At 46.8% G+C, this 72,089-nt stretch overlaps 1 pseudogene; it reads right to left on the bottom strand.

Moving 5' to 3' along the window:
• Positions 1-13,544: 13,544 nt before the first annotated feature.
• On the bottom strand, positions 13,545-64,446 carry LOC115083966 (annotated as a pseudogene).
• Between the last annotated feature and the right edge of the window lie 7,643 nt (positions 64,447-72,089).

The following is a 72,089-nucleotide window of genomic DNA, read 5'->3' as shown; positions in this document are numbered from 1 at the left end:
ACTAAACAAACCTGTGTAGTGAAAATAGGTGGCAAGAGTTTCAAAGATATACTTGTAAGATATTGTATGAAAGATTTAAAAAGTGAATTCTCATAGAAAATAATACACTGTATATAACAACCGTAGCAGAATTGGTGCTGCAGTCAATACTGTTCATACCAATGGCAATTTTATTCATTCCTTATTTGCAGGAAAAACAACTTGGCTTGGATCGAGTCAGGGACTTACCTGAATTCCAAAGTTAATCTAACAGAGCTTCAAGCTGGTGGATAACGTCATGTCAAAATGTGAGCAAGTCGCATGACCAAACATCATCATAGCTGGATTTGCAAAACTCAAGTTCATGCAAACTATGACCTCATCAGCAGGTGATAGCTTTGCTCTGTTTTGGGATGCTGGGGTTTGGCAGTATTTTTTTTTTTAAAACACTTTTCAAAAGTTAAAATACTATTTTACAACGGTATGGCAGAGATAGCAAACATTTTTCAAGCAAGAGCTGGGTAAGATCTCCTTTCAAAGGAGAGAGAGCCCAGAGACCACTGGAAAAGTAAACAAGCCAAGGAATGATGCTCTCCCGCCAAGGTGCCAAGCACAGTATTCCCAAGTTATTTTCTTAAGCAGTTCCGCCATGGTCTAACCTATCTATAAATTTGGAGATGCCTGCTCTTGTTCGTTGTGTTTGGATGGGGTAAAGAGGATCAAAGTGCAATAAATAGAAAGATTTATTTTCAAGCCTTTGTGCTTAAACAGGCACCGCAGTAGAATCTCGCCAGTGGCATCATTTCAGACACACACACACACACATGACTTCAGAAGCCCCCTGTGCACAGCACAACACGTTGTCAGTGACCCAGATCAAGGAATGCTACCAAGATGGCACTCGCAGCCCAGCAGGGGGGAGATCCAGCCAAGAAATAAATTTGTGGAGACACCATGGAAGTCACTTCGGAGCTACTTTCTTTCTACAGAGGAAATCTCTGTATTACTATCCCAATAGAGTTGACATACAATGACTCCTTCATGAGAACCAGGCAAGGTAAAATAAAAAAATAAAAAAAATCAGGAACTGGGCATTAGAGAGGACTGGAAGCAAGCAGCTCTCCAGAACTTATGACACTTGTACACACAGCATATCATTTAAAGAATATTAATGACAGTCTCCTTAACAGTACTAACTGCTTATCATTGCTGTAGCGCTACATTTTAAGAGCTGTGTAGACGCAAGTACCACTATCTGAACTTCTTAAAACGACTTTTCTTATTAAAAAAAAAACAAAAAAAAACTCCTCTATCACTCAATCTGCTCAAAAGCTGGCATGCCACATCTTTTATCCCTATAAAATGTTCTTGGACCATTCCATTGTGGACCACAAGAAAGAATGATTCAAGACAATTTACCTTAAATAAATCACAGAATCTACAAACAGGAAATTCATGGCAACATTTTAATATTTTAGTCTCGAGAGAGGGCAACTTATGTTTAAAGTGTTACCTCACGCAAGCTTGTGTGTCAGTGCTACTCACCTCGTGGGCACCATTGGCCAAGCTTGCATGTAGTAGCACTCATACAATAAGAGGTATGGGGCCTGCAAGATGTATTATTTAAAACAAGGCTCATTCAGTCAGTCATTCTGGCTTTGCAGCAAAAGTTCAAACTGGCCAAAAAAGTGCAAAAAAAACGCTGCAAGTCAGTTAGCTTAGAATGTTTTTGAAACCACATTTCCTGCAACTTCAGGAAGAGAACAAAAATACAAAGAAAGGTATATCACACAAGAAAGTGTTTATTAAAAAAAAAAAAAAACAACAACAACAAAAACCCCAAAAACATGGTGGGATTTTTTGTTTAGTTCTTAAAACTGAGCACCTCTGAACTAAAGTCTAACATTTTTGACTTGTTGAATTTTTTTCTGGAATTCTCAGGCAAAAGATGCAGGGATTTCAATAAAAAGGTATCGCAACTTGCAGAGAATCCAGTCTTCTCCAGGACATAATGGCTACTTCGACACCACAACACAGCATCACTTGAGGACAGAACACTTGCAAAACTTTCTAGTCCATTTTAAGTGGTGGTGTGTTAAAGGGAAAAAAAATTAATTATTTTTTTTCAATAAGCTGAGCAGATAGTACCAGTAATAGGACAGTCACACAGAAAGTAACAAATTGCTTTTTAACGCAAATCACCAGAAGGCTCCATTTCTGCTCATTAAAAATGCCATTTGTCACTATATTCTCCCTCAGCAACGGAGGCCATCATACTCTAAATGGTACCAGTACCACGTAAGCCCAGGAAAAATAAAATTATAGTGGAAGCTAGCACAGTAGCCAGGTAAAGATGCTGCCTTTTATTAGACTAACATTTCAAGACTGAGAAAGACCTCAGTATTTCTGAAAGGCAGACATTTTCAAAACATTCGTTAGCCTAAGCAAGGGAAAGTTAACATTTTTATTCAGCTACTTTGTGAGGACATAATAGAGGCACAAGCAGAAAAGTAAAATTAAAAAAAAGTTTTAATGTCTTGCAGGCACCATAAATCATTCATCACTCAACATCTCAATTAAAATAGTTGCAAGTAGGAAGCCAATCCATAGAATAAGTTAGCAAAATAAAGATCGTAAGGCCCATCTAGTCAACCCAATTTCATTCCTGATGCAATACCATTAAAATATGGTGTTAAATTGTTTAAAATCATTGGAAACGCAAACAGCAGGCTAGAGAGTTTGAAGAACTTCTCTTTGAACAAACAAGCAAAGAGTACTTTGTCACCGGTGCACTGTTTATGAAACAGGCCCCACATCAGATACTGGCTCTCTTACTATTTTTTTTTTTTTTTTTAAATTTGATAGAAAGCAACTCCCCCGTTTCCACCCCACATAAAAACACTCGTCTCTTTCCCAAATGTATCCCATGTATAAACACATGCATCTCTTTTCCCAAATTTATACTCTTCAGACCCTGGTCTACAGTGTGAGCTTTCGTTTGGAGGCATTCCATGGTCTCTGACTTCTCCTGTCTGCCATTCAAAGGTACTGTGCAAACTGGTGACAGCAGACTGCCTTTGTGTGAAGGTGACCTGATGAAGTAGATCTCCTTTTTACAGTAAAGCCACGGATACAGTTTGAAGCTAGTGTACCAATGGTTTATGCATTTTGAGAGGTAGTAGCAGCAGCTGACAAACTTTTATGAGGTACCTTTATTTCCGATTTGGCACGATTTTAGGTAATTTTCTATTTTGCTGGGAAGTGATTTATTTATTTATTTTAATTTTGCTCGGTGGCCACATCCTTTTTGATTGCTGGCTTTCAGCCTCTTGGATACTTGGAACAGACTCCCAGTGGAGGTGATGAGGGTAGAAACATCATAGTGAAAATATTCAAGAGATAAGCGCAGAGAATCCTTATTGCAAGGAAGTAAGATGAAAGTAAGAAGAAAGTTAGAGAAACTTGGGGCTACTGAACGGTAACTGGACAGTCTGAATGGGCCTTAGGATTTGCTATCGCTCAGTTTCTACAGTCATGTCATAATTACTGAACTGTACTCAAATTCTCACCAAAGCTCTATATTTTTTCATCTGTTCTTTTCTAAAATAAAAATTGAAAAAAAAAAAGTTTCTGCTTTACCATTTCTACTTTTCTGGATTATAGATTAATTCACACACTGCTGCATACCAGGAAATACTGATGCCATCACTTCCTGATGTGCCCCACAATATTTACAGCTGAGGCACAACCTTGGATTGGGCAAGTACTGACTGCTACCTGTGGCCCTTTTCTTGCCTTGGTTAAAAGAACCAAACCTTACATTAAAAACTCAAATCAAAATGGAGAAATTACTTACCTGATAATTTCGTTTTCTTTAGTGTAGACAGATGAACTCATGACCAATGGGTATAGTGTACTCCTGCTAGCAGTTGAAGACGGATCAGATTTCAATCTGACGTCAGCCCCTAGTACATATACCCCTGCAGGAAGTGCAGCTCTTCAGTATTCTCCTCGAAAGGCATTGTGGATATATGTGTGTGACTGACTAATTTGATCAACTTGAATAACTTCATAACTTGGTTAAACTTTATAACTTAATTAACTTGAACTGGAGTACACTGGAGACCGCCAGTGTACTCAACCGGAAAGCATCGACACCCGGTAGGGTGTGCCCTAAGTGAATAAACAACATGGCTTACCCTTCACAATCATTTGAAATTCCATGCGTAACAGCAGCCAAGGGTGGGATGCTGAGTCCATCTGTCTACACTAAGGAAAACGAAATTATCATGTAAGTAATTTCTCCATTTCCTAGCGTGTAGCAGATGGACTCAGGACCAGTGGGATGTATAAAAGCTACTCCCGAACCAGGTGGGAGGCTACTTGTGGCCCACTGAGTACTGCTCTTGCAAATGCCGTGTCCTCCCAAGCCTGAACATCCAGGCGGTAGAATCTGGAGAAGGTGTGTATGGAGGACCATGTCGCCGCCCTGCAAATCTCAGCAGGTGACAGCATTCTGGTTTCTGCCCAGGATACTGCCTGGGCTCTAGTAGAATGGGTCTTGACCTGTAAAGGCGGTGACTTGCCTGCTTCTACGTAGGCCGCCTTGATGACTTCCTTGATCCAGCGGGCTATGATTGCCCGCGAGGCCGCTTCCCCTTGTCTCTTCCTGCTGTGGAGGACGAAAAGGTGGTCCATTTTTCGTACGGGTTACGACATTTCTAGGTATCTCAATAGGAGTCTGCCGATGTTGAGGTGGCATAGACTACGAGCTTCTTCCGAATTCTTCGACTCATCCGGCAATGGTAGCAAGATGGTTTGGTTAAGATGGAAGTGCGACACCACTTTGGGAAGGAACGAAGGGACCGTGCGTAGCTGGATGGTTCCCGGGGTGAGCCTGAGGAATGGCCACGGCTGCGGCGGGCTGAACAAACTGCCAGCAGGAATGCGGTCTTTAAAGCTAACAGGCGGAGGGACAGACCTCGGAGGGGTCTGAAGGAGGTTCCTGCTAGAAAATCCAGGACCAGGTTGAGATTCCAAAGAGGTACCGGACACTTTAATGGTGGGCGGATGTGTTTTGACACCCTTTCAGGAAGCATGACACGTCCAGGTGAGAGGCTATGCTGTCGCCCTCGCTCTTCGAGCCGTAGCATGACAATGCGGCCACCTGCACCTTGATGGAGTTGAGGGACAGCCCCTTCTGTAGCCCGTTCTGCAGGAATTCCAGGATCACGGGGACTTTAATTGAGCGTGGTATGATGTCGTGGTCTTCGCACCAGGCTTCGAATACTCTCCAAATCTTTATGTACGTTAAAGATGTGGAGAACTTGCGTGCTCTGAGTAGGGTGTCGATTACAGCCCCCGAGTATCCGCTCTCAGGCGAGCCCTCTCAATGGCCAGGCCGCAAGAGAGAATTGAGCTGGATCCTCGTGGAGGATCGGTCCTTGTTGAAGCAGGTCTCTATATGGAGGCAGTGGCAGGGGGGTCCCTGCCAGTAGTCTTCTCATGTCTGCGTACCACGATCTTTTGGCCAGTCCGGGGCCACCAGAAGTACTAGTCCCCTGTGTAGCTGTATCTTGTGAATGATTGCGCCCAATAGAGGCCACGGCGGGAAGGCATATAATAGGGTCCCCTCTGGCCAGGTCTCTACCAGGGCATCGATCCCCTGGGACTGAGGTTCTCGCCTGCGGCTGAAGTATCTGGGTACTTGGGCGTTGGACCGGTTTGCCAAAAGGTCCATGTCCGGTGTCCCCCACCGGTTCACTATCATTTGGAATGCTGCGGACGACAGCTTCCATTCTCCTGGGTCTAGACTTTCTCTGCTGAGGTAGTCCGCTGTGTTGTCGTCTTTCCCGGCAATGTGAACGGCTGAGATCTCCTGGAGGTTTACTTCCGCCCACGCCATTAGGGGGTCTATTTCCAGAGACACCTGTTGGCTTCTGGTTCCCCCCTGCCGGTTGATGTAGGCCACTGTCGTGGTGATGTCTGACATTACTCTGACCGCTTTGTCTCGGAGTCTGTGAGCGAATCGTAGGCAGGCTAGTCTGACTGCCCGCGCTTGTAGGTGGTTGATGTTCCATCCCGACTCTTCTGCGTTCCACTACCCTTGGGCGGTTAACTCCTCGCAGTGTGCTCCCCATCCTCGTAGGCTGGCATCTGTGGTGAGCAGGGACCAGGTTGGAGAAGATAGTCTTGTTTCCCGGCTCAGGTGACTGACCTGTAGCCACCACTGTACCTGGGTCCGGATTCTGCCCAGGAGGGATAGACGTATGGTGTAGTTTTGAGACAGTGGATTCCATCGCGATAGAAGTGAGTGCTGCAGGGGTCTCATGTGAGCTCACACCCATGGCACTACTTCCAGTGTGGATGCCATCAGACCGAGGACTTGCAGGTAATCCCATGCTGTGGGACGAGGTTCGCTCAGCAGGATTTGTAATCGGTTCCACAGTTTTGATCTCCTTGTGGGAGTCAGGCTGACCTTGTCTTCTTTGGTGTTGAATCGGACTCCTAGGTATTCTAGAGACTGTGAGGCTGCAGACAACTTTTGTGTTGACCACCCATCCTAGGCTCTCCAGTAGAGTTTTGACTGTTGGTTGCTTGGTGGCTTTCCTCTGGGGATTTCGCCCTGATCAGCCAATCGTCTAGGTAAGGGTGTACGAGGATTCCTTCCTTCCTCAGTGTTGCCGCCACCACCACTATGATCTTGGTGAACATCTGGGGTGCTGTGGCTAACCCGAAGGGTAGTGCCCGAAACTGGTAATGACGGTCCAGGATTTTGAAGTGTAGAAAGCGCTGGTGTTCCTGATGAATTGGGATGTGTAGGTAGGCCTCCGAAAGATCCAGGGATGTGAGAAACTCTCCCGGTTGTATCGCCCTTATGATGGAGCGTAGGGTTTCCATGCGGAAGCGGGGAATCCTCAGGTGGCAGTTGACAGACTTGAGGTCCAGTATGGGCCTGAACGTCCCCTCTTTCTTGGGGACGATAAAATAAATGGAATAATGCCCAGTATTTATCTCTTGTGGAGGCACTGGGGTGATGGCTTCGAGGGCCAGTAGTCTGGTCAGTGTAGCTTCCAGTGCCGCTCTCTTGGAGAGGTCGTGGCAGGGGGACTCCTTGAACTTGTCCAGAGGGGTTCGCAGGAAGTCCAGGTAGTACCCTTCTCGAATGATGGTTAGGAACCACTTGTCCGAAGTTATCTCGACCCATCTGTGGTAGAATAGGGCTAGTCTGTCCCCAATGGCTTCTTCCCTTGGACGGGTCGGCTGAATCTCATTGTGGGGTGCGGCTGGGGCCTGGACCCGAGCTGGTTCCCCTCTTATTGTGCTTGTTTCGAAAGGACGGGTTCCTGCCCTTAGGGCGGGGCGCTTGATAGTTGCTTCTGTATGGATTGAAGCACTGTGAACTTCTGCCCCTGGAGGACCAGGGGAAGGGTCGCTGGTTTCTCCGATTCCTGTCCTCCGGTAGGTGTGGCACTGGGGACTCGCCCCATTTGTTGGCCAGTTTCTCTAGTTTGCTGCCGAACAGGAGGGCTCCTTTGAAGGGTATCCTTGTGAGACGCGTTTTGGAAGAATGCGTCGGCCGACCAGCTTCGGAGCCAGAGTTGTCTCCTGGCAGCCACCGCTGACACTCCTCTGGCCGCTGTGCGCACCAGATCAGAAGCAGCATCCGCAAGGAATGATACTGCTGGTTCCATGTCCTCCCCAGGGGTGTTGCTCCTGGTCTGAGATAGGCAGGCACGTATCACTACGGTGCAGCAGGCCGCTATTTGTAGGGACATAGTGGCGACGTCAAAAGACTGTTTAAGGATGGATTCCAGACGCCGGTCATGAGCATCTTTGAGCGCTGCTCCTCCCTCCACTGGAATAGTAGTATGCTTCGAGACCGCGCAGACCATGGCATTCACTTTTGGGCATGTCAGAAGGACTTTGGCCACCGGGTCCAGGGGGTACATGGCTGCCATAGCTCGTCCCCCTTTGAATGTGGGCTCTGGAGCACTCCATTCCAAGTCAATTAGCTGCTGGACGGCTTGTAACAGAGGGAAATGGCGGGAGGTCTGGCGGAGGCCCTCTAGCAGGGGATTCGGCTTAGGCTCCCCTGAGGCACTTGCGCCCGGGATAGCGAGCTCCTTCAGGCTGTGTGTGACCAGGTCAGGGAGCTCGTCCTTGGTGAAGAAGTGTCTCATGGTTCGGCGAGGCTCTATCCCCGGGGGGAGTTCCCCCTCTTCTAGGGGCTCTGCTTCCTCTTCATAGTTGTCTGTGTCCCCATAGATGGGGCTTTTTGGTGGTGGGAACCTTTGTCTAGGCCTCGAGGGGCCTGGGGCATAAAGGTCTTCTGGCGAAAGCTGTGGCTGATCAGCCAAAGGTTCCGTTTGCATGTGAACAAAGGTGTGTAACCCTTTGAAGAACTCCACCAATGAGATAGACGCTGGGTCCAGGCTAAGGGGCGATGAGAGTCCCTGGGGGTCCCCGTCTACGGGGGTGTCCCGCTGGAATTTTCTAGGTCTGGGGTACCCACTGCAGAGCTAGTGCTCGGCCCTGGGTGGGACTGGCCCTGGGCTGGATCTCCCAGGGCCTCCTCGCATTGAGCACACAGGGCGTTGGCCTCCTCGCTTTGTGCGGCTCTGATATGGCATGCTGGGTAGAGGCCTTGATCTCCGTTTCTGGTGGTGCCATGGCTATTGGCGCGTAAGCCCTTATACACTCTGGCGCGTCTAAGATGTGTGTGTGGGTTGTGCGTGCAATTGTGCGCCCAAGTCACGCGTATGCGCTTAGCCCAGTAGGCGCGCGACACGCATATAACTTATGCGCACGGCCCTTGTGCGTAAGTTTATGCGCACATGTAATTTGTGCGCCCGGTCTAGACGGCGGACAAAGCGGTGAATAGGGCCAAGATGGCGACTGCGACCACGCGGACAATATGGCGACCACCTCGGAGGGTCTCCACGTGGGAAGACCCTTGGAACTAACCGGGGCCTGGCCCTGCTAGGGCGGATCAACCCGGTGGCATTGGTCCCGGCTGGCGACCTGTGCGACTCCTTGAACCTCGGAGACCGGAGTCTATGCTGAAGATTTCTACCTTACCTTGTCTTCGGTGCTTCCCGGTTTCGTTCCGGGCAGTCTCTGGCTGCGGGGGGAGAGGGCAAATACCTTCACCGCCGCGCTTGAGGGTGCACCCGCTGCCTCTCAGCCGCGCCCGGGATTGGGGGCTAGGTCCTCGCCGCGAATCGGCCGCCGGACCGAGGCTTACCTCCGAGGGTCCACAGAAATCACCTCGGGAATTCTCAACTGGGGGAGGGACCAGAGGGTATCACCGCAGGAGAGCGGGACTCGTCTTCAGAGGTAGGTTTTCTTCCAAATTTGGGTTTTCTCCGTTGAATTTGTTCTAACGCTGTGAGAGCGTGCAGATAGTCCCTAACTGCTATGGAAACAGAAAATACTAGAGAGCTGTACTTCCTGCAGGGGTATATGTACTAGGGGCTGACGTCAGATTGAAATCTGATCCGCCTCCAACTGCTAGCAGGAGTACACTATATCCATTGGTCCTGAGTCCATCTGCTACACGCTAAGAATTAAGAAGTTTTAGACAAGAAAAGAACCAATAATAAAAGCAAACATGCTGCAGGTTGAGAGGAGAGTTGGAAGGGGTCAGTAGAAGTACAAAAAAATAATCCAGATACTAAGTCTCGGAAGCACGGCTGGCCAGAGCACCTCTTCCCTGGCTGCTGGATTGTAATGGTGCTGCTTCCCAGTTACTGGTTTCCCTAATTTGTTTTTGGAGGCCTCAAATCACAGCCTCACAATGGCTACTGACTGGGGTGCTGCTTTAAGGATCTGAGTATTTTCTCATCTACCATACAACTCCACAAGTCCACCAACACAAGAGCACAAGTGAATCGGATGTCAACAATGGGATGAAAGCATATCTTAATGTGTATGAAACTGATCCCTCGCTGGCTGGAAATGCAGTGCAGCCCAAGCATCTCAGCACACGTGCAAGAGTACCTTGCAATGAGCAGATTTGTTTTTTGAAATATTTTAAATTAAAATTTTTTTGATCCAGCGGTTTCCTCCTGCCCCTGCTGAACAGGAACAAATCTAATCAATTTCTTTGATTGTGTGACCAGAGTGTTTAGATCAGGGGGAGTGATCAGTGCTGTGCATTTGGATTTCAGAAAGGCCTTCAACGTGGGTCTGTATAATCGACTTATAAATCAACTGAGTGCCATAGTATAGGTCTGTAGGGATAAGCCAGAAACCCCTTTTAAAAAAAAAAAGAAAGAAAAGTGTGCAACTGAACCAAACCGAGTGCAGGCCAAGCAATACAAGATGGAAGACAAATGATGGCCCCTGCAGTTTTAACGTGAATGCCAGAGAATTGCATGGTGCAGAAGAAATTGCTATCGAGCAATGTCTTCACTTTATAATTTAGCTAGTACTGCTGGACACCAGCTTGCTGACCTTGTGGCCTTGACACACTTTGTATCTAATCATGAAGTACAATTCCATTCACCAGATGTCTTCCAGCCCCCGTTATCATCCACATACACATACACCAGTTGTATTGGAAACCTACCAATCCTATGCCAGTAGATTGCGGTGATCTCCAATCAATGTCAACTTTTGGATCCTATGCATATGCATGAAGTTCTGCTTGAGAAAGAGAGTCAGGACTCTATTTCATTTCCACACAAATCTTGCATTCGAGACTTTGCATGAGACTTTTAATGAAGCTCAAGCCTAAGCTTTGAGACTGGGCTGCGCTCAGCCCAGCCCTACCCTGCTCCAATAACTTTGGGAGAACTTGCCAATCTCATTCTTGCTCAACCCTTTGCAGGCTAAGTCAATCTTGGCTCCAGTCTGAGGAACTTATTGAGCCTTTTCTAAGCTTTGACCTGTCATTTGCCTGCCGGAGGTCCAGCTGACTGCTCTCTGTGCCAGAAACAGGAGCCTTACCCTGGTTCTCCAGAGGGACAACCCAACTGCAGCACAGAGTGAGAGAACATAAGATTATCCCTGAGATGTTTTCATGCACTCCTGATCAGCTAAGATTAACTGGCTAAATTAGTACTTTAAGTGGGGTAGTTAACTGGCAATGTGTTTGAAAAGTGCAAGTTAACTTTGGGCTAGACATAGGTGTTGTCACAACCATTGTAACAAGAGTGATTTTCTCTGTTAAACCACAAATTTTAAATATCATATAAAATCATTGTATATTTTATGCTACTATAATAAAATGATTATCCACCATAAGAAAGGACTTGAACGGGTAAATGTAAAACGGTTATTTATCCTTTCAGATAATACAAGGACTAGGGGGCACTCCATGAATTTAGCAAGTAGCACATTTAAAACAAATCAGAGAAAATTCTCACTCAACGCACAATTAAGCTCTGGAATTCGTTGCCAGAGGATGTGGTTATGGCAGTTAGTGTAGCTGTGTTTAAAAAAGGGTTGGATAAGTTCCTGAAAGAGAAGTCCATAACTGCTATTAATCAATAGGGAATAGCCACTGATTGTTGCCAGCATCAGTAGCATGGGATCTATTTAATGTGTGGGTACTCGCCAGGTACATGTGACCTGGACTGGCCACTGCTGGAGACAGGATATCGGGCTTGATGGACCCTTGGTCTGACCCAGTATGGCATCTCTTATATTGTTATGTAAGGTGTAGACATTCTGTTCTATTTACATGAACTTGGACCTTATATTATTTGATTTAAATGTCACAAACCATGTAAAACTAATTATCCCCATACAGGCGCTAAAATAACAGAGTTAAAAACTGGTTGAATGGAGGAGGGTGACAAAATAGTGGCAAATGGAGTTCATGTGGAGGAAAGGGGGAGGAGGTTTACTAGTGGTGTGCCACAGCAATTGGTGCTTGGCTTGTTTCTTTTGAACATTTTTATTGTAAAAACCCAAGGTTATGATACAGTAAACAGGGTGCACTTCTAAGCACAAAACAAGCGCAGGATTTGGGGGTGGTCAAATCTGATGATCTTATGGGGGCTAAACAAGGCGATAAGGCGGCAGGGATAGAAACAGCCAGCAGTAGAAACATGGTGATAGTGCCTCCGTACATGTTTCTGGTGAGACCTAATTTGGCAGAGTCATCCTTGTTGGAGGGGGGGGGGGGGGGGGGGGGGGCAAACAGTGGTGACTGCTGTGGGCCCTGCACCTTGGAGGGGGAGGAGCCCCACACCCCCACATCAGCTCCATCACCAACACTATCGGCATTTCAGGGATCTGCTATGCTTGATTCGCCCTGGGCTTTGCACCCTTCCTCAAGGTCAACCCTGTTTATTTTGAGTAGCGTGTTCAGTTCTGGAAACCGAAATTTCAACAGGACTTAAACCAGAAGCAGCTGATCCAGATATTAAAACACCATTGATCATTTTTCATAAAGTACATGGAGACAGATTTAAAGATCTAAACCTGTATCTCCTGAAGAAAGGGAGGGAAGGGGGAGGAATGACAGACATTTAAATACTTCCAAGGATTAAATGCACAGGAGGCTGGTCTCTTAATAGAAAAAGAGGCTCTAGATAAAAGGTTATGGGATGATGGTGAAAGAGGACTGAATCAGGAGTAATCTAAGGAAATATTTCATTATGGAGAGGGTGGTAGACACATGGTGTGGCCTCCTAGTGGAGGTAGTAAAGAAGGATACTGTCAAAGTTCAAGAAAGTATGGGACAAGCATAGAGGATGGGACTATAAAGCTGAAAAGGACATGTGGATGGGTAGACCGAATGAGCCATATGGTCATTGCCTGCCAGTCTATGTTTTTATGGAATTAGTCTCTGTTGGGACAAGGTGCCATGAGCCTTCATTCACTACTACCCAAGGGTTTTCCTCCTATTTTTATAATCCCTTCCCAACTTAGCCCAGCAACATTTCTTGGCCTGGAGCCACAAACCATGACTCACTTTGGAACCCAGCCAATGAGGATGCCAAGCGTAGCCACTAGATGTCACCAATGATTGACTGGCTGACTTCCCTTCACCTTGGGGGCATGTGAATTGCTTCTGCAGCATCCCCAACCCTGGCTTACTCGGTAAGCAGAAGCTTGAGCCTGGGTCTTCTGCATGGCAATGCACTGCACTACCACCGAGCTGGTGTTAACTTTAACATTCTCAGACTAATCTGGTGTCTTTGCACAGTTTGGTTCTTATATGTTATAAGAAGTCGCACCACAGTGATCCCCTATAAGAGGATAGCTATATTCAAAAGTGTGGATTTGATTTTTCTTCCTCGCCCTGCCTTACCCCCCTGCAAAAAACAACAACAAAAAAAAACAAAAACAACCTTATAAAGTTCCAGATTGCTAAATAAATGTTTCCCAGTTCTGTAACAAGAGGGGTGTGCTGCTGACTAAGGGTGCTGGCTTGGCACATAAGCCTGCATGTACATGTAACAAAATGAACAACAGCCCCGACACGTTGCCTTACTGTAATGTGCCGCCCCAGAGAGATGCATGTGTTCTGCCACAGGAACAATGAATTAACTCAAAGCAAGACATTTTATAGCAAAACTATTAAATTAGGTGGGTTGTTTTTTTCTTTCTCCAAAATACTCATCTCAAGCCCAGCTTTAAAAAGAGAACAATATAACAGGAGAGATATATGCAACCAAAGACTGGCAGCTCTATGGATACATACACTTAGAAAAGAAGGCAAAGGTGACAAACTTATGCAACCCTTGTCACAAAACAGAGGCTGGCTTCAAGACTCTCATGCCATACACTCTCTTACACACTGTTGCTCAGACCTGGTTGAGTCTTTTTTCAGAATACAGTGTTTACAGATCAATTCACTTTCAACTCTGAGCAAAGGGGACTGCATCGAAGACCCTTACAAAATACCATGTGTACGGCTGCCGAGTGTCAAATTCGGTCATCACTGCGCCTGCACATTTCCATTTTGTTTTATGCCGTTCTATCACCTCCATTTCAGGTGCCCTGTGTCCCGTGAGCATCATCCCTCAACCTTCCCTGTACTTTGGTTTCTCTGGTGCGTTTATGAACGTTTAGTTTGTGCCTGGACTTGGTCTCTTCTCCCTCGCGTGGATAGTCTCTCGCCTATTAAATACATTTAAAGAAATTTATACTAAAGCTCTTCACAAACCAAGGCCTGCCCCCCCCCCCCCCTCAGAGTCGCTGCCTACGGCCCTTCTGTCAACTGCTGCTCCCTCTAACCACCGGGTGCTTTTCTCCCCACTAGGCCCATGGAAACTGCATGTAAACTCTTCAGGTGCTTTGCAGCACGTGCCCACGCTGCCAGCAAATTTTTTTTTTTTTTTTTTAAACAGGCTTCATCCACACAGTCATCTCATGGTACCATGTTACCCAGGTACAAATGCATTTAAATAGAGGTGCTCTGCCCTACTGGAAGTCGAGGCAGGTTGGATTTCTCCAATCACACCCACGAAAGTGGCTCACCCCCCAAGTTTGCATATCCTTGATGGCTAATTAAGACTTGCTCCACAGTCAGGATGCTTTCACGCTCTTTCCTCTCTTGAGCTGGATGATGCAAGTGTCAGGAGTTGTGCAATTTTTTTCTCGTGAAGTTCCTGGTTCGCCCCCCCCCCAACCATGCTTACACACCCATTCCGCCTCGGTGGGTCTTCTCGTGCGTCGTCAGGTTTTGCTTGTGTCTAAAGGTTTTCCCACAGTCATTGCACTGATAAGGCCTCTCTCCTGTGTGGGTCCTAAGGTGCGCAATGAGATGGTGCTTCTGAATGAAACTCTTGCCACATTCTGAGCAGGTAAACGGCCTCTCTCCCGTATGAGTTTGCTGATGGCACTTCAGGTATTCCCGCTTCCTGAAGCACTGCCCACATTGCTCGCATTTATAGGGTTTCTCTCCAGTGTGGGTCCTGCTGTGGATTTTCAGGTGCTCACAGGTGCTGAAGGTCTTCCCGCATTCACTGCATATGTAGGGCCGCTCCCCAGTGTGAGTTCTCTGGTGCCTGATGAGGTGCTGCTTTTGGATGAAGCCCTTCCCACAGTCGGCACATGTGTAGGGCCTCTCACCAGTGTGAATCTGCTGGTGGCGTTTGAGGCAGTCACGCTTCCGGAAAGTCTTCTCACACTCATTGCACTTGTACGGCCTTTCCCCCGTGTGATTGAGCAGGTGGAACTTCAGGTGTTTAATTATCCGGAACAGCTTTCCGCACTCCCCGCACTCATAAGGTTTCTCTGGTGTCTGCTCAGCCCCCTGCTGTGCCGCCTTGCTTCTTCTCCGTTTGGTGCTCTTCACCTCGCCCTCAGCTGCAGGGACCACCCCCTCCGCATGGCTCTGCTGGTGGGCCTTCAGCAGCTTTTGCGTCTTGAAGCTCTTGCTGCAGTCTCCACATTTGTTGGGCCTCTCCCCAGTGTGGATCTTGTGATGCCTCTTCAGATGGTCGTAGGTAGTGAAACTCTTCCCGCACTCGCTGCAGATGTGAGGGCTTCCCCGGCAGGATGCTGCAGGGTAGGCAAACTCCTCAACGATCACAACCGTGAAGGGCCTCTCCCCCGTGTGTGTCCGCTGGTGCCTGAGTAGGTGGTGCTTTTGGATGAAGCCCTTTCCACATTCAGTACACGCAGTAGGGCCTCTCCCCAGTATGGATCTGTTGGTGGCGCTTCAGATGCTCCCTCTTCCTGAAGGTCTTGCCACAGTCGCCACATGTGTGGGGCTTTTCTCCCTTGTGTAGCTTCTGATGGAACTTCAGATGCTTGAATGTTCTAAAGCTTTCCCCACACTCTCCGCATTGATATGTGGTCTCCCCGGTGTGGGTTCTCTGATGGGCCATGAGAGTCTGTTTGTGCCTGAAGCGCTTGCCGCACTCCTCACATTTGTGCATCCTCTCCCCTGTGTGGGTTTGCTGATGGACCTTAAGGACCCGATGGGCCCGGAAGCTCTTCCCACAGTCACCACACTTGTAGGGTCTCTCTCCAGTGTGAATTCTCTGGTGAATTTTCAGGCGCTCATTAGTACTTAAACTCTTCCCACATTCCCCACATTTGTAAGGTCTCTCCCCAGTATGGGTTCTCAGGTGAGTCACCAAATGCTGCTTCTGGATAAAGCTCTTTCCACATTCTATGCATGTGTAGGGCCTCTCCCCAGTATGAGTTTGCTGGTGACGTTTTAGGCTGTCCCGCTTCCCAAAGCTTTTCCCGCAGACACTGCACTGGTACAGCTTCTCTCCAGGATCTGCTTTCTGCAGCCCTGTAGAGTTTGCGGATGGATTGAAGCTCCCATCGTAAGGACAGGGTTTCTCTAGTCTGGCTGAAGCCCCATTCCTCTGAGACCTGTTTAGATTGTGCTGGCTCCGGCAGCCTCGGCCCATGTCAGAGCATTGGGAAGTGTTTTCCAAGACTGTTACCGGCAATGGTTCATGAGGTTCCAACTTCTCATTATATTTCAGATGGTGCTTCTCTCTTTCATTTATGAGTCCATCATCTGTTGGACAAAAAGTAAGAAGGCAGACATTACTTAACATCCAGGTGAGAACAGAAATATAATTGTTACTTTTCTAGGGGGTTTGACCTCATCTCCCAAACATGCATTTATTTTTTTAATTAAAGTTTTATTGTGAAAAATGAGTAATACACAACCACATACAACACAAAGCCAAAACACAGTTTACCAAGGCTGTTACATCCCCAATTGTATTTGCAAACAAATATTTCCCCTCCCCCATTCTCATGTCCCCACTAATACAGCATCAATCCTATAGTAAACCCATCTCTCGTTAAACCACCTCATCAGTGAACAATAATCTCTCCATAGCCTATTATTTCCCAACATTGAACCCGACTTTTTGTATATCTCTTCCCTTATCCCCTCACCTCATAAGAACATGCCATCCTGGGTCAGACCAAGGGTCCAACAAGCCCAGCATCCTGTTTCCAACAGTGCCCAATCCAGGTCATAAGAACCTGGCAAGTACCCAAAAACTAAGTCTATTCCATGTTACTGTTGCTAGTAATAGCAGTGGCTATTTTCTAAGTCAACTTAATTAATAGCAGGTAATGGACTTCTCCTCCAAGAACTTATCCAATCCTTTTTTAAACACAGCTATACTAACTGAACTAACCACGTCCTCTGGCAACAAATTCCAGAGTTTAATTGTGCGTTGAGTGAAGAAGAACTTACTTCAATTAGTTTTAAATGTGCCACATGCTAACTTCATGGAGTGCCCCCTGGTCTTTCTATTATCTGAAAGACTAAATTACTGATTCACATCTACCCGTTCTAGACCGCTCATGATTTTAAACACCTCTATCATATCCCACCCTCAGCCGTCTTCTCCAAGCTGAAAAGTCCTAACCTCTTTAGTTTTTCCTCACAGGGGAGCTGTTCCATTCCCCTTATTTTGATCGCACTTCTCTGTACCTTCTCCATCGCAATTATATCTTTTTTGAGATGCGGCGACCAGAATTGTACACAGTATTCAAGGTGCAGTCTCACCATGGAGCGATACAGAGGCATTATGACATTTTCTGTTTTATTCACCATTCCCTTTCTAATAATTCCCAACATTCTGTTTGCTTTTTTTGACTGCCGCAGCACACTGAACAGACAACTTCAATGTGTTATCCACTATGATGCCTAGATCTCTTTCTTGGGTTGTAGCACCTAATTATGGAACCCAACATTGTGTAATTATAGCATGGGTTATTTTTCCCTATATGCATCACCTTGCACTTATCCACATTAAATTTCATCTGCCATTTGGATGTCCAATTTTCCAGTCTCACAAGGTCTTCCTGCAATTTATCACAATCTGCTTGTGATTTAACTACTCTGAACAATTTTGTATCATCTGCAAATTTGATTATCTCACTCGTCGTATTTCTTTCCAGATCATTTATAAATATATTGAAAAGTAAGGGTCCCAATACAGATCCCTGAGGCACTCCACTGTCCACTCCCTTCCACTGAGAAAATTGTCCATTTAATCCTCTCTGTTTCCTGTCTTTTAGCCAGTTTGCAATCCACGAAAGGACATCGCCACCTATCCCATGACTTTTTACTTTTCCTAGAAGCCTCTCATGAGGAACTTTGTCAAACGCCTTCTGAAAATCCAAGTCAGGCTAACCGGTCTGTAGTTTCCCGGATAGCCCCTGGAGCCCTTTTTAAATATTGGGGTTACATTTGCTATCCTCCAGTCTTCAGGTACAATGGATGATTTTAATGATAAGTTACAAATTTTTACTAATAGGTCTGAAATTTCATTTTTTAGTTCCTTCAGAACTCTGGGGTGTATACCATCCGGTCCAGGTGATTTATTACTCTTCAGTTTGTCAATCAGGTCTACCACATCTTCTAGGTTCACCGTGATTTGATTCAGTCATCTGAATCATTACCCATGAAAACCTTCTCCATTACGGGTACCTCCCCAACATCCTCTTCAGTAAATACTGAAGCAAAGAAATCATTTAATCTTTCCGCGATGGCCTTATCTTCTCTAAGTGCCCCTTTAACCCCTCGATCATCTAACGGTCCAACTGACTCCCTCACAGGCTTTCTGCTTCGGATATATTTTAAAAAGTTTTTACTGTGAGTTTTTCCTCTACAGCCAACTTCTTTTCAAATTCTCTCTTAGCCTATCTTATCAATGTCTTACATTTAACTTGCCAACGTTTATGCTTTATCCTATTTTCTTCTGTTGGTTCCTTCTTCCAATTTTTGAATGAAGATCTTTTGGCTAAAATAGCTTCTTTCACCTCCCCTTTTAACCATGCCGGTAATCGTTTTGCCTTCTTTCCACCTTTCTTAATGTGTGGAATACATCTAGACTGTGCTTCTAGAATGGTATTTTTTTTAACAATGACCACGCCTCTTGGACATTTTTTTTACTTTTGTAGCTGCTCCTTTCAGTTTTTTTTCTAACAATTCTTCTCATTTTATCAAAGTTTCCCTTTTGAAAGTTTAGCACGAGAGCCTTGGATTTGCACCAAGCGGCCCCCACCACCGTTACCTCTCTCACCAAGTCCTGTGCTCCATTTAGAATTAGATCTAAAATTGCTCCCTCTCTCGTTGGTTCCTGAACCAATTTCTCCATAAAGCTATCCTTTATTCCATCCAGGAACTTTATCTCTCTAGCGTGTCCCGACGATACAGTTACCCAGTCAATATTGGGATAATTGAAGTCTCCCATTATTATTGCACTACCAATTTGGTTAGCTTCCCTAATTTCTCTTACCATTTCACTGTCCGTCTCACAATCTTGACCAGGTGGACGGTAGTATACCCCTATCACTATAGTCTTCCCTGACACTCAAGGGATTTCTACCCATAAAGATTAAATTTTGTATTTAGTCTCATGCAGGATGTTTATCCTGTTGGACTCTATGCCATCCTGGACATAAAGTGCCACACCTCCTCCCGGGTGCTCCTCTCTGTCATTGCGATATAATTTGTACCCCGGTATAGCACTGTCCCATTGGTTATCCTCTTTCCACCATGTCTCTGAGATGCCAATTAAGTCTATGTCATCATTCACTGCTATACATTCTAATTCTCCCATCTTACTTCTTAGACTTCTGGCATTAGCATACAGACATTTCAAAGTTTGTTTTTTGTTTGTATTTTCATTCTGCTTTTTAATTGATAGGGATAAGTTAGAATTTTTTAGCTCAGGTGAGTTTTTAGTTACAGGCACTTGGACTATTTTTCTAATTATTGGAACCACACTGTTGGGATGCCATAATTCTAATGCATCATTAGTATCCTTTGAAGATACCTCTCTCTGAGCCATGCGCTGCTGAGCGATTGTCGGCTTTCCCCTTTGTTCTAGTTTAAAAGCTGCTCTCTCTCCTTTTTAAAGGTTAGCGCCAGCAGTCTGGTTCCACCCTGGTTAAGGTGGAGCCCATCCCTTCGGAAGAGACTCCCCCTTCCCCAAAAGGTTCCCCAGTTCCTAACAAAACTGAATCCCTCTTCCTTGCACCATCGTCTCATCCACGCATTGAGACCCCGGAGCTCTGCCTGCCTCTGGTGACCTGCGCGTGGAACAGGGAGCATTTCAGAGAATGCTACCCTGGAGGTTCTGGATTTAAGCTTTCTACCTAAGAGCCTAAATTTGGCTTCCAGAACCTCCCTCCCACATTTTCCTATGTCGTTGGTGCCCACATGTACCACGACAGCCGGCTCCTCCCCAGCACTGTCTAAAATCCTATCTAGGTGACGCGTGAGGTCCGCCACCTCTCTGTTGGGATGCCCTAACTCTCCTGTTTCATTAGTATTCTTCAAGGATACATTTCTCCGAACCATGCACTGCTGAGTGACTGTCGGCTTTCCCCCTTGTTCTAGTTTAAAAGCTGTTCTATCTCCTTTTTGAAAGTTAATGCCAGCAGCTTGGTTCCACTCTGGTTAAGGTGGAGCCCATCCTTTCAGAAAAACGTCTCCCCTTTCCCCAAAAGTTCCCCAGTTCCTTACAAAGCTGAATCCCTCTTCCCTGCACCATCATCTCATCCACGCATTGAAACTCTAGAGCTCCGCCTACCTCTGGGGACCTGCGCGTGAAACAGGAAGCATTTCATAGAATGCTACCCTTGAAGTTCTGGATTTCAGCTTCCTACCTAAAATCCTAAATTTGGCTTCCAGAACCTCTCTCCCAAATTTTCATATGTCGTTGGAGCCCACATGTACCACGACAGCCGGCTCCTTCCCAGCACTGTTATAATCCTACCTTACCTTGTCTCAGCGCTTCCCGGTCTCGTGCCGGGCGGTCTCTGGCTGCAGGGGGAGAGGGAAAATACCTTCACCGCCGTGCTCGGTATTGCACCCTCTGCCTCTCAGCCACTCTGGGGCTAAGTCCAAGCTGGGAACCGGCTACCGGACAGAGGCTTACCTCTGAGGGATCTCGGAAATCACCTCAGGAATTCTCGACTGGGGGAGGGACCCTTAGGTATCACTGCAGGAGAAGCGGGGCTCGTCTTGTAGAGGTAATATTTTCTCTCTTTGGTTTGGATTTTCTAACGCTGTGCAAGCAAGTGTAGTTCCCCTAACTGCTAAGGAGACAGAGAAATACTGAAGAGCTAAGCTTCCTGCACAGGTATATTAGGCTGTGCTGTCCTGCACAGGTATATGTAGGCTGACGTCAGATTGAAATCTGACTCAGTCTCCCATCTGCTATCAGGAGTACATTCTACCCATTGGTCCTGAGTCCATCTGCTACACGCTAGGAAAATATGTTTGAGTGTGTGTATAAAGTATAGGAGAAAAGAAAAGAATAGATGCTTGTAGTCTAAAATTAATCCTTTATTGAAGTGGAGACACAAGGGTAGCCCGACTCTGGCCGAGTTTCGCCGTCACAAAACGGCTGCCTCAGGGGCTTAAATCAATCTTCATCGATCTCCACTTCACAAGTGGAGATCGATGTTTGTGAAGGTTGCAAGACGGAGCAGTATAAGAGATCACATAGTGATCTATACGATCATCTTTCATTCATTATGATTGATGAACCCATGAAGATTGATTTAAGCCCCTGAGGCAGCTGTTTTGTGACGGCGAAACTCGGCCAGAGTCGGGCTACCCTTGTGTCTCCACTTCAATAAAGGATTAATTTTAGACTACAGGCATCTATTCTTTTCTTTTCATCCTAAAGTATAGGAGAGAAAGGAGAAAGTTTGTACATACCTCCTATCCCTGATTAATCCATGACAATCTCAGGGTGACTGGAGTCTAACGTTCCCAGTTATGAAGAGTAGGGGATTTTTTTTAGCCTTAGTTTTAATTATTTGGTACTTGATGTGTCTGCTGTTTTGAAATATTTTATTGACTTTTGGAAAATATTTAAAAATGTATGTTTTTAATTATTGGATGTTCTATTTATCAGCTGCTTTGAAATATTTATTTTTACTATTATGATTGATGATTCATATATCTTGATTTTATTATTTGATGTTTAATGAGGAATTATGTTTGTTTTTTCCACTGTTGCACTGCTTACAGAGTCTGTCTTGTTACAGTTTCAAATTAATTTTTTTTCTGCATGTTTCCAGTTATAATTTGTCTCTTTATTTTGTATTTGGTGAGGGTCTGTGTGTTCTGCATATATGACTCAGGTGAAGTATTCTGCCAGCATGTAGTTTTTGGGCAGGGATCTATAACAGCTTGGCTTATTCTGTTTTCCTAATAGATGTATTTGTGTTTTAGGGCCTGTGTAATATTTGCAATGTTGCCTTTTCATAGGTAGGGTTGTTACTGTTTGAGTGCTAGCAGGTAGTGCTGTTTTCATATGGGAGATTTACTATATTGTAATTCAGTTTACTTAAAGCTTTCTGAAGGCCGACATGCTTTACAATAATCCTAATACCATATGGCTGCAGGGGTCTGTTTTGCAAAATTTCCTGATTGGAACCATAGCAGTGCATGTAAATAATATACATGCTGCAAATTATTTTTTACCTTAGAACACAATGTTCTTTCATGTAAAATCTGATACTCTAAATGCATTTTTTTTTTTAATTATTTGGGGGAAGGGTGGGGCCAGGGTGTGTGCAAGGCTGTAAGTTCACCTATGACACCTAAATACCCTTGCACCAGCCTTGACTCCACAAGGAAAGGCAGGATTCCATCTAAAACTGTGCTACTATGTGTTAGTGCCTCTCCCCAGTCTCGGTCAGGGCTTAATTTTCTCTTTTTATAAGCCCATGGAACAGTATGGGTCACTTCTGATCCCCCCCTCCCCTGGAGTCAGTAGGTAGAGCAGAGCCTAAGGAACCATAAAAGCAACAGACTGCGTAGCCTGCAAGCAATGGGAATGAATTAGAGTGGTGGGAGGGTTGCAGAGAAGTGGAGGAAAGCTACAGACACAGGAAGCAAGGGGGCAAGCCAGGAGGAAGTGCCTATGCAGTGTTGGGGAGGCTTCTGATGAGGTGTCTGTACTGAGCTCAGAGAAGCAGCTGGCTGTGGAACCAGTGAGTCCCCTAGAGAACGGGACTGGGAAAGGGAGGGATCAGCTGCAGAATGGGGAAGGGCTGGCAGGAAGCAAGAACTTTACAGCCATGATGCAGCACTGCTGGACTGGGGGCAATCAGTGTGTTAGTACATAAGCAGCAGCATAACAGTAGCATGTCAGAGAGTGTTTGTGTATCTGTGTCAGAGACATAGAGAGAGATTTCCACACCCATGCACACTTTTGTCTGTGAGTGTGTGTGTGAGTATCTTTCTCTGAAACAGATATAAACTCTCTCAGTGTGTGGGTGTGTCTGACAGAGAGTATGTATCTGTTTGTATCAGTGTGTATGTGCCAATAAAGTTTCTGAAATCTAAAAATCTGGTTATGACCGAGTGTGTGTGACACTGGCTGGCAGTGTCATTACTTGCAATTAGTTCAAAAGCCAGACCAGGAATCCAGGATCTCTCTCTATAAGAGATATAAGCAGATGTGTTGGAGGCCCAACCAATTTGCATGCATGGAACACAGACTGCAGCTCTGTTCACCCCTGGTCTAGAATGTGCTCATCTTCTTAGGTATTTAGGAAAGATGAAGTTTATTTTGGAGATGTTTTGGCTCAATTCTGCCGGGTTCCAGGACTAACTTGGTGTGCTTTTGGGAGCTGTTGACACATACACTGCAAGAAAGCGCATGAGTGCGTCAGATACCTCATGGGCCGGTTTTGAAAAAATCCCCCGGGCCAGTATTTTCCTGCAATCCGCCCCTGCCTCCATTTTAGGGCTGGGATTTTCCATTTCTGAATTTCCCTTTCAGGTACCAAATTTCATGCAATAATAAAATACATAATAGCTGGAGTTGTGTATTCCAATTTATCTCTAGAGGAGCCCCAAATGTGTTAACAGGAATGTACAAGTCAATACCTCGAGGGTGGGTGTGGCTGTTACATTTTCAGGGACACTGATATCCTATAAAGGGAAGAAGAGAGAAGCAACAGGAGTAGTAAGGCATAGCAGGGTGTACACTGTTGCAGGATACTCACATGGCATGCAGCAAGATACTTTCGGATCCCCACGATGTAGTCTTCTCTCACTACAGTGTACACTCCTGGAAGGCCATATTGCTATAATAATATTTTGTTTTAGATTTTAGATCTCTGATTTAAAATTATTCGATCCACGCAACACGATCTCTCAATTAGAAAAGAGTGAAGCAATAGGCAACATCTAGAGTGAGGAAGTCATTCTGTGGAGGTACATCACAGAAGTGGGTGGAATTAAGGTTTGGTTTCTGTGCACAGCAGTCTGAGATAAGGATCAACTTAACTGCATAATTTTGCTACATGCTCTATATATTCAAAAGGTGGGAAAACGTCTGGTTGCCCTATTGATAAGCTTTCAATTCTTGGTGCCTGCTCATAGTCTCTAAGCCAGGAGGTCATAGAAAGCAGGAGGTACAGCTGCATTCCAGCGGGAGTTGGAAGAGGAGGTTAAGTGGAAAGCAAAGAAGGGTTTTGGAAAGGTGGAGTAGGATATAGATAAGACTCTGTAGGGAAAAGGAAGACGAGATGGGGGAAGGACAAGCAAAGAAAGTGGTTTGTGGAAAGGAAGCATAAAAACAGAAAAAACAAAGGAAAAAAACCAAACCTCTGAAAGCAAAGTCCCATTTACTCCCACCCTCACAAAAATTTATAAGTCAATATTCAAAAAAGTTTGTCCGGCTACATTTGGGACTTAGAGTTCTGAATTTCCTGTCTACCAAAGAGTTAAAATTAACTGGGAATGTCATGACCTGGTTAAAATTTAATCAGGATAAAAAGGAGGCAGTATGGGGCATGGCGTAAGTTTATCCATCTAGCATGGATATTAAACGCTAGATGGATTAACTTACCTAGCTAAGTCTGGTTGGAAAAATCTCAGGCCCAAAGTTAGCCAGTTAACCACATGCTGCCTTGTTGAATTAAGGTGAAATTAAACCCCCCCCCCCACAAAAAACACTTACCTGTTAATTTATTTTCCTTTATTCCTGCCAGAGCAGTCCAGACAAGTGGGCTATATCCTCCTGCCAGTAGACAGGGAAAGACAAAAAAAAAAAAAGCTCAAAGCTGACCTCATTCTCCCTTATAAAGGCCTGGTGCTGCCTTCAGCATCTAATGTCAAAGCTAAGACAATCGAAGGCAGGAATCCCTGATATTAGGTATCCTCATCAGTATGTAACCGGGTTCTTTTAACAGCTAATGTTGTAAAAGAGAAAGGAAGGGATCTTCTAGGGAAGAATCCTCCGACTAAGATGAAGGAGCATCCCTGTTTGCACCTTCGGAACTCAGTCCAGGGAATGTACAGGCTTCTAGAGAATACACATGCCAAAGACTGGATACCAGTCATGGTTATACCAGGATACCCAAATCACCTGGTTTCCTTTTTCAGCCAAAGAACTTGCTCATCTAGGAATTTCATGGGGCTGATCTGAATCTGACACATGGAAGTGCACTACCTGACCTCTTGTAGGGCAAAGGCCACGTCTATTGTTCCTTACACTTCAGGGTTTCAAAAGTATCAGCTCAAAACATTTGTCTGTACTATGATTGTGTTGGCCATGGGAGCTACTGCTTGTCCTGCAAGGGAAAGCCATCATATACCAAATCTGACTCACTTAGCAGGGTACCTAAGAGCTGCTAGCTCCCTCAGTTTGTTCACATCGGTTACAGGCATTACATTCACCCCCAACGCCTAAGCTGCCTTCTTTTGAGCTAGAAACCATGATTTCTGGAATACTGGAGGGCCACCTCTGGCCCTCTGCCTACATTTAGACCCACCATTTGTTCTCCAGTAGGATTACTGACCCTGCTTCAGCTGCCTCTGGACATAACTCCTCTCTCAACCTATAAGGCTGACTCCTACGACACAAAAGAACCTGAAGACGACTCAAGTTTCATTCTCTTCAGGAGGTAACTGTGAAACCACCATCTGCTCAGGCTCCTTATAACCTCCCTAGAGACACGGAAAAATAGCTTTGCAACCTTTGGCTACTGAATATCACCCAGCGAGGAGAGCAAATTGAATAATATGCACATGGGTCTGTATTTAAGGGCTTACATTCAGGCCCATTGCTCTGGAGCCTAGGATCTGTAGAACAGACCATACCAGGGTGGATGTGGAAGGAGAGAATTAGACAAAAGTGAAGCCTTGATCCTATGACATCCAACGCCATAAGGTCACCTTTCTTCTTCGGAGAATTGAGGGCATCCTTATACAGGATGGCAACACACCTATGACCCCACGCCACGTACTTGTGGGTAGAATCCCATGGCACAGCAAAGACCGACCACCACTTGCTAGAGTCGGTGGCTGCGCGCTGCCAAAAGACAAATCATAGAGTGTGTGATGAGGCCTTCCTTGCCAGTGCCACAGTACTTTGTGGTGCAGAACTGATGAAGAGGCTGAGACCTTGACACGATGATAGCATGGTTGAGAACTGCAGACAGGGAGCATGTCGTCTGCCAACGCCCGAGGAGCTGGGACTAGATGCCTTGCATGCTGCGCTCCACTGTCATAGTAACTCCCAATGGAGTGCATAGGAACACAGTGTGGCGATGGCATCCCCAGTACCATTGGGGCCCTGGGTATGGCATGGTGGTGGGTGGCGTTCTATGACGTTGACACCTCCAGAACCTGATAACACTCCAAGAGGCTGAACACAGCCCTTGAAACTGCGTTGGGAATGGCTCACCACCCTTTCCCTTATGGAACAGTAGCAGCGAAGTCCATGGTGACCAATTGTGCCCTTAGTGCTCTGTGGTCATGTCCTGCGGTATCCACTGCATCCATTGGTGCCCACAGTGATGATGGCACCCAAGGCAATTTCATGCTCACCAAGGTGGATCACATCAAGGGCACCAAACACTGCACACAGCGCTTTGATAGTGCTTGACAGAATTTTGGTCAGTTTGATGGTATATAGTGCCATCCCTGGCACCACAGGCTCACGCGTACCTCGACAGCCCGGTGGCACTGACAAGAGACCCTGATGCCCGAAGACATTGATAGACCGATGGTACCAAGGATGCCAGAGGCACCTGCAGACAGAGGCTCTGCAGCCACGACATGGCCCTGACACACATCGGTGCCCAGAGGAATTGATGACTGCAGCACCATAGACTGTTCCCTTGGCTCAACAGTCCGTCTGAAAATGTTGTTGCTGTGAGCTCGATGGCATCCCTCGCCAGTGGATATGGTTGACAACAGCCTCGCTAGCCCTCATTAACATTGATGATGCACGAATCAGGCGGGGCCTCTGATGCCCCCTGATCTCAGTGGTTAAGGGCCCCTGAGATCATCAGCATCCATGGTGCCTGACAGCCGTAGGCCAGTGATGGGACAGCACAATGTCCCTCAGTGCCCCTCGAGACACTGCCAAGGAGCCTCCAGGGCACTGGACCACTGTGCCTGGATGCCTCGGCATATCAGGCTGCCTTGAGTAAATGGCGACCTCTGGCACTCAATCCATTCAAGACCGAAATCCCTGTCGCTCAAGGCATCGACAGTGCCCCGCCATCTGTGGCATCAAGGGTGACCATGGCGCTCAATGGCAGTCCCGGTCCCTGACACGGTCCTGACATGGATGCGTCAGATCAACTGTGCGCTGGTCACAGATGCATATGGGCAACCGTTACTGGGCCTGGCACCAGTCTTCTGCTCACCCTCTCTCACAAGGCAACTGCATTGCCATCACCAGCAAGCAGGAGGGGAGGCTATGTCATCCAGGGCTCCTGCCCATGGAGATTAGTTCCTTGAAATGTGGGTAGGATGCATTCCCCCCCCCCCCCCAATAGGAAAAGAAAATTATTACTTACCTGCTAATTTTCGTTCCTGTAGTACCATGGATCAGTCCAGACCGTGGGTTATGTCCCCAATCCAGCAGATGGAGTCAGCCCAAAACTTCGAGGGGGCGTCACCATAAGTACTACTACCCCCTCTGCAGGAGTTCAGTATCGAGAATATCAAAGCCCGAGTAATCAGAAACCCCCTGAATTGGATCAAGTTTAAACAAGACGGCAATAATGAGCCGCTGAATTTAAAACAGAGAACTGTACCATCCCACCAACGGATGGGAGGTCACAACTCGTGTCTATCCCCAAGGAAAGAACAATCACAAATAGTGAAACGGGGAACACGTGAGAGAACATAGTAAGAGAAGACAAGAAGAGACTACTGTATAACAGCTGAGTCAAGTCAGACTCCAAGACAGCCGAGCAGGAGTAGAACCCAAAAGCGGTGGGCGTCTGGACTGATCCATGGTACTACAGGAACGAAAATTAGCAGGTAAGTAATAATTTTCTTTTCCCTGTACGTACCTGGATCAGTCCAGACCGTGGGATGTACCCAAGCTTCCCTAACCCGGGTGGGATTCTGCGAGGCCTGCTCGTAGAACCTGTTCGCCAAAGTGTCCATGGACAGACGAGGCGAGGTGTAGTCTGTAGTGTCTCGAGAACGTGTGTAACGATTTCCAAGTGGCCGCTCTACAGATTTCCTGCGAAGACACCGATCGGCTCTCCGCCCAGGAGGCCGCCTGAGAGCGTGTAGAATGCGCCACAATACCGGGTGGAGGAGTCCGCCCCGTCCCGATGTAGGAAGCGGCAATGCCGGCCTTCAGCCATCTGGCAATCGTAGTCTTCGAGGCCTGGGATCCCTTCCGGGGACCAGACCAAAGGACGAAGAGATGGTCAGAAGTCCGAAAGTCATTCGTGGCCTCCAGGTAGATCCGCAGAGTGCGCTTGACGTCGAGGAGACGAAGAGTCCGTGCCTCAGACGAGGAGAAGGAGGGCAATTCCACCGTCTGATTCACATGGAAGGCGGACACCACCTTCGGGAGGAAGGAGGGCACCGTCCGGAGTGAAACGCCCGAATCGGTGAACCGTAGATAAGGCTCTCGACAGGACAGAGCCTGCAGCTCCGAAATACGCCGAGCGGAACATATGGCCACCAGGAACACCGTCTTGAGAGTGAGGTCCTTGATCGTCGCACTCCTCAGTGGTTCGAACGGAGGTCCTGACATGGAACGTAGGACCAAGTTGAGGCTCCAAGAGGGACAAGGATCCCGCAATGGAGGCCGCAAGTGCTTGACGCCCTTGAGAAAACGGAGGATGTCCGGATGGTGTAACAAAGATCCCCCTCCCCGCAGGAGGGAGCCAAGGGCGGCCACTTGAACCCTAAGGGAGTTGTAAGCGAGCCCCTTTTCCACTCCCGCCTGTAGGAACTGGAGGATCTGCGGGACAGACGCCTCCGTGGGTCTTGTGTTCCGGTCGGTACACCACAGTTCGAACACCTTCCAGACCCGCACGTAGGCCACCGACGTTGAAGTCTTCCGAGATCGCAGCAGAGTGGACACTACCGCCTCTGGGTACCCTCGTCGGCGGAGGCGGCGCCTCTCAAAAGCCAGGCCGCAAGACAGAAGAGTTCTGCCTGGTCGAAAAATACCGGTCCCTGGTGTAGGAGGCGGGGAAGATGTCCCAGCCGGATGGGTCCATCGATTACCAGGTGGAGGAGATCCGCAAACCAAGGTCGTCTTGGCCACTCTGGTGCGACGAAGATCACCGTCCCCTGATGAACTTCTATTCGTCGGAGTATTCTTCCCACCAGCGGCCACGGTGGGAACGCATATAGGAGCAGATCGGCCGGCCACGGGAGCGCGAGAGCATCTACGCCCTCCGCTCCCCTTTCTCTCCGGCGACTGAAGAAGCGAGGCGCCTTGGTGTTCTGTGCGGACGCCATGAGATCCAGGTGGGGGGAGCCCCACCTCCGGACGAGTAGCTGCATGGCCGTGTCGGAGAGCGACCACTCTCCGGGGTCCAGGAGCTGGCGACTGAGGAAGTCGGCCTGGACGTTGTCCACGCCCGCGATGTGTGAGGCCGCGAGGCGGCGCAGATTCCGTTCCGCCCACTGCATCAGCATCGCTGCCTCTAGCGCGACCTGCGGACTGCGAGTGCCGCCCTGACGGTTGATGTAAGCCACCGTGGTCGCGTTGTCCGATAAGATTCTGACTTCCTGATTCCGAAGGAGTGGCAGGAAATGGAGGAGCGCCAATCTGACCGCTCTGGTCTCCAGGCGATTGATGGACCACTTCGATTCCTCCGCGGACCACGTCCCCTGCGTGGCGCTTCGGTCGCAGACGGCTCCCCAGCCGACGAGACTGGCGTCGGTGGTCACCACCACCCAATTTGGTAGGTCGAGGGACACGCCGCGAGCCAGATTCCCCGGTACCATCCACCAGTTCAGGCTGTTCCTGGCGAACTGGGGCAGCGGAAGGATCACCTGGTAGTCCTGCGAGAGCGGTTTCCAACGGGACAGAAGAGCTCTTTGTAGAGGACAGAGGTGCGCAAAAGCCCAAGGAACCATGTCGATGGTGGAGCCCATCACCCCCAGGAGCTGAAGATAGTCCCAGGAGGTGGGAGCTGGTAATGCAGAGAATCGCTGTATATGTTCCCGTAGGGCGTGCGCCTTGTCCTGTCGTAGGAAAACCGCTCCCAGTCGGGTGTCGAAGGTCGCCCCCAAGAAATCCAAGCGCTGCGAGGGCACGAGGGAACTCTTGGAGAAGTTCACCACCCATCCTAGGGACTGCAGAAAATCTATCACCCTGGCCACCGCCGCCTGTCCATGTCGAAAGGACTTCGCTCGGATGAGCCAATCGTCCAGATAAGGGTGTACTAGAATCCCCTCCTTCCGGAGGGCAGCCGCCACCACTATCATGATCTTGGTAAAGGTGCGCGGGGCCGTTGCCAATCCGAACGGAAGAGCCACAAACTGGAAATGCTGATCCAGGATCTTGAACCGTAGTAGGCAATGATGCTCCTGGCGAATGGGAATGTGAAGGTAGGCCTCCGTCAGGTCCAAGGAGGCCAGAAACTCCCCTCGATGAACCGCCGCGATCACCGAACGTAGCGTTTCCATGCGGAACCGGGCCACCCGAAGGGATCTGTTGACTTCCTTCAGGTCCAGGATGGGGCGGAAGGAACCGTCTTTCTTCGGTACGACGAAGTAGATGGAATAATGGCCCGAGCCCACCTCTCCGGAGGGTACGGGCGTAATGGCACCTATCTCCCACAATCTGTCCAGGGTCAGCTGCACCGCCCGTCGCTTGATGGCCGACCCGCAGGGAGAAAAGATGAACCGTCCCCTCGGAGGGCGGGCAAATTCCAACGCGTAGCCGTGTCCTATGGTGTCCAGAACCCACCGATCCGAGGTGATCCGTGCCCACTCCTGGTAAAAGAATGCCAGCCGTCCCCCGATCTTGGGAACGGCGGAGTGGGCGAGCTGAACATCATTGAGAGGATTTGGGCGAGGGCTGTCCCGCCGTGGGCGCGGCCCGCGCTGGGCGGCGCCCGCGAAAGGAACGGGACCATGGCTGAGCCCTGGAGGGAGGGGGCCGGGAGACCGCCGGCCTGTAACTCCTGTAGCGTCTTTGCGCCCTCGCTCTGGTCCGGGAGGCCGGGAACGACCTGGTAGAGCGATATCTGTCTTCCGGCAGGCGATGGACCGCGTTTTCCCCCAGCGACTTGATGATCTGGTCCAGCTCCTCTCCGAACAGGAACTTACCCCTGAAGGGCAGGGAACCCAGGCTCGACTTGGAGGACGTGTCCGCTGCCCAGTTGCGGAGCCAGAGGAGTCGGCGCGCCGCCACTACCGAGGCCATGGAGCGTGCAAGGATCCTGAATAGATCGTAGGAGGCATCGGCCCCGTATGCCACTGCGGCTTCGAGCTGATCCGCCTGGGCGGCCTCCCCGGGAGGCAGCACCTGGGAAGTGAGCAGTAGCTGTACCCAGAGAAGGCTGGCTCGCTGGGCAAGAGAGCTACACATCGCTGCCCGCAGTCCCACTGCGGAGACCTCGAAGACCCGCTTGAGGAATACTTCCAACTTGCGATCCTGCGTATCCCGCAGCGCCGCTCCACCCGTCACCGGAATGGTCGTCCTTTTCGTGACCGCCGTCACCGCGGAGTCCACCCTGGGTACCTTGATGAGATCCAAAAAATCTTCCGGCAGCGGATACAGCCTCTCCATGGCTCTGCTGCCCTTCAGCGCAGCTTCCGGGGAATCCCATTCCCGAGTGAGCAGTTGCAGGAACGACTCGTGGATGGGAAAAGCCCGCGCCCGCGGACGAAGAGCCGCCAGGACCGGGTCCCCCTTCTTCGAAGAAGTGACGACAGAGGGCGCGACTGGAGCTGGCGGGTCCGGCGGGGGATCGAGGTCCAACCCCTGAATGATTTGTGGGATTAGGTCATCCAGCTCTTCCCGCTGGAATAGCCGCAGCGTGCGTGGATCCTCTCCCTCCGAGGTCGACTCCCCTTGTCCCGAACCGGCAGGGTCCGATCCTGGGGAGACTGGGTCCGAGCCAGCCCCCCCCCCCGAGCCCACAGGAAGCCGGACGTTTGCGGGGAGCTGTGGGGCCCCCACGCCCCCCGGAGGGGGGGGGGGCCGAGGAGAGGGACGAAGGGCGCGGTAACTTGGGGGGCGGAGGCCCCGTGGGAGCTGCCAGCTCCTGCAGGTACGCTGTGTGCATCAGACGAATAAACTCTGGGGAGAACCCCGGCCTACTCGGGGGAATCTCCGTGGGGGAAAAACCCGGGGGGCCCTGCTCCTGTGATTCCAGCTCCGGATCTTCCTCCGGGAGCAGGTTCGGGGGAGAATCCCCTGAAGCCTCCCCATCCCCCAGCGCTGTCCGATCTTCCTCGCGTCGCAGCGCGTGCAAAATGGCCGCCGTTCCCGCCAAGAATGGGGGAGGGGCCGGCCCACGGCGCCCGGGCAAAGCTGACAATGGAAACCGAGTGCGGGGCCCGGACGTGCCTTCCCCCCCTGGGAGGCACCTGGCACAGATGCCCTCCCTGGAGATGCGCGAGCCGGGCTCGCCGCAGGCCGAGCAACGCGACGGCCGCGGCATAGAGGAACCACCCCCGGCTACTAAAAACCCTTGGTGAGTCTCCGGGCGGGAGGGGGGGGGGGGCCGCGAGACGATGCGCCGCTGCGGGGGGGCCCGGACGGCCTGCACAACCCGCGGAGAAAACAAGCGGCGCCGCGGGGGGGCCTGTCCTGGCCTCACAACCCGCTGAAGACGAGCACCCTGCTCCCTGCAGCCCACGAGGAGCGCACAAGATGGCCGCGGGAGCGAGGAAAATTGCTGGTAGACCGGTCACGCCGGCAGTCGTAATCCAGCTAGCTGAAAATAAAAACTACAGCCCAGCAAAGAAAGAAAGACAACTTACCCCGGCAAGAACACGGGCCGCGCTGAGGAAACAAAGGAGACAGAGCCAGCACAAGGAAGGAGCCCCGCCTCCCCAATTAATCAATTAGTGAGCTTTTTTTTTTTTTTTTTTTTTTTTGAAATAAAGCACAACTTGATCCAAGACAAGACAGAGACAGAGAAGAAAAATTCCAACTAAGGGAAAGAACAGAATAGGTTACAGGAAATCGGGAGCAAGCCCAGATTCCCCTACTCGCATCTGCTGGAGTCAGAAGATACTGAACTCCTGCAGAGGGGGTAGTAGTACTTATGGTGACGCCCCCTCGAAGTTTTGGGCTGACTCCATCTGCTGGATTGGGGACATAACCCACGGTCTGGACTGATCCAGGTACGTACAGGGAACAGCGTTTTCCTCAATCTCTGCACTGTCTGAACCTCCAACGATGTTGATTAATCGGTGAAATGAAATGAAACTCCTGCTCGGGTAGAACTCAGGCAAGTCCCCGGGCTCAACAGCCTACACAGATCACCCAAGGACTGCATTCAGTCAGTCCTGCCAGCATCTGACAAAAATAGAAAAGCAAAGCAAGGATACTAAACTGCTGGTGCAGGTTTTTTTTTTTTTTTTTTAAATAAGGGATAGAAATAGATTCTGCCAGACTAAACACCAACTAATGCCCGCCATGCAGTTGGCAGACAGAGAAAGGAAGAAGAAAAAGGAAAAGAAAACTCTGTAAGGTAAAGGAAATGAAAAAAGAAAACAGTTGCAGCTCTAGAAAAAAAATAAATCACAAAAACAGAGGAGAGCGCAAAGCTAAATACTGAGACACACACGGCTCTGCGGGAAAAAAAAAGACTGAGGGAATCTGCCTAGGGGGTAGGGTGATGACGACAGCTTCACATGTTCAGTAGGGCATGTTTGAAAGTTCTAGATTCTTTGAGATCAAAGTTCTGTGCTGGGCTCCATCTAATGATGTCACACACGTGTGAGGACTACTATCCCGCTTGTCCGCAGAGAAAATTAAGCTCTTGAATTTCTTGCTAGAGAATGTAGTGAAAGCAGTTAGCGTAGCTGCATTTAAAAAAAAAAAAAAAAAAGTTTGGATAAGTTCATGGACTTTTCCTCCAGAAACCATTATTAAGGTAGAGTTACAGAAATCTACTGCTTATCCCTGGGATAAGCAGCATGGAACCTACCCCTCCCCCCTTGGGATCCTGCCAGGTACTCGTGACCTGGATTGGCCACTGTTGGAAACAGGATACTGGACTTGATGGACCTTTGGTCTGACCCAATATGGCAAATCTTATATTCTGTTCCTTATATGGGGGCAGGATCAATCTGGGAAAAACACAAGGGGGCCCATGGACAAAAGTTTACCTGGAGCCCCGAAAGTGGTTAAAGTGACCCTGGTGGTCTTAAAAGATTTGAAAATATTTAGGTTAAGGCTATATAATTCTTTGAGGCATATGTCTCAAGCAATGTATATACAGTTTGTCTTATTATGTGATATTATTTTAACTGTTTTATAGTTCTAATTGTTTTTATTTTTAGTTTTCTTCTGTTCTATTGCCAAAAAAAAAAAAGTAGCATGGGGGCTGAAGGGGAGGAGCTGCCAGATCCCCCACAGAAATCCCCTATCTGTTCAGTTAAAGAAAATGTTGGTCACAGCAGGCCTGATGGCCCTCCTTCCCACCATCAAAAGTATAAGTCCCGCGGGGATCCCACTAGCCCCATATTAGATCCTCTGCTCCTCAGAATCTATTAAAAAATAAATAAATAATAATAATGAAGGTTTCAGCCATGGCTCCCATTCCCAATCATGCCTGCCCCACAGGGAAAGAGAATTGCTTGCAGGCCCCCTCTAGCTGACCAGCCCTGTTCCAAATCCTCCTCTCCCCGAAACCCTACAGCCAAGCTAGGAGAAAGTACAGGCTTCTTAATGTCCTCCTGATTTAGCATCCAGCAAGACAGACACGGTAATTTTATAAGGCCAGTTTACCCTGTAGGAAGTTAGGCTAAATACAGAAGCAAAAAAAACAAAAACAAAAAAACAGGAAAAAAGATAAAATGTTCCCTAACTCCTAAATATTTTAGCTGATACCTCTTTTCTAAGTAGTTTCCCACTCTTCTGTATATTTGTATACTGAATTTAAGGCACGAAAAGGAAAAATCATCATCACTACATTTATCACATTTAATCGAATTTCAATGCTATTTACAAGAAAACAAAGAATACAGTGACAAAAGGCCAGCCCCTAGGCACTTCCCTCACTCTATCCCACCACAGCACTGCAACTCCGGACAGCCTCCGAGACATCCTACGAGCCTGGCAGTGCAGAGCACTAAAGCAGAAGGCAGCCCAACATGGGTCCAGCAGCAGCAGAAGCAGCCCTTTTTACCCATAGAAATCAGAGCTTCATAGTTCTCCTTCATCATGTCTTTGTAAAGCTCCTTCTGACATTCTTCTAGGTCCTTCCACTCTTCTTCTGAGAAATACGCTGCAACATCATCAAAGGTCACCGGCACCTGAAAGAAGAAGAAGAGGAGGAAAGTGAGCTGCCTTCGCTTCCACGATACCCCCCCAAGTTCCTAGAGCTCAGTCCAGCAGCAGGGATAAGAAAAAGGACAGATTCCCACACTGCCATACAGCCACGTATCTGCCTCAACGCTCGCTTTCCAATTTATTTATTTATTTTTCCATTTGCCCATCTCCAGCAGTTTCTTATCTATCATCAAGAATTCTTTATGACATTCCTCCAATATTCACCCATGCACACCCTGTCACCTGTAAATAAAAAGGTATCATGCCTCCTGCGACCTTCAACAGAGGAAACAGGTCCATAGCCACTTCAACGTTCAAGCTATAAGCTTACACACACACACACAAAAAAAAAAGTTTGTTCTGCACCATAAAACCAATCCCTGGCATAAACACCACTTCTGGTCAGCAGCAGTAGCTTGAAGTTCAATCTGTATCTCTGAGTGACCCCCCCCCCCCCCTTCTCTTTCCTTGCCCACACCTCTCTCCCCACAATCGAAAAGTGAAGCCGATGATCAAACACACCAATGCCACAATGAGGACCACAAATGGCTGGCCAGAGATGGTTGCATGCAGCCTCTGCATTCGTAATTCCAGAGCCGTACTTGACGTTCTATCAATAAAGTGCTTCATACAGAGCTTCCCAAGCCTTTATTTAAGGATCCCTTGCATAAAGGTTTCTATATGGATTGTTATCGAGTCACGTGTGCGTACACGACGGGGACGGACTACCATTCACTATAACAGAATATAGGCGGTACAAGATGAGTTTACCCAACACTCTCAGTAAAGCCTAAATTCTGCATTCTTTTACTTGTTTTCTTTTCCCATTCGTTATCACCATTTTTCTGATGTTTCTCATGTTCAACTTTTCCCTACCGCAAGTGGAATTAAGGTAGGCTGCGATTTTTTTTTTTTTTTTGTCAAATCAAAAGTAAGGAACAGACTAAAAAGAGTGGCAGCTTTTGAGGCCACAGGAAGATGTAAGCCTGTGGGGGGGCCCAAGGACTGAAAATTCTCTACAGGACACAGAGAAGGAATGCCAAGACAGGCAGGAGGTGATCACCAACAGAGGAGGGAGCCAGTGATACCAGCACACCCAAGGTCAAGAAGAACCAGAAAGGAACAAGGAAAAGAGGTAGGGTTTCCAGCTTCTTTAGTGACCAGGGAAATGGAACATTGACATTCTGCCCTCTCATCTTTTGTAGGCGCTCCATGCATACTTTGATATTTCACCTTGGGACAAGGAGCCAAGTGTCATGCCGCTTCAGCTCTGCGCCTTCCCACGCTGTTCCCTAATAGATTTAGGGTCCAGGAGCTCATCTGTGTACTAGCGTACCCAGAAGAATGATCAAATGAGACCAAGAAACCAAAGGGATGGACAGTGCAAGGTTTATCGTGACATCCAGAACGGATAATCTTTTGTTATTTGGGGAAACAAAGAGATGGCCAGATGCGCACAACAAAATTAGAGGCATTTTGCATGGTTTTGAAACAAGATAGAAAACTTGGTTTTAAATACAAAACAGGTGAGAAATCTGAAAGGGGGAAAAATCCAGGGCACCCATCAGGCTGCAGATTGACAGTGGTGCAAATGCATAAAAAAATAAATAAAAAGAGGCAGAAGGGAATGGTTCAGATTTGAGGTTATAGCAATGGAGAGTGCAAAACCAACACCACCGGAAAGTGAAGAGTTTGGTGCTGAAAGACAGAAAAGGAGCCAAGAGACCACACTATCTTTGAACTCAGCATCCGATACAAAAAGCAACACCATCTGTCCATCTCGAGAAGGAAGAGTTGTTTGATTCCCGCAGCATGAAAGAGGCAGTGTTAAGATATGCAACAGCATCAGCTAACTCAATTTTTAGGTTCTCACCTGTCTGGGAGAGTTATTTGTATTTTAAATCCATAAAATGTATTAATTTATCCTATCAAAATGGTAAACTGCAGTCCGGAATATCCGAAAAGAACAAGCCTCCCACCACCATCACCACCAACTGGCGCATCTTCCCAGGACTAACTCAGATGTGCAGCTAAAATCCGGACGACAAACTAAGAACACAGGAGAAGCACTACGAAGGAAAGAAGAAAGGGCGTTTCCTAGCGTGTAGACAGATGGACTCAGGACCAATGGGTACTGTGCTCTCCTGATAGCAGATGGGAGACGGAGTCAGATTTCAAAGCTGACGTCACTCTACATATACCCATGCAGGTAGCTTAGCTCTTCAGTATTTCTCCGTCTCCTAAGCAGATGCGGACACTATCCCACATAGAATAGTGTTAGCAATTACAAAATACAACAAGAAGAAAATTTACCTTAAGAAGACGAGCCCCGCTCTCCTGTGGTGATACCTAACGGTCCCTCCCTCAGTCGAGAATTCCTGAGGTGATTTCCGAGATCCCTCAGAGGTAAGCCTTGGTCCGGCAGCCAGTTCACGGCGTGGACTTAGCCCCCAGTGTAGCTGAAAGGCAGCGGGTGCAGAATCGAGCACGGCGGTGAAGGTAATTCCCTCTCCCCCTGCAGCCGGAGGCCGCCCAGCACACAACCAGGAAACACCGAGACCAGGTAAGGTAGAAACCTTCTCTTAAGTCTCGGGTCTCCGAAGCTCGAATAGCCGCACAGATCCCTTCTTCCGTAGAGCATCTTTTAAAAAAAATCAGGTTGAGCAGCTCGACTTTGAGCTAGCCCCCAATTCTGTGCGAGGGTCCACACACGTGGAGACCTTCTGGATGTGCATTGTCCGCACATCCGAGCCATGCGCACAGCGGCATGTGCATCGGAGTTGGGTGCACAAAATTCATAGCCCGCGTGCACAACTTGCGCGCATAACCTCTGTGCACACGGAACCCACAACCAAGTATATTCGTGCGCACACCTACACGCACAGACGAGTTTTAAGCCGGCTATGCGCACAAACCATGGCACTGCCGGCCAAAAGGGCCAAGGGACAAGCTCTCTGCCCAGCCTGCCACCTGAGAGCTGCACAACCTGAAATGGACTCCTGCCTATGCCAGCAGTGTGAAGAGGCCCAGGGGGAACTAAAGCAAGGCCCCCTACAGCCAGTACAGGGATCCGGATCCACTGATAATAGTACCCCGGACCTATGCATCTCTAACTTGGCACCCCCACAGGCAGGCACCTCTGGGTCGTCCTCCTCCTCCACAACCCCACCAGGGATTAACATGAACTCAGGGACCTTCTCCTGGGTGGAATTCTTCAAAGGGCTGCAAACCTTTATCCAGGCTCAACCAGCCCCTGCCGTGTCCCAGCCTCAACCCCTGCCGGAAGCACAAGACCTTCCCGGCACCTTCAGGGCTCATCGAGAAATGCCTCTCCTAACCAAGAACCTTGGAGATACGGACACCTCGGATGCTGAGACAGACTCCCTAGAGGAAGGAGAAATCCCCTCAGGGATAGAGCCATACCGAACCATGCTGCGTTTCTTCCACAAAGACGAATTACCAGCACTCGTGTCCCAGACTCTAAAGATGCTGAGCATTCCAGGTGCGGACCCCACAGCAGAACCAAAGATGAACCCCATTCTGGTGTCCCTCTGTCAGGCCTCATGCTATTTTCCTATGTTGGAAGCCATCCGGCAACTGATTGACCTGGAATGGAATGCACCAGAGGCCAGTTTCAAAGGGGGGCACGCCCTAGAAGCCCTATACCCCCTAGAACCCACGACCAAGGAACTCTTACGTTTCCCAAAAGTGGGCGCCATGGTCTGCGCAATTTCTAAGCGTACGACCATCCCTGTCGACGGAAGAGCGGCACTGAAGTATGCCCAAGACAGATGTCTGGAATCCATCCTCAAACAGTCCTTTGATGTAGCAGCAATGACCCTGCAGATTGCTTCCTGCTGTGCCGTGGTGGCACGGTCCTGCTTGCTCCTTTCCAGAGATGCAACCACGCCCGGTGAAATAATGGAGCCTGCGGTTTCCTTCCTCACGGATGCCACCTCAGACCTAGTGTGTACCTCAGCCAGCAGCGCCGCCTCGGCAGTAGCAGCCAGAAGACAACTATGGCTCCGAAACTGGTCAGCCGACGCGACCTCCAAAGCGAACCTCACGAGAATGCCTTTTAAAGGCTCTCTCGTTTGGAAGCGAATTGGAAAAGCTAGCCAACAAATGGGGTGACTCTCCAGTACCTCGGCTACCGGAAGATAGGAACAAGAGAAGTCAGCGCTTCTTCCCCTGAAGGAACAAGGGCAGAGAATCACAGCGCTTTAGACCTTACAGGAACACACACTATCACCAAGCACCTCGCCCCTCAGGAAGGTCTCAGTCCTTTCGGAACAAACACACCAAGAGGGAAGCAGGCTCAGGGACAGGTCCCGGCCGTACCCCACAATGAGAAACAGCAGACCCATCCACAGGAAGACGACACATGGGGCAGACTTAACCTCTTCTACCAAAGATGGGTCGAGATAACATCAGACAAGTGGGTCCTAACCATCATTTGAGAAGGATACTCTCTGGAATTCCATCGCATCCCTCGAGACAAATTTATGAGATCACCATGCCACTCCCACTCCAAGAGGATGGCAGTGGAAACAACATTAGCAAGACTACTTAGCCTAAAGGCAATAACCCCGGTGCCCACGCCCCAACAAAATACTGGCCACTATTCCATCTATTTTATCGTCCCCAAGAAGGAAGGAATGTTCTGGCCTATCCTGAACCTCAAGACAGTCAACAGTTACCTGAGGGCACACACCTTCGCATGGAGACCCTACGCTCGGTCATAAGAGCAGTACAGCCGGGAGAATTCCTAACCTCTATGGATCTATCTGAAGCCTATCTCCACATCCCGGTCCATCGGGATCATCAGCGCTTCCTGCACTTTGCGTTACTGGGCCATCATTACCAGTTCCGGGTGCTATCCTTCGGCCTAGATACCGCCCCCAGAACCTTCACCAAGATCATGGTGGTAGTGGCAGCAACACTGAGAAAAGAAGGAACCCTGGTACATCCCTTACCTGGACGATTGGCTGATCAGGGCAAAGTCCCCTGAGGAGAGTCGTCAGGCGACCACCAGGGTCAAGAACCTGCTGCAGGAACTCAGATGGGTCGTCAATACAGCCAAGAGCTCCCTACAGCCCTCCCAATCACTAGAGTACCTGGGAGTCCGATTCGACACCAAACAGGACAAGGTCTTCCTTCCCCCCCTCCAAGGAGAAGGAAACTGATGGCTCAACTGCAAAAACTGCTGGTCTATGCTTGCCCCAAGGTATGGGACTACCTTCAGGTCATCAGCCTCATGACATCAACCCTGGAAGTCATTCTGTGGGCAAGGGCCCACATGCGACCGTTATAGCGCTCCCTGTCACGATTGAATCAAACGTCCCAGAACTACTCCATCCACCTTCAGCTACCAACAGAGGTCCAGAAGCAGCTTCAATGGTGGCTACAGGAAGACCACCTGAGCAAAGGAGTAAACTTATCCCCACCAAACAGGACCTTGCTCACCATGGATGTGAGCCTGTGAGGGTGGGGAGCCCACTGTCAGGGCCTGACGGCCTAGGGACAATGGAACGAGAAAGAGGTGGGATGGAATATAAGCCACCTGGAAGCTTGAGCAGTCAGGCTAGCCTGCCTACTATTCAGTCACAGACTCCGGGGCGAGGCAGTCAGAGTCATGTCCGACAACGCCACAACTGTGGCCTACATCAACCGCCAGCGAGGAACCAAGAGCTAGCAGGTGTCCCTAGAAATAGGCCCACTCATGGCATGGGCAGAACTAAACCTGCAAGGGATTTCACCCTCCCACATAGCGGGAAAAGACAACGTCTGTGCGGACTACCTCAGCAGAGAGAGCCTAGACCCAGGGGAATGGACACTGTCGACCACAGCCTTCCAACTAATGGTAGATTGCTGGGGACTCCCAGCCATGGACCTTCTGGCAACCCGTTCCAACGCCCAAGTTCTTCAGCCACAGACGAGAACCACAGTCCTGGGGAAATCAATGCTCTCGCCCAGACCTGGCCACAAGAAGCCCTACTGTACGCCTTCCCTCCATGGCTAATAATGGGCAGGATCATCCGCAAGATAGAACACCACAGGGGACAAATCCTCCTAGTGGCCCCGGACTGGCCAAGAAGACCATGGTACGCAGACATGCGAAGATTACTTGCGGGGAACCCTCTGTGCTACCTCCACACACAGGGACCTTCTCCGACAGGGTCTGATCATTCATGAAGATACGACTCGATTCTCTTACGGTCTGGCCCTTGAGAGGACTCGCCTGAAGAAGAACGGCTACTCCAAGGCAGTGATTGACACCCTACTTAGAGCGCGCAAATTCTCCACATCTCTGGCTTACATATGGATATGGAGAGTATTCGAAGCCTGGTGCGAGGACTGCAGGCTCCTTCCACGAACAGTCAAAATCTCCATCATCCTGGAATTCCTGCAGGACGGCTTGATGAAAGGGCTGTCCCTCAACTCTGTCAAGGTTCAAGTTGCTGCTTCAGAGCCATAGTGGAGGGGATCAGACTATCAACCCATCCAGATGTCGCTCGCTTCCTAAAAGGGGTCAAACAAATCTGACCACCACTAAAGTGGCCGGTGCCCCTATGGAATCTCAATCTAGTACTAGACTTCCTAGTGGGAACTTCCTTCACACCAACACGCGGCCTGTCACTACGGCTTCTGACCTTGAAAACAGCCTTCTTGGTAGCAATATGTTCAGCTCGTTGCATCTCTGAACTTCAAGCGCTATCCTGTCAGGAACCATTCCTTAGGTTCACACCCGGAGCCATACACCTGCGCACTGTCCCCTCCTTTCTACCGAAAGTAGTTTCTCGGTTTCACCTGAACCAAACCATATCGCTACCATCTCTAGACGAACATAAGGACTCTGAAGACTCATGCCTCCTTCGCCATCTTAATGTCGGCAGACTCCTAGTCTGATACCTGGAAAGATCAGAACCTGTACGAAAGACAGACCACCTATTCGTCCTTCACAGCGGGAAGAAACAAGGGGAAGCAGCCTCGCGAGCCATCATAGCCTGCTGGATCAAAGAAGTAATCAAGGCAGCTTACGTAGAGGCAGGGAAGCCCTTGCCTCTATCAGTTAAAGCTCATTCGACGAGGGCCCAGAAAGTATCCTGGGCGGAAACCAAGCTGCTGTCGCCCACTGAGATCTGTCGAGCAGCGACATGGTCCTCCATACACACCTTCTCCAGGTTGCAAGAGCAGTACTAAATGGGCCTGGGCAGCCTCCCGCCCTGTCCGTAAGTAGCTTTTGTACATTCCAATGGTCCTGAGTCCATCTGGCTACACACTAGGAAATGGAGAAATTACTTACCTGATAATTTTGTTTTCCTTAGTGTAGACAGATGGGACTCAGCATCCTGCCCACGGCTGCCCCACAATTCAAGAACCTCGGGTAACAAACCTCGAGACTAAAACAAGTACGAGTAAGCCATGTATTACCTCTAGTTCAGGACACTCACAGTTTGCTGGGTGTCGGCGTTAATCGGTTGAGTGCACTGGCGGGCTCCAGTTGAACCAGTCCTAGTTAATCAAGTTAACTGAGTTATCAAGACACATATCCACAATAGCTTTTCGAGGAGAATACTGAAGAGCTAAGCTACCTGCATGGGTATATGTAGAGTGACATCAGCTTTGAAATCTGACTCCGTCTCCCATCTGCTATCAGGAGAGCACAATACCCATTGGTCCTGAGTCCATCTATCTACACTAAGGAAAATGAAATCATTCAGGTAAGTAATTTCTCCAATCTGGTCTGAGTTTAAACATTAAAAAAAGAAAAAAAAAAAAAGTTTCTCTGGTTCCCATGTCTTCCTACCAGGCAAATCTGCTCCTTAACGGGCATAGACTGCAAATAAATGCAGGCGCCTGACTGGCTGATGCTCCAATTTATAGTCTTCCGAAAGCACGACACTTACTGTTCACTGGGGCATTTCAAATGGTCACATAGTGAGCAGAAGCATTCACCCTGCATAAAAAAAAAAATCAAAATGTTTATTTTTAAAATTGAAAAGCTGCAACTCTCTGAATTCAGCTTCCTTGCTATCCCTCCTCCGGGGAGCTGTCACACTAAGATGAATCAAAAATGAAATCACACACTAGCATTGGATTGCACTAAGCCAGCAAGCACTTCCAGTGACACTCAAACACAAATCATAAACCAAAAGGTAGCCCCCATCACTACTACCCTGTGTGCATTGAAGAAATCATACATTCCTGTAACCTGAAGTTACACATTCTTTATCCACTCCCCTCCCCTTTACATCACTTACAGGTAAATTTTAAAAGGAGCGCGCGTGTATCCATAAACGCGCGTATTGGCACACGAGCAGAGATATGCTTAATTTTATATTGTGCATGCATGTACATGCACGGCAGGGATATTTGAAATGATTTGCATGTGTGCGGCCTTTACGCTCATATTTTAATAACATGCTCACACAAGTGACGAGAGAGAAGAGACGCCTCTGTTAGAGACACAATCTAGCATGCTATATATCTCCCGCTGTACTTTCAACCCAGGGTGGGGGTATCAATGTTACAAGGGGCTACAGACTCTTGCACCCTAGGCAGACCAATGTAACACCGCTTTCCCCCAAAACCAATCCTGAGTTGAAAGTGCCCCTCTTACAGTGGGAAATAGAGAGACACTGACACTCTATATAACAGTCTCTCTCTCTGTACAGGACCCCTCTGGTTCCTCATCCTGTAAGCCTCACGCTTGAGCCCGAACCTCGCTCCTCATCAGGACAGGCAGTAAAGTTACGCAGGTAGATTGCCAACGTGCACCATTATCAGCCTTTGCAAAATTCCACGTTACGTGCTCAAGTCTTGGCCCTGCCCCAAAACACCCAGGCCCCGCCCTTTTTCTGCCTCACTCTCGACGCGTGCACTTCCCGGATTCTTAAGATTTGCGCGCGGCACACATACGCGTACAGGGCCGTTTTTGTGTGAGCAATGCTTTTAAAATCTACCTCTTAATTTGCAAGTCTGAACATTTTATGCCTAGACGGGTTACTCAATATTACTTTATTTTTATTGTGCTACTAGACATATGCAGCCCTCTACAATGGTGATAAGTATTCAGGTACAATACGTCCCTTCCCCAAAAGCGTTTGGAATGCGGGTGGGTACCTGAGACAAATGTGAGATAAAAACGAATTGCCTAAGGTCACAAGGAGCATCGGTGGGAGGAGAAGTGGGACTTCAACCCTGGCTTCCCTGGTTCCCATTGCTCTCACCACTAAACCACTCTTCCTCATATGCTGAAAATAAAAAACGACAAAATAATTTGTTTAAAAAAAAAAAAACGTTTCCACTTATTTTCCCCTACAGTTCCTTACGAGTATTTTACGAAGCTCCCAGTTTTATAGTGGCCCTCTGTTGAGAAACAAAAAAAAGTAGCTTCCTGCCTATAGGACTTCAGAGTGACTGCTCAACTTCCAAACCTGATCCACTCCATCTACTGAGTAGCCCAATAGGAGACGTATACTCTGCAGATAGGACATCAGCCTCCAAGAGAGAATACAGCTTGAGCTTCATGTCCTGTCGTCTCTCTGCAGTAGCCGACTGAGTGTATTAAAAAAAAATTAAATTTTTTTTTTTTTTTTAAATAGCGAGACTTCAACCAGTTTCAACCTAAGCTGAGCGAATGTGACCTGAAGTCTGACAGCAATCGCATGCCAAGTCACCTGGCGATCTCAATTGACGCTGTGATATATTTTTTTTTTTAATCAGGGAATTGCTTTAAATCAGAGGCCCCTTCTGGCCGAGGGCATGGCCAGCTGATAAATGCCCATATCCTAAGGTTTGCATCTCAAGCCAGTCAGTGTGCATTAAAAGGTTTATAGTGATTTAAGTGTGTGATTTATTTGTATTATACAATGAGTTATTTTTTAGATTAACTGTTTTTGAAGAATTTTATCTTGCCTAAGTTTTAAGATTTGTTGAAATGTTTTATATTGCACTTCTATTTATGATTCAGTCTATATTTGTTTTATCCTGTAAACCGACATGAAGTTAACATGATTGCAGGTATATAAAAGTGAACAAATAAATAAATACATAAAAAGTGCCAAAGAGTGTTTGGTCAATTTCTCCCCACTCCACCCCAACTGGGTTCGGAAACCTATTATTGCATTGAGTACTGGAATGGCACTTGGACTGTTTGAAAAAAAAAAAAAAGAAAAAAAAAAAGTAAGAGCCTACAAAAAAAAAAACAACAAAAAAAACTTTTACCAAATGTGAAACTGATTGTCATTTCAGAGAAAGTCAATAGGAATTGTCCTTGATCTCTCTTACTGTCTAAGAAAATGTTATCTCACACACTCTCAAGCTTGGCCAGACAATACCTATGTGCGATAACACTCATCAATAAAAAACATACCACACAAAACAGCTACCGCTAACATAAAATGGAGGAAAGAATTATCAGCCACTATCAACCCATAATAAGTTTACCATTAAATACAAATTTATTTTTTTTTTTTTAAATGAAATTTAGCTACGAACCTTCATTTTTCGTGTTTATTTTTCCTGGGAATTTGTCAGGGTTTATTATGACATGATCAAAAACAGGAGAAAAATCAGATAAAAAGAAAAAAACCCCAAAAACCACTATTCATTATTTTTCCAGGCAAATAGAGTTTATTTTGGTGGACAGAAGCCAGGACAGTAAAACATTAAGCATTCTCCCACCTGCCCAGTCAGCAGCACTCCCATGTCTACCCTAACCCCCTGCCTAGCAAGTCCCTCTGTTCCCATCCCCCCCCCCACCCCCCCAAGCATTCATCCTTACTGTAGGTCCAGGCTTTTCTGAGGCTCCCGTGCTCTGCAGCCGTGCACTTCTGCTTTTGTGCAGGGTCAGGGAGCCTTGCTGGGAAGTGCTTCTGGTGGACCCAGGGCCCACCCCCGGCTTCAAAATGCATCTGCGGCCCCAGGCACTTCGGCTGCCTGGGAGGCGAGGTGGTGGGGACTGGAAACGCAGCATGCACTTTGGCCCACACCGGCTTTCAGCAGAGGCTGGAGGCTGTGGAAGGCTGCATCTGCAGCTTGGAAGCAGCTTTTTCATCAGCCTAAAATTAGGGCGAGTATCATTTTAAAGGGCGATTGCCACCTTTGGAAAATTCCAGGAATCTACAGGTGAAAAATGAAGGACCCTAAATATACAGCCACCGCACATCTGTACTAAAATCAGGCTCCAGAGGAATCCCAAAGATGGGCTTAGAGAGGAGTTGGGCAAGGCATCACCATTTTCATAAACCTCACTCCAAGCTGTAGAGGTTTTTTTTCCCCACCATTAGGATTTACCCTAGCCTTCTGACTGTGGATAATCGTCATTTTCCAGGCCATCGCTAATTAGATTCTTCAGAGCCGCATGCCACACTCACTCTGCCAACATCGCCGCACTCGCAGGCCGATTCAGTACGGTGAGCTCGGCCAAGCAGCGCAACGTTCAGCACCCGTTTGGCCGCGCGTCTATTGCCCCTTGTACTGTAAGGGGTAACGGCGCCTCAAAACCGCGCGGCCAACCTCGCAAAAACTAGAAGCGCTCATCACATGCAAATGCATGTTGTTGAGCCTATTAGTCAGTCACCCAGGATACTGAAAGCAACGCCTGCCCAAGGGCAGCCGTTAAGATCTAAGCAGCCCGGGAAAGTGTACAGAAAAGCCCAAAATACTGCTTTTCTGTACATCCTCCGACTTAATATCCCAGTGATATTAAGTCGAAGGCACCAAAAATTAAAACAAAAAACAAAAAAAAAACATTCAATTTTGCCAGCATCCTTTTTCCTAACCCGCAGCTATCAGCAGGTTCGAAAACAGACACCGGTAAAATTGAGCATCGGTTGTCGAGACCCGCTGACAGCCAGCTCTACCGCTAATGAGGGGGCGCTAGGGACGCACTGTTGTCCCCAGCGCCCCCTTATTAGCGCGCCGCTTCATTTAAATAGAGAATCGCTCACCAGGAGAGGTGCCCGGGCGTGCGTCAGGAGAGCGGGCGCTCAACACGGAGCGCCCGCTCTCCCCACGATTTTTTACAGTATCGGCCTGTTGGTTAGGGTTACACTTACGCTCTCCTACCCAAAAGGAGAGGGGGCATGTCGCTACAGCTAATGCCCTGGGAGGGGCAGAGAGCACAAGGCAAAGATAAAAGGTCCTTAACCAGATACAGTGGATGTTGAGAGTCATTAACACTGTCAACCTCCCTTCTACAAGTTAGATTTTATTTTTATTTATTCGACAGAACCATCACAACGGTTTACATAATAAAAACAAAATCTGGCTAGGCATGTTATAAGAAATAAAACAATACAATAAGAAAAGACTAAGAGTTAAAATAAGATCGTTAAGAGGGTAAAAAGAAAAAAACAGAGCAAAAATGCATTATCAGAGTCTTACATGCTTAATGATTGGTCTGAATCCTCATAAGCCTTCATGAATAGTCAGGTCTTTAGGCCTGATCGAAATAGTTTTATAATCGGATTGAGTGCATAGTGATAAAAGGTAAATGGTTCCATATTTTAGGGCCAGCGAGGCCGACGTCACTAAGATGGGCAGCTCTTACTGAAGGAATAGCTAATAGACCTTTGCCAGCAGATCTAAGATTTCTTTGCGCGATGTGTAAATCGGATGGCTTGCATTAAGCCAGTCAGTTTGCTTGCTGCAAATGATCTTATGTAATAGACATAAAACTTTAAACTCAATTCGTTGTTTAATCGGGAGCCAATGAAGTGATATTGTTATGTGATCAAACTTTTTTTTTTCCTGTTAAACTTCTTGTAGCTGCGTTTTGTAAAACTTGTAAGGGACGCAAGATAGAAGTTGGAAGACCAAGTAAAATGGAATTACAGTAGTCTGTATTGGAAAAAAAAAATCATTAATTGCAATACGGTTCTGAAATGTGGTTGGTTTCTTTTTAGGTTAAGCTCACTATCCACAAAGAAGCCAAGGTCTCTGGTATAATTACTAAGGCAAGTTCAATCTGGTTATCATCTATTTTAATGGTCGGAAGTTTGTTGATAAACAATTTTCTATCTAATAACAGAATCTCAGGTTTGTTAATGTTAAGTATCAATTTCATGTGAGTTAATAGCATTTTTAATAACAGATAGGTACATGGAAGTTATCTTAAGTGCCTTTTCTATGATATCGTGAATTGGAACCAGAAACTGAATGTCTGCATAGATTAGTCTTGGGGGGAATTCTGTGCTACTGCGGAGCGCAGAATTCCCCCCCCCTGCACAGAATTGCCAAACTCTGCGCAGAAAATGGCAAAGGAGAGCCCGGCATGCCGCGAACGGAGCGCGCGAAGATGAAGGCCCCAGCACGTTGTTCGTGGCGAAGATAAAGGTCCCCGTGTGCCGCAGGACATGCTCTGTTTGCGGTGAAGATGAAGGCCCCCGTGTGCCACGGGACATGCTCCGCTCGTGGTGAAGATGAAGACCCCCAGTGAGAGTGAATATGTGAGAGGGAAGAGGGATGAGCAGGAGCGTATGAGAGAGAGCATGGGAAGTGAGAAAGCAAGGGGGGGGGATGCTTGAGAGTGGGTGCCAGAGAGAGGGAGCCTTTATGAGGAGATTGTGAAGGAGTGTGTATGTGAGAGAGAGAGATTGGGAGCTCGTGTGTATGAAAAAGGGATTGTGTGTATGTGAGGGTGCTAGCCTGTGTATGTGTGAGACAGAGCCTGTGTGAAGGGGTGCATGAGATAGTCCTGGGTGAATTCTGCACAGAATTCTGCGCTCCGTTCTAGCATGTCCGGCTTGCTAGAACGGAGCGCACGAACATGAAGGCCCTGGTGCGCCGTTCAAAACAAAAATGAAGGCTTTCCGGGTGCTGTGGAATGTGCTCCACATGCGGCGAAGATGAAGGCCCCGGTAAGAGGAGAGGGGAGGCAAGGTGAGCAAGAGGGTGAGAGAGCATGAGAGGTGAGAGAGAGGGAAGCCTATATGAGAAGATTGTGAAGGAGTGTGCATGTGTGTGAGAGATTGGGAGCTCATGTGTTTGAAAAAGGGATTGTGTGTATGTGAGGGTACTAGCCTGTGTGAAGGGATTGTATATATGTGAGACAGAGCCTGTGTGAAGGGCTGCGTGCGAGAGAGACATAGGTGGCCTGTGTGAAGGATGTGTGTGTGAGAGAGAAAGGGAGCTTTTGTGTGGGTGTATATGCAAGAAAGAGGGCCCTGTATGAGGGGATGCGTGTGCGTGAGAAAATGAAGGAGCCTGTATGAGGGTGTGTGTATGTGTACTAGAGAAAGGGAGCATATGTGTGTGAGAGAGGGAGGGACAGAGGGAGCCTGTGTGAGGGGCAGTACTGAGAACGGGGTCAAACTCTGGGAGTGGAAGGGGTTGAGCCTAGAGGTGGAGGGGAGAGATACTGGCAGGTAGAGGAGTTGGGGCCTGAGAAGGCAAAGCGGCCAGGGGAGTAGGGAGAGCAAGTGGAAGAGACAACTCTTACAGTGAATTTCTAGGGAAGTTCTGCTCAAAATATTTAAAGTTCTGCATCTCTAAGTAATAACTTTTTTTCTGTATTAATTTAAACTGTAATTACTTAAAGACTGTCATGCAAATTGTATTATTTGACCAATATAAAGTTTGTAGAATGTTTTGTGCACAGAATTCCCCCAGGAGTAATAGATGTAATGAGTTAGGACCAAGCCTGCTAATAGATGACAAAGCAGCAACATGTAAATATTAAATAACGTGGCTGACAGCGAGGAGCCTTGAGGCACACCAGATTCTAAACTCGCTTTCTCTGAGATGGAGTTTTGAATTTTGACTTGAAAGGACAGATTGCTCAAGTAGGATGAAAACCATTGCAGTGTAGTATCTGCTGTGGTTAACCATATCAAATGCTGCTGATAGATCCAGTAGTATAAGCAAGAACTGTCGAATCCTCTGAGGACAGTGTCGGACAAGGTAAGGAGTAGGATTTCCCTACTTAAGGTGTTTTCTAAAGCCGTATTGTGAAGAGTATAAAATGTTAATTGTTCGAGGTGTTTGGTTAGTTGTCTCTGAACCACTTTCTCTAAAAGTTTTGAAATGAAGGGGAGGTTTGGTCTGTAGTTATTTAGGTTAGTTGGATCTACCGTGTTTCCCCGATAGTAAGACACCCCTGATAGTAAGACGTAGTGGGAATTTTAGGGGGGTCGGCTAATGTAACACATCCCCCGAAAGTAAGACGTAGTAAAGTAAAAGGTAGCCACGGCATAGCGCGGAGGAGGACAGTGGCGCCGGCTTCATTGAATTGTGTAGCAGAGCAGGTGGTCACATGGGCACAGCCTATGAGAGCTGTCAGAGACATAGCGTCATGTGTCTCCGGCAGCTCTCATTGGATGTGCCCCGCGCGATCTCCCGCACTGATATCGCGCTGTCTGCGAAGACACAGGATAGAGAGGTACGGTAGCTGTTGCAGCGGTGAGATATCGCCATACAGTACTTGTTCTGTGTCCTGTGTGCATAGCAGGGGGTAATATTGCCCCCTGTTGTTCACATAACACCTATAGTATATTGCCTATGTCCCCTGTTCGCATAACACATATACTATCCCTGTTTGGGATACTGTATGAGGCTGTAACCCTATGGGAGACTGTGATATGGAACCATAAGCAGTGCTTTTACCGTACGCTATATTTTTGCCCCTAGACATGAGCGCTTCCGGTTCCAGTGGTAAAAGGAAGAGCTACACCATTAAAACCAAATTCGACTTTTTTTCCAATATAAGACATACCCTGAAAGTAAGACATAGTGGGACTTTTGGGGGTAAAAAGAAAGTAAGACGCTGTCTTATTTTCGGGGAAACACGGTAGGTTTTGGTTTTGTTTTGAGTATTGGCTTTATTATTGCACATTTTAGAGGTTCGGGAACATTTCCTTCATTAAGACAAAGGTTAATTTCAGATGATAAAGCGATAGAAATTGTGTGAGCGATTGGTTTTAGAGGAAATTGGAATGCTGTCTAGCAGATGTAAAGCAGGATTGAGTTTTTTAAATTAAGGATTCAATTTCATTGGAGGGGTTTCTTCAAAGACTGACCATTTTGAAGTATCTTTTGGAGTAAGGCTAATTTGTTGGGTTGGGACAGAGTTGATACTCGTGGTTAAGACTGCAATTTTCTGTCTGAAAAAGTCTGCAATTTCATTGCATCTGGTTTCAGGAAGAGCATCCTTTAAGTCAGTGGAATTTTTGATCAGACTTTGAACTATGACAGAGTTTTAGCATTGTGACTAAAATTTTGGATTTTTTTGGCATAAAATTCCTTCTTAGTGCGATTAATCAGAGCTTTATAATAGGCTAGATAAGATCTGTAGTCACCAAGAGTAACATGGGACCGACAATTTTAAGCTAAAACGTTTTAACACTGCTTATGGAACTGTCATATCAAACATTTTGTTTACTCTGGCTTTCCTTACGTGTAACTTGAGCGAGCAATGAAGATGAGAAAGCTGTGTGTTTCTCAGTTAAGATCATGAAAATCCCATGCCCGTAGACTAATCCCCTCCCACAAGGCTTATTATATTACAAAGAGACCACAGAAGATCACAGCTGATTGGCCACCTGAAGTCACCTTGCAAGAAGAGAAGCTTCTATTTAACGTCTTTTAAAATCCAGTAACTTAGAAGTAACACGTTCGGTTTCACCATGTCAAGTAGATTGAATATACATGCAAATGCTCCATGCACTGCTTAAGCTTTACTGTCAGCAGCAGCAGGTTTTGATCATGAGGCAATTGCCTGGGACAAAAGCTATATATCCCACGCTAAAGGTGAGGCCAGGGGCTATGGTAATGCTAAGAGCACCAATATTAGAAAATGAACTTTCGAATTTTACATCCAGTAGAAAACTTGCATAGCAAGCTGATTTGCACTTCTGCACACCTTACATGAAATCCAGCCTGCCTCGGCACACGCATACTCTGCTGAGGATCTCAGCTCAAAAGGCACTTCAGACATACTGCTGGAAACGTCAAGACAGTCAAAAGATTCTGGATGTTATCATGGAAAAAAATCAGTCAGTTTTTCCTTTGAGCTATAGTGATCAGAACGCAATTAAATTTGACAACCCCTGGAAGGAGGACACCATTTAAAACTACTGTAACAGCATTTAGCTTTAAAAACGAGGGAAACTATGATAAAATGAGGAAATTAGAAAAAAAAATATCAATAAGGTTGGAAAGGCTAAGAGTTTGCATGAAGTGTGGCCATAGCTTAAAAATACCATCTTGGAACCCCAAATAAAACGCATTCAACAAAAAGCTTGAAGGAAGACCAAACGAATGCCAGCGTGGTTTAATGGGGAGGCTACAGAGGCTATTAAAACCACAATGACATCTTTCAGAAAATGGAAAGCAGATTCAAATGTGAAAAATATGAAAGAGTGCAAGTGCTAGCCAGTTAGGTATGAGATAGGATAAGGCAGGCTAAGAAATAATTTGAGAAGCAGCAGACAAGAACTACTAATAAAAACCTTTTTTCAAATGCCCTCAAAGCAATAAGTGTAAAAGGAGTCAGCTGGACTGCTAGATGACCAGGGGGTAAAAGGGGGTGCTTAGCAAGACCAGAGTAGAAAAACTAAATGAATTATTTTGCTTCCATCTTTACTGACGAGGACACTGGAGATACCCAAAGGAAAGGAGGCAAATCTTTTTGACACTGAACAGGACGATGCAATAACCCGTGCACCGCATTTCAGCGCACAGTTTTCATACACGGGTTAAAAATGTTTTTAACTTCCAATTCAGTAAGCTAATGCTATGCCAATTGCACCAGGAGTTCAAATGTGCTTACCCCGGAGTTAAAAATGCATGTTTGGCACAGGTTGAATGCACATTTTAACCTTGGGGAAGGGGCAGAATGGGAGAGAATGTAAAGGAGCATAACTTTTGTGGTGGTCCCAGGGCTGGTGCAAGGCTACCAGGCACCCTAGGCGAGCCTTCTACCTTGCGCCCGCCCCTCCCCGGTCGCGGCCCCGGCTCGTACTGCATTCGCACCCTGCAAGTGTGCCCTTCTCTGGGCAGCGAGCAGGATAGGCACTGCTCGCTGCCCGCCAAATATCTGCTCCACCTCGGCGCCCCCCTAAGGCGACTGCCTAGTTTTCCTAATAGGATGCGCCAGCCCAGGGTGTTCCTAATTTATCCAGCTATCTGGCCACGGTTAGGCTTAAAAAAAATAAGACGCACCATCAAGTCGCTTGCCCTCGAGATTAGTTGGAGGGGGAGCCCTGGGGGGGATGATCTGGTGTTAGAAACTTTACACTTTCTCTAACCAGGAATAAAAAAAAAAAAAGCTTTCTAGCGTTAAGAAAAATGCGCTCTCAGTCAGAGCGCCTCTCTGCATTGGGAGGGAATGCTTAATGCCCTCAATTGCTTGGAATTTCCATGCAAGGGCGTTGAACCGAGCCCATTTTTAAAACGCACATTTTGTGCAGGCAAAACTCCTTCCTGCATCGGGGAATGATTTTTAACTGCACCAAATGTGCATTTTAAGTGAGGGTAAACAGCAATTTGTCAAACTAAAGAGTAACAAGTTACCAGGACTGGATGGTATTCACCCCAGGTTCTGAAAGAACTCAAATGTTAAACTGCAGACCTGTTATTAGTAATCTGCAAACCCATCATTAAAAACAGCCACAGTACCTGAAAACTGGAGGGTGGCCAATGTAATGCCTATTTTTGAAAAGGGCAGCAGAGGTAATCTGGTAAACTAAAGAAATGTGAGCCAACATCAGTGCTGAGCAAAATATTAGACGTTTTTCTTTAAATAAAAAAATAAATCACTAGCCCTATGGATAGACAAACTTAAGGGGAAAAGCCAACATGGATTTAAGCAAAGGGAAGTCTCATTTTACACATCTAATTTAATAACAATGGAATAAACTAATTATAAAATAAACAGTAAAACAAATCCAAAAAACAAAGTATAAACAATAAAAACCCAGATTAAAATACAAGAAACAGATAACAAAACCACAATGTAATAAAATGATAAAATTTAAAATAATCAAAATAATAAAAGCAGCTATTAAGGCAATGGTGTGGATGGCAAGCTGGTGGACTGGCAGGAGACCGTGTAAAATGATCAAGGAAGCCTATTCTGAAGAAAACAGTGTTAAGCGGAGTGCCACAGGGATCTGTTTTGCGACCGCTTCTGTTCAATATCTTTGTGGGCAACATTGCAGAACGGATAGAAGGTAAAGTTTGTCTATTTGCAGACGATACTAAAGGTCTACAACGGAGTGAACACACCTGAAGGAATAAAGAGAATGAAAAGTGATTTAAGAAAGCTTGAAGACTGGCCACGGATTTGCCAGCTGGGATTCAATGCCAAGAAGTGCAGAGTCATGGACCTGTGGTGCGATAATCCAAAAGAGCTGTATGTGATGGGGGTGAAAGATTAATGTGCACACACTGGGAGAGGGGCCTAGGAGTGATTAGTGTCTGGCGATCTGAAGGCGACAAAGCAGTGTGACAAGGCGATAGCTAAAACCAGAAGAATGCTGGGCTGCATAGAGAGAGGAATAACCAGTAAGAAAAAGGAGGTGGTGATGGCCTTGTACAGGTCCTTGGTGAGGCCTCACCTGGAGTACTGTGTTCAGTTCTGGAGACAGTATCTCAAAAGGGACAGAGACAGGATGGAGGCGGTCCAGAGAAGGGCGACCAAAATGGTGTGTGGGTCTGTACCGGAAGACTTATGAGGAGAGGCTGAAGGATCTGAATATGTACACCCTGGAGGAGAGGAGGTGCAGGGGAGATAGGTTACAGACCTTTCAGATACCTGAAAGGTCTGTAACGATGCACAAACTTAAAACCTTTTCCGTTGGAAAGGAAACAGTAGAACTAGGGGTCGCGAAATGAAACTCCAGGGGGGAGACTCAGAACCAACATAAGGAAATATTTTTTCACAGAAAGTACGCTGGACGCCTGGAATGCCTTTCCGGAAGAAGCGCCGAGAACGAAAACGGTAAACGAATTCAAAAGGGCAGGCATAGGATAAACCTGTGCACTGCTAAAGGCCTGTGGATGATGATGAAGAAAAGGGTGCATGGGAGTAACCTGCATGGAGCAGCAGTCAGTACCCTTAACAGAAGGCATGGGGGATTGCTACCCTTAATCCAGGGGTGGACAGCTCTGGGTTAAGGCCAGGTTTTCAGGATATCCATAATGAATACGAGATAGATTCAAATGCACTGCCACCACTGTTATGCATATTATCTCATGCAAGTTCACTGTGGATTATCCTGAAAACCTGACCCGTTTGTGGTTCTTGAGGACTGGAGTTGGCCACCCCCTGCCTGAACCAATTAGTCTTGATGCAACTATGTCGTCATTTTCCACTTTGATAGCAGGGGAGGAAAAAAAGGAGGGTATTGTATTCTGAAGACAGTCAGTTATCGCCGGGCCCCGACTTTTATGGTCCGGGGTACTGATACGCTGACATTAGGGATAAAGTGCAGGACTACTTCTACAACAAAGTCCAAAAGCAAAAAACATTCAATCGGCATTGTATGAATCATCATCAGGAAGGCTGCTCACCACCTAAAAATATTTCTAGCAATACATTTTGTTATGAGTTTGACAGTTGCTTGGTTTTGAATGTAAGTATTACTATCCTTAACATACGGGATGGGGTAACCTGCACGGAGCGGAAGTTACTACCATAAGAAACTTGCTGGGTACAATGGATGGCCCATTTGGTCTTTTCTGCCAACAATACTATGTTAAGATCAGATACACAAAATAGTAGAAATAAAAAAAGCATAATGCGTGTCCCCCATATTCCTCAAATCTCTGAATCACGGTCATTCTCAAAAGGCCAGCTGGATAAACTTTTGTAAATGAAAAAATATTTCAGTGCTTTGAAGATACCACAGTTTAAGGTATGCGCTCCTGCTGCTTCCTATGCTTTTTGCATCGGGAATGGAGTTCAAACAGTGTGCTCACTTGGCTCTTTTCCTGCCCTTAAAGCACCAAACTCTTCACTTTCCTGTGGTGTTGGTTTTGAGCTCTCCATTGCTAGTTACCTTAAATCTAAATCCTTCTCTTCGGTCTCTTTTACGCATTTGCACCACTGTCAAATCTGCAGCCTGATGGGTGCCCTGGATGTCCCCCTTTTCAGACTTCTCACCTGTTTTGTATTTTTTTTAATATTTTCTATCATGTTTCAAAACTTTGTAAAGCGCTACTATTTTTGTTGTGAGCATCTGGCTATGTGTCTGTTTCTCCAAAGAACAAACCATTAGCAATTATGGATGTCATGACAGACTTTGCACTGTCTACCCATTGGTTTGTCTTACTTGATCATTCTTCTTGGTATGCTAGCACACAGATAGAAGTCTACAAAATCATGAATGCACTTGAACAAGTTAATGTAAATCTGTTATTTACTCTCTCAGATAATAGAAGGACCAGGGGGGCACTCCATGAAGTTAGTAAGTAGCTCATTTAAAATAAAGAGAGGAAAAATTCTTTTTCACTCAACGCATAGCTAAACTCTGGAATTCATTGCCAGAGGATGTGGTTACAGCAGTTAATGTAACTGGGTTTAAAAGAGGTTTGGATAAGTTCCAGGAGGAAAAATCCATAAACTGCTATTACAGTAATTAATAAGCAATAGTAGCTTGTGATCTATTTTATTTATTTATTTTTTTGTATACCGACATTCAGCCATAGCCATCACATCGGTTCACATACAACAATAATGATAAACATTTACAATGTGAAGAATAGAAATAATGGTGTTATATAAAATAATGGAGAGAATTTAAAGTGGAAAGAAAAAATGAAAAAAATAAAAATAAGAGTAAAAATTAATATATAATTAATCATGTTGGAAAAGCTTTTAGAAATAGTAAAGTTTTTAAATTCTTCTTAAAAGTTTGAGTAGAAGTTTCCAGTCTTAATTCAATGTTTGGGTACTTGCCAGGTACTTGTAGCCTGGTTTGGCCTCTGTTGGAAACAGGATGCTGGGCTTGATGGACCCTTGGTCTGACCCAGTATGGCATGTTCTTATGTTCTTAAATATATTAGGAGACAGAGTGGGAAGAAGCAGAGCTAAAGTGGCTTGACACCTACCTCCTTGTTCCAACCTATCATTTAAACCAGCCCTAGTACCTGAAGACTGGAGGGTGGTCAATGTTACATCAATATTTAAAAAGGGCTCCGGGGCGATCTGGAAAACTATACAGACTGGTGAGCCTGATATCAATGTCAGGCAAAACCGAAGAAACTATCCTTAAAAACCAAAAATTACTGACCACACAAACAGACATGGTTTAACGGAGGAGAGTCAACATGGTTTTGGTAAAGGAAAGTCTTGCCTTATCAATTTACTAGATTTTTTTTTTAAGGTGTTCATCAACATGGTTTATGGTTTATTAGTTTTTATATACCGTCACATCAGTAAAACCTTCACAACGGTTTACAAACAAATAGCAGCGAGAAAATACAATAAATCAATAAATAGTAATAACAACTAAAATACTATCAAAGAAAAGATGATGCGGATAAAGATAAGCCGGTTGATGTAGTGTATTTGGATTTTCAGAACGTGAAAGACCCCTCAGGATATTGGGAGGTCATGGGATAGGAGGCAGTGTCCTATTGTGTATTGGTAACTGGATAAAAAAAAAACAGGAAACTGGAGTAGGACTAAAGGGTCAGTTTTCCAAAAGGAGAAAGGTCATTAGTGGAGGTGTCTGTAATGGAATCTGTACTATTTAGCATAAATGATCTGGAAAAGGGAATAGCGAGTAAGGTGACCAAAATTGCAGATGACACAAAATTGGTTCGAGTTGTTAAACAGCAACAAATCGTGAGGAACTTTGTGAGACTAGGAGACTGGGCATCTAAATGACAGGAGCAATTTAATGTGGACAAATGCAAAAGTATTGCACTAAGGAAAAATAATCCAAAACTACATGTACACGGTTCTAGGCTCTGCATTAGGAGTCACCACCCAGGAAAAGGACCTGAGAGCACTTATGGATCACACCTTGAAATCATCGGCTCAGTGTGTGGCAGCAGTCAAAAAGGAAAATAGAATGTTAGGAATTATTTAGTAAGGAACAGATGATAAAAACAAAGGTAGAACATAAGAACATAAGAAAATGCCATACTGGGTCAGACCAAGGGTCCATCAAGCCCAGCATCCTGTTTCCAACAATGGCCAAACCAGGCTATAGGAACCTAGCAAGTACCCAAAAACTAAGTCTATTCCATGTTACCATTGATAATGGCAGTGGCTATTCTCTAAGTGAACTTAATAGCAGGTAATGGACTTCTCCTCCAAGAACTTATCCAATCCTTTTTTAAACACAGCTATACTAACTGCACTAACCACATCCTCTGGCAACAAATTCCAGAGTTTAATTGTGCGTTGAGTAAAAAAGAACTTTCTCCGATTAGTTTTAAATGTGCCCCATGCTAACTTCATGGAGTGCCCCCTAGTCTTTCTGATATCCGAAAGAGTAAATAACCGATTCACATCTACCCATTCTAGACCTCTCATGATTTTAAACACCTCTATCATATCCCGCCTCAGCCGTCTCTTCTCCAAGCTGAAAAGTCCTAACCTCTTTAGTCTTTCCTCATAGGGGAGTTGTTCCATTCCCCTTATCATTTTGGTAGCCCTTCTCTGTACCTTCTCCATCGCAATTATATCTTTTTTGAGATGCGGTGACCAGAATTGTACACAGTATTCAAGGTGCGGTCTCACCATGGAGCGATACAGAGGCATTATGACATTTTCCGTTTTATTCACCATTCCCTTTCTAATAATTCCCAACATTCTGTTTGCTTTTTTGACTGCCGCAGCACACTGAACCGACGATTTCAATGTGTTATCCACTATGACACCTAGATCTTTCTTGGGTTGTAGCACCTAATATGGAACCTAACATTGTGTAATTATAGCATGGGTTATTTTTCCCTATATGCATTACCTTGCTCTTATCCACATTAAATTTCATCTGCCATTTGGATGCCCAATTTTCCAGCCTCACAAGGTCTTCCTGCAATTTATCACAATCTGTTTGTGCTTTAACTACTCTGAACAATTTTGTGTCATCTGCAAATTTGATTATCTCACTCATCGTATTTCTTTCCAGATCATTTATAAATATATTGAAAAGTAAGGGTCCCAATACAGATCCCTGAGGCACTCCACTGTCCACTCCCTTCCACTGAGAAAATTGTCCATTTAATCCTACTCTCTGTTTCCTGTCTTTTAGCCAGTTTGCAATCCACGAAAGGACATCGCCACCTATCCCATGACTTTTTACTTTTCCTAGAAGCCTCTCATGAGGAACTTTGTCAAACGCCTTCTGAAAATCCAAGTATACTATATCTACCGGTTCACCTTTATCCACATGTTTATTAACTCCTTCAAAAAAGTGAAGCAGATTTGTGAGGCAAGACTTGCCCTGGGTAAAGCCATGCTGACTTTGTTTCATTAAACCATGTCTTTCTATATGTTCTGTGATTCTGATGTTTATAACACTTTCCACTATTTTTCCTTCCACTTAAGTCAGGCTAACCGGTCTGTAGTTTCCCGGATCGCCCCTGGAGCCCTTTTTAAATATTGGGGTTACATTTGCTATCCTCCAGTCTTCAGGTACAATGGATGATTTTAATGATAGGTTACAAATTTTTACTAATAGATCTGAAATTTCAATTTTTAGTTCCTTCAGAACTCTGGTGTGTATACCATCCGGTCCAGGTGATTTACTACTCTTCAGTTTGTCAATCAGGCCTACCACATCTTCTAGGTTCACCGTGATTTGATTCAGTCCATCTGAATCATTACCCATGAAAACCTTCTCCATTACGGGTACCTCCCCAACATCCTCGTCAGTAAACACCGAAGCAAAGAAATCATTTAATCTTTCCGCGATGGCCTTATCTTCTCTAAGTGCCCCTTTAACCCTTCGATCATCTAACGGTCCAACTGACTCCCTCACAGGCTTTCTGCTTCAGATATATTTTAAAAAGTTTTTACTGTGAGTTTTTGCCTCTACAGCCAACTTCTTTTCAAATTCTCTCTTAGCCTGTCTTATCAATGTCTTACATTTAACTTGCCAACGTTTATGCTTTATCCTATTTTCTTCTGTTGGATCCTTCTTCCAATTTTTGAATGAAGATCTTTTGGCTAAAATAGCTTCTTTCACCTCCCCTTTTAACCATGCCGGTAATCGTTTTGCCTTCTTTCCACCTTTCTTAATGTGTGGAATACATCTGGACTGTGCTTCTAGAATGGTTTTTTTTTTTTTACAATGACCACGCCTCTTGGACATTTTTTACTTTTGTAGCTGCTCCTTTCAGTTTTTTTCTAACAATTTTTCTCATTTTATTAAAGTTTCCCTTTTGAAAGTTTAGCACAAGAGCCTTGGATTTGCATACTGTTCCTCTTCCAGTCATTAAATCAAATTTGATCATATTATGATCGCTATTGCCAAGCGGCCCCACCACCGTTACCTCTCTCACCAAGTCCTGTGCTCCACTGAGAATTAGATCTAAAATTGCTCCCTCTCTCGTTGGTTCCTGAACCAATTGCTCCATAAAGCTATCATTTATTCCATCCAGGAACGTTATCTCTCTAGCGTGTCCCGATGATACATTTACCCAGTCAATATTGGGGTAATTGAAGTCTCCCATTATTACCGCACTACCAATTTGGTTAGCTTCCCTAATTTCTCTTAGCATTTCACTGTCAGTCTCACCATCTTGACCAGGTGGGACGGTAGTATACCCCTATCACTACAGTCTTCCCTGACACACAAGGGATTTCTACCCATAAAGATTCAATTTTGTATTTAGTCTCATGCAGGATGTTTATCCTGTTGGACTCTATGCCATCCGGACATAAAGCGCCACACCTCCTCCCGGGTGCTCCTCTCTGTCATTGCGAAGAGAGAGTTATGGAGTTTTAGACTTTGCTGGAGTGTGCTATTGTCTGGTGTATAGTGGGGGATTTCCTGCCACCAGTGTTTTTCACTACAGACTTATTTTAAACAAAGGGTGGGAGCAGATTGCCGTTTTCGGTGTTGCTGAACTGGTGTGTGGATGAGCCCCAGAGTGTAAAGAAAAAAACAAAACAAAACCCAAGGATCTTGAAAAGACATTCTTCCCCCCCTGTGTGGGAACCCCAGGAGATCATGGGGTGTTGCATGGTCCATAAAACCCTCATGTACCCCCGTGCCCACCTGCTGAACAGGACGAGAGCTACAGAATTGAGTATGACTGCTGTTGATGACAGCACAAAGGCCCTGGCAGCTAAAATAACATCCAAACAGGAGCCTTAAAGATAAATATACATTTTATAAATAAAAAAAATAAAACAAAAAACACAGGCAGCAAACGTCTGTCCTTAATGTCCTGGAATGAGCCTCAAACCCCTTTTTTTAAAGTGAAATGTGATGAACTGACAGAAGAAGGAAACCACAGTATTTTACCACACAACAAGTATAGCACAAATGGCAGCAGTGAAAGTTTCACCTCACACACACTGCCTCACCGCAGAATGGTTACAGCACAGGTTGTGTCAGCACAAGCTTTCTCCACATGCCTTGTCAAATATGCCTCAGCCCTGCTCTGTAAGGACCAACTTTGATATTGAGAAGGTAATTCAGCATCCAAGCCTATGGAGTCTTCAGCCTCCCTACTGACACTAACCACAAGGGTGCCAACTAGTGCTGCACTGAATATTCCCTCTTAAGTTGTGCAACTGTGTGGCCACACACAACTCAGATCTTGATGTGCACAGCTGCGGTTTGTCCTGTCTGCACACATTTTATTTCCAAAAAAAAAATCATGAGCAGGTACTTCCTGGCTGAAAATCTTGTGCATCATGAGATCAGCAGACAGGAACTACTGGCCCACAAGTTTTGAAAATGCTCACAATGCCGGCATAGGGGATCTGACAGAGGTAATGCTCCCAGCCAGATAAGAGGGGGAGAAGATCCAGGATAGTTGATGAACTGCATCTCATCTGTGACTAAAGAAAGGGATGTGGTCCATACACCATTATTGCTAAAGGGGGGGGGGGGGGGGGGGGGGACAGGATGGGGGACTGCTCAGGTGAAAATAACTTGGGGTAGAGGAGAAAGCCCAACCCTGCAAAGATGTTGGGAAGAATGGTGAATGTCAGGGGGAAAGAGCATTCCACTTTTACCCTAAGTTGAAAAGAGTGGCTATGGGAAGGATGGAGAAGGTTCTGATCTCTGGCTCCAAAACTACATTCCTCCATTGGATGTTTTATCAACACAACTGATCTGGTTTGTGACAAGAACAGGAAAAGAGGAGGAGATTCATGAAAATGTTGTACACCCTGGATGAGCATTTGAGCACACCCAGCATTTGGGATAACTTTGTCAAAATACTATTTAACAAAATACTCTGCAGATGCTATTTTGAGAGGTAAACTTCCACATACAGTCCAGCCTTTGCACATCTCAGGATTTGGCAAACAAGTATGCAAATGAAATAAGACTACCATGCAGTTAAACCAGCAACCACTTTACCTTTTTTACATATTTACAGTAAATTACAGAATGTTATTTTAAGTAAATACCTTTGTTACCTTACACAAAGATCTTAACTGCTAGTATAAACATTACAGAAAATTATATTCTTACAGTTTTTGAAAAATTAGAAGGAAGAATTACATGGGAAAAGAACAAATAATTTCATGCTCACTGTTCTCTATAAAACCTGAACCAATCAAGTTTGCCTGGCACAATGTTATTATCACACAGTTGCTCCCAGATTTACAGGCCCAAAGTGATGCTACATGATAACTAAGCACCCTATTTACTATGCATCTTTCCCACTGACATCAAATGTGAGAAAACCTTTAGTAAAGAAATCCCCCAAGGGTTTAATAGTACACTGGAGTCCAGCAAAATCCCTCAAACTTTGTAATGGCCCAGCAAAAGTCCAGCCACATATCCCAGCACTATGCCACAGCTTGGCCCAGCAAAACCCCCACTGCCCACCACCCCAGCCCCAAAACACCTTCCAGCAAACCCAGAAACCTTAAAAATTCTTGGTCCCGCAAACTTTAGGGTTGGTTCATATCATGCTGGGGGCCCAGCAAACCTCAGATTAAACATAAGGAAGTCAGCAAAACTCCAGACCCCAGGGTGCTCCATGTGCCACCTCACCCAGACATTCGCCAGCAAGGGGCCAGCATGAAAGCAGGGCTCGCAGGCTCTGGCTCAACACTGAGGCCAGCAGCTCCCAGAGCAACCTGCAGCTAGATCCCCGAGAGATGGGGGTACACATCTCTGGGCACAAGGAGAGCGAAGAGCAGAAAGCAGAGGACAGGAAAGGGAAAAAAAGGGGAGAGCAGAGAAGAGGGAAGTGTCAGAGAGCACAGGGAAGGAAAAAGCGAAGACAGGAGCATGAGGAAGTGAGAGGGAAGGGAAGCAAGAGACTAGAGCGAAAGAGGTGGGATGGAGGAGGACAGGAAGAGGAGGTAAGTGAGGGAAAAGGAAAACAAGAAGGGGGAGGGAGGAAGGGAAGAGAACGGGCAAAAAGGCAGCCCAGACAAGAAGGAGAGGAAAGAGGGAAGTAAATGAGAAGGTGTGTGTATGGGGGGGTGCTCTGGCCACTCTCTCCTGAGCACGGAACGCAACCAGCGCAGGGTCTTGCTTCTACCTGAGCGGCGTCTCCCTCCGGCATCTTCGCGGCGCCCCCGGACCGCTGACGAGACTCTGCCGGCGGCTCCCTGCGCCCCGTATCCCCACTAATGGCGCCCAGCGCGAGCAGAGCACAAGAAGGCCGCGCGCGCGCCCCTCCACAGAACGCAAGGAGATCCACCCACCCGCGACGTCACAAAGCCCGCACGTTCTACGTCCCGTATCACTACGTCATCAGTGAAGGCCCGACTCCTGACACATTCTCCTTCTCTTCTGGCACTGATCCCTAACATGAAAATGTTACTTGTGTAGCCAAAGTAATAAACAGAATGATTAAAACACAAGGGTAAGAAAAGAAAGGCAAAAAGTGCAAAATGATAATAAAGGTACAAGTTACAGAGAGTAAAGCATCATGGAGGTATTAAGGTTTTGGTGGTGGGCTATATTATCCTTGGGCAGGTTTCATTGCTGGACTGGTCTGGTCTAGCAACAGGATATCTAGCTTCTGGTGGTTTCCATTATATTTTTGTTTGCATCTTTCTATTTCAAATCTGTGATTCAATATTTGATGAGAGTCTGTCTGTTTTTTACATTTGTGACTGAGGTGAGGTATTCTACTAGTGTGTATTTTCTGTGTACAGATTTGTAGCAGTCCACCTTGTTTCCAAATTTGCACCTCGTAGTCCTGGGGGAATTCTACACTACTCTGGAGCACAAAATTTGTGCAGAATTCTCCTGAAGCCCATCCTGCTTGCAGCGAAGAAGGAGCAGGCCCTGGATCCCGCTCATGGCAAAGATTGAGCAGGTCCCGGGATGCCACGAAGATGAAGCAGGCTCAGGCGTGCCACCCCACACACAGTGAAGAAGGAGCAGGCCCTGGTGTGCCATGAGCGGAGCCTGTCCCACGTGCTGCAAAGAAGGAACAGGCCCAGGGACGGCTCTATAATGAGGCAGGGTGAGGTGGCCACTTGAAGCGGCAAAAACTGCCCCCCAAGCTCCTCTAGCAGCGGCCTCAATCTGCCGCCAAAACAACAAAGGACCTGTGGCAGTGGCGTACTGTAGGGGTGCCAATACCCCCGGGCACAGGGCTATAGGGGGGAGCTTAAAGTCGACAGGAAGGCCCATGCAGCCACTGGTGGACCTCCAGGTGCTCCTCCTCCTTCCTGCCTGCGCGGCCCCAGAAGAAAAACATTGCCAGAGCTGCGCAGGCAGAAAGAAGAAGGAGCATCGGCCACCTGCAGAAGCAGAGCAGCGTTTATGACAGGGATGCCTCGGACCCCACATTGTGGTAGCACGAGAAGATCAGGGCCTCCATACCATCCCGTGGCAACCCTCAAAGAGGAGGCTGAGGCCCTGTGGAGTGTGTGTATGTGTATGAGAACGAGTTGAGAGATTGTGTGTGAGAGTGAGTTGAGAGACTGTGTGTGGGAGTGAGAGCCTGAATGTTCGGAGAGACAGCATATGAGAGCCTCTGTGTGTGTGAGAGAGAGAGAGAGAGAAAGAGAGAAAGCCTGTGTGTTTGAATGAGGCAGCATGTGAGGGAGAAAGCCTGTGTGTGTGAGAGAGACAATGTGAAAGAGAGAGTGTGTATGTATAAGAACATAAGAAAATGCCATACTGGGTCAGACCAAGGGTCCATCAAGCCCAGCATCCTGTTTCCAACAGTGGCCAATCCAGGCCATAAGAACCTGGCAAGTACCCAAAAGCTAAGTCTATTACATGTTACCATTGCTAATGGCAGTGGCTATTCTCTAAGTGAACTTAATAGTAGGTAATGGACTTCTCCTCCAAGAACTTATCCAATCCTTTTTTAAACATAGCTATACTAACTGCACTAACCACATCCTCTGGCAACAAATTCCAGAGTTTAATTGTGCGTTGAGTAAAAAAGAACATTCTCCGATTAGTTTTAAATGTGCCCCATGCTAGCTTCATGGAGTGCCCCCTAGTCTTTCTACTATCCGAAAGAGTAAATAACCGATTCACATCTATCCGTTCTAGACCTCTCATAATTTTAAACATCTCTATCATATCCCCCCTCAGCCGTCTCTTCTCCAAGCTGAAAAGTATGAAAGACAGCAAGTGAGAGTGAAAGCTGTGTGTGCGTGAGACAGCATGTGAGTGTGAGAGCCTGTGTGTGTATATGTGTGAGAGACAGCATGTGAGAATGAGAGCCTGAGTATGTATGTGTGAGAGAGAAAGCACGTGAGAATGAGAAGAAAAGAAGAAGACAGATGGAGAGAGAAGAAACAGAAAATAAGACCCTGTAAAAGGAATTGGTAAAAAAAAAAAACTAGAAAGGGAAGGTGGAAATTAAAAAACCAACAAATTAGAAAACTAAGATCAGACAGCAAAGGTAAAAAAAATTAATTTTTAATGATTAGCATATGTTATTGTTATAACTTGTAATGGTGTGAACCCTGGGCCGAGGTGAGAGGTGTCTCCGCCCACAGGGAGGAGCCCTGTAAGCCTCACCATCCGTAGGCGCTGTCACGGTGGTGTCAGACACAGCTGTGGAATAGAGTCTTTATTAAGAAAGAAGAAAGGCACAACCCGCAGAGCGAGAGGTACAGTAAATACAGTTCAGAGCAGAGGGGAATACCCCAGAGATGATACCTCCAATGTGAAGATCCGGTAGTGGCCCGCGGAGCAGGGTACGTCGGGTAGTTCTCAGTAGTGAAGCTGTAGTTCAGACCTGTAGATCCGGTAGTGGCCCGCAGAGTGGGGTACACCGGAGAAAGTGTCTCAGTAGTGGTAAGGAGATGATAGTCTGAGGTGCAGGAACCCGGAAGAAGATCCTGTAGTGATGGTACGGTACTGACCTGCAGCGCAGGGTATACCGGAGTGGCTCCTACTGGGGACAATGCAGTAGTGGCCCGAGGCATGGGGTACACTGAAGAGGATCCCACAAGGAGGCTTGGTGTAGTTGAAGTTCATAGCAGTAAAGTACTCACAGTAGATGATTCCAGGAGAGATCCCGGGGAGCGGGATAGAAGGAAGTCCAAGGCAGAAGGCCCTCCGAGGAGCGGATAGCCAGAGACGAAGAAGAGCCCCCAAGGAGCGGGTACCCGGAGCGTCTCACGCCAAGTGTAGAGTCTGGAACCAGAAGTCCAAGAATGGAGCAGAATTCAGCAAAGAGAGAACTCCTTGCTAACTCGTCAAAGCGTAGGGCCAGCCAGCTTAAGTACAGCAGATAGATGATGTCATCCGGAGGGGACGCCCCAAAGGTTCCCGCCATGACGTGTACAAAGGTGGCCCATGCATGCGTGCCTAGGTAATTCCTGAAACAAGATGGCGGTCAGCAGCACCCATGCCGTCCTGGGAACGCCAGGCAGGTTGGCGGTGGCTGGCGGAGACTGCCACTCGTCCAAGACTTGACAAGGCAGCAAAGAAAGTGGTGAGCATTGGTGATCGCAGCCGTCTGCGACCGACGGGCGTAACAGTTATCTTTGGGAATATGCAAGAGTAGCACTTTCCCTAGCAGTTCTTGCAATGTACGAGATCAACATGAAGGAACTGGAAACCCGCAAATTTTTAGTACCGTGGGGCCTGCACAGAGAAGGGAGAAAAACGGGCTTCAGTGCCAGTAGCAACAATTGGCGCCTCCCTAATAGCCAAGCAGCAGCAGTAGCAGAAGAATGAGAGAGGCGCTGAGGTTGCTGGCAAAAGAAAGAAAGGGGTTCTGCCTTCAGGGTGTGCATGTGTATGAATGGGAGTCTGCCTGGGGGTGCATGTGTGTGTGAATGCATGGGTGCCTGCCTGAGGGTGCATCTGTGTCTGAGAATGAATGGGTGCCTTACTGGGGTCTGACTTTTGTAAGAATAGGTGCCTGCCTGTGTGTGAGTGAGAATGAATTGGTGCCTGCCTGGAGGTCTGTGTGTGTGTGAGAATGAAAGTGCATGCCTGGGGGTGGGGTGGGGGGGGGGGGGAGCGGTGTGAGAATGAATGGGAGCTTGCCTGGGGGTTAGCGTGTGGGGAGGGGAGTCTGCCTGGGTGTCTGTGTGTGTGTGTGTGTGTATGTGTGTGTGAGAATAACTGGGAGCTTGCCTGGGTGTGTTTGTGTGAGAATGATTGGGAGATTGCCTGGGTGTGTATGTTTGTGTGTATGTGAGGGAGCCAGAGAGACTGAGAGCATGTGTACATGAGAGAAACGAGGGGAGTAAGAGCATATGTGTGGGGGGGTGGGGGAAATAGAGGGTCTTAGAACCTGAGGGCCAGATTTTCAAAAGCATTTACTCGAGCAAAACTGGTTTTTGCTCGAGTAAATACACTTTACTCAAGTAAGTGGGCTTTTCAAAATTGCTACAATATATGCCATTGAATTGTCCATAGGATTTACTCAAGTAAGTGCACTTTACTTGAGTAAATAGCTTTTTAAAATTGCTACGATAGTATGTCACATTTACATGCGTAACTCCTTTGAAAATGACCCCCTGAGAGCGTGTCTGTCTGTGAGAGAGAGAAGTTGTGGGTGTGTATAAGAGCATGAATGTTTATGTATGTGACAGTGTATGTGTGAGAGAATGGACATGCGAGTATATGTGAGAGAGAGAGAGATAAAGTTAGTGTGCCCCCCCTAATCCTTGATAATCTCAGGGTGACAGGAAATCAAGAGTTTTGGACAACAGGGGTGGGTTTTTTTTCCTTATTAGTTTTAATTATTGGGTGTTATTTGATATATGTGCTGTTTTGAAATATTTTATTGGTGTTAGGGAAAACTTTGAAAAAAGTATATGATTTTAATTAATACAAGTTATTCTATTTATCAGTAGTTTTAAAATATTATTTTATTATTTTATTTTGCTATTATAATTGATGCTTTATGTTTCTTCATTTTATTTGTTTTACTAGCTGTACCCGGCCACGCGTTGCTGTGGCTCAGTCTGGTTAAATGGAAAAGAAAGAAAAGAGAAAGCGCACGTTTCGAATATGGTTAATTTCACAATGCTTGTGGGAACTCAGTATTTTTTGTTGTTCCATTGTCTGTGCAGATATAGAGATTGTTTGCCGACTCTAGAACACGCAACATATAATTGTCCATGTAAGAAGCAATCCGTGTCTAGATGTAAACCGTATAATTCTAGACATGAAAAAGAATGAAAAAAGAAAAAACATAAACCATACTCACTAAATGAAAGGTATGGTAAACGACACAGCTCAATTCCAACGCAATGTCACACGAAATAATTAAATCAAAATGAAAATAAATCGAAATCTATGAAAATTCATTTTAACAATGCAATCGGAAACATTGAAATGGAATTGTAAAATATTTAGTACAAGCCGTTAAGCCCATTAAAACGGGCAAGATTTTGTCCTCTCTCCTCCTACATCTTTGCTCTGCTCCGCTCCCCCCCCCCCCCCCCCCAGCACCACGAAGGGCCAGAGGCGGCGGCGGTGGTAGGAGCTGCAGCAGTGGCTGAGGGGGATCTCACGAGGCGTAATGGTCCTGCCATCCCAATTCCCCCCTTCCCCGGTGGCAGAGGGACAGGCTCAGACCCCTTTCACTCTATCCTTACAGGCCCCAACTCCTTTGCTCTCCCATTCCCCTCTACACTGAACCCCTTCCACTGTAACCTATAAGTGGAGAGCTGGGGGGGGGGGGGTAGAGAATCTCTCTCTCATACAGCCCCCTACATAGGCTTCCTCTCTCTCTTGCACATACACTCTCCCTCTGTCCCTCACACATGCACGCCCAATCCCTCTCACAGACATGCCCAATCCCTCACATAGTCTCCCTCTCTCTCTGGCACTCACACTCGCCTTCAGCGCACATTACCACACTTCTCTCTCACACAGTTAAAACGGACGGGATTTTTGTCCCCTCCCCACCTAAGTCTTTGCTCTGCACTCGCAAGAGCTTGCAAAGTTCCCACGCCAGTTGTGTCTGGGAGAGAGAGGAAAACACTCCGTCCGTCACCCCCCTCGCAAAGGGCAGGCGGCAGGCACTGCAACAGATTTGGGACACGTTGCCTAGCTTACTTTGCTCTTTCTGGCAGACCTGTGCCTTTAAGAAATCCGATCGGGGGCTTGAGAGGGAGGAGGGAGCAGGGCTCTGGCTTTCACTTTTGTCACGGTGCTTTGCTGGGAGTGGGAGTGGAGCGATGCCCATGTAAACTCTTCCCGTGGCGGCTGAGACCCACGGGCGGGCTGACAGCACTGCCTTCCCCCTCCCTCCTCCCCCCCCCCCCCCCCCCGCAGTTGCGGGATATTTACTTGTCTTCTCCTTATCTGCGGGACTTGGGGTGGGGGAGGAGGGCGAGCTGTTCTCTGTTCAGCTCTTTGCGCTTTGGCTGCTGCAGGCTGCAGCTGCTTGTGATCTCTTCACAGCCACTTTCTACTGCATTTGCTCTGCTCCGGCCGTCCCAACTCCCTCCCTCCCTTGCCCGGCGGTGGATGGACTGGCTCACTCACAACTCATGGATTATCTTGAAAATCATGCAATACTCCATGTATCACAATTCGGTTTCCGGAAACATTTCAACACGGAATCACTACTCCTCACCCTATCCGACCACCTCCTTAGAGGCATGGGACAAGGCCACAGCTACCTCCTCGCCCTCCTAGATATATCGGCAGCCTTCGAAACTATCAGCCATCATCACCTTCTTGCCCGTCTGGAAAGCATTGGCATCTCAGACCTAGCCCTTGCCTGGTTCAAATCTTACCTCTCGAACAGAAGATTCTCTGTTAAAATTGGTAACACCTTATCCGCCCCCCATCCCTTACAACAAGGAGTCCCACAAGGCTCATCACTCTCATCCACCCTTTTCAACATCTACCTCACCCCACTCTGCCAGCTCCTTTCTGATCTTAAACTAAAATTCTATCTCTACGCAGATGATGTCCAGATCATCATTCCTATCCAGAACTCTATCTCTGATGCTCTAAAGCACTGGGAAAATTGCCTTGTAGCCATCAACATCCTGCTCACCAACCTCCACCTTGCCCTCAATACGAATAAAACTGAACTCCTACTCATCTCTGCCAAAATTCCCCCCTCCACCCCACGGCCTAGTGACCCCATGCTTAACTCTTCCCCTGTGCAACCATTTGTAAAGGACCTTGGTGTTCTCCTCGATCAACAGCTAAACATGAAAAAGTACGTTAACTCCATTCTAAAAGTAGGTTTTTTCAAACTCAACGTGCTTAAAAAACTCAGACCACTACTACACTCCCAAGACTTCCACACAGTGATCCAAGCCACCGTCTCATCCAAATTAGACTACTGTAACACACTCCTCCTAGGGCTCCCCTACGCCACGATAAAACCACTACAATTGCTGCAAAATGCTACAGCACGACTTATTGCGAATACCCGTAAACATGAACACATCACCCCCATCCTCAGACATCTACACTGGCTCCCCATACTCTCCCGCATCCACTACAAAACACTGACCATTGTACATAAATCTCTTCACTCCCACCACTCCAACTGGCTAGATATTCCTTTTAACTCTCCTCGGTCTACCCGACCCACTAGAACTGCCAACAAAGGCACTCTACTTGTCCCTCACTGAAAATTGCCCATCTCTCCTCCACACGTGACCGTGCCCTCTCTATTTCTGGCCCCTCACTCTGGAACTCCCTGCCTCCTAACCTGCGTCTTGAACCATGTGCGATTAGATTTAAAAAGAAGTTAAAAACCTGGCTATTCAAGCAAGCCTACCCTGAATAGACCTACACCCAATTTGTTCTCCCATGCGCCCCCATATGGTGATTCTACTCCCCTTATGTTAATTGTGATTCTATTTTCCTTATGTTAAGGACTTCGTTATTTTGTTTAATCTATATTTCCACGCTGCACTTTGTCATCCCCCTC

This window comes from Rhinatrema bivittatum, chromosome 2, assembly GCF_901001135.1.
Source record: "Rhinatrema bivittatum chromosome 2, aRhiBiv1.1, whole genome shotgun sequence".
Lineage (NCBI taxonomy): Eukaryota > Metazoa > Chordata > Amphibia > Gymnophiona > Rhinatrematidae > Rhinatrema > Rhinatrema bivittatum.
The sequence above is the reverse complement of the archived record's forward strand: the minus strand, read 5'-3'. Positions and strand labels throughout refer to the sequence as shown.